Raw genomic sequence first — 60,948 nt, 5'->3', positions numbered from 1 at the left:
AAAAAAATTTTTAAGGAAAATATGTTACTTTGTCATTGTCTTCAGTATCTTTGGTCAACAAATTTGGTATTAGACGGTTGATTACAGGTGAGACGGCATCAGAGCATCGCACTGAAAGGGACCACTCGCTTTCTCCGTATACTGTACAGTCCATCTGAAATAGTTCACAGGAGCTCTCCCCGTGATACAATCCATAAGAGCTGGCTTTAAAATCCTGCTGCAAGTGGCTTCCTTGAAAACAAAAGCAAGATGGATTTATTGTATTTAAGTGTCATGGTTAAAACTCATGTTGGGTTCTTGCTAGAGATCTCCGTCATGCCACCGTGGATTCCTGTCCTCCGCTATCCCTCTCGTCTCCAAATGTGCCAACAGAACTGTTCCTTCTTCACTCTCTGTCCAAGCCTAGTTCAGCCACATCCGTGTCCTGGCTGGCCTAGGAGCAGCGTGCCTGCTGTATCGAGTCTGGCCCAGCGAGGAGCTGAAGGACCCTGCTGGAGGGGGCTATCTGCGGCCCAGATGAACCGACTGTCTGTGGGTTGCTTGTGAACATGAAGCACAGCACGCTGTCTTGTAGTAATCGTACACGCAGAGGCGAGCCTGGACCACCACGTTGCAGTTAAAGTATCTGTCTCTGCACTTCTCATCTGAAACAAAAAAAAAAAGTTGACGTTATATTTCCAAGTTCCAGGAAATGGTAATAATATAATTTATTATTCAACCAAATGAGGAAAGAAAACGTGAAATTACTGTAAACCTGGGTAGCAGGCACAGTAAAATTTTAGCTGCCTGTTTCAAGATTCGGATTCACATATACTTCAAAGATTACTCATCTGTGTTTCATGCAAGGAGTTCTGCAGCTAGGTATCGGCTTGCAGTCCAGCCCGTTGACTGACCTATGAGAGGCGTGCAGGGTTCTGGGTTGCAGTCCTCCTTATCTGCAGGTCTCAGCTGAACGCTGCAGTCCTCACTGGAACGAGTGTCGTCGGACAGGCAACGCACCTCCCGGACACGGAAACCTCCTTCACATGTTTTTGAACACTGAAAGGAGGAGAATCGGCGACGGCAGGTCAAAAAAACCAAATTCTACTCTGTTCATTCACGTAAACGATTTCTGCATTTCTGTCTGTGTTCTTCACGCTGGTTTGAAGAGGGCGCAGTTGACGCAAGTAATAGTCATGCACTTCCAATCAGCAGCGTCAGAAACAGTCATCCATCCATTTTCTTAGCCGCTGGTACTGCTGGAGCCCATCCCTCGGTCTATGGGCGAGAGGCGGGGCTACGCGCCCTGGACAAGCCGGGTCATTTTGCATTATTTATTAACTGATCTTTGCCAGTGAGTATTGAGTATTTAATGTTCATATTATATATATTTATATATTTTATGTATTAAGTATATATCTTGAGTATTTAATGTTATGGAACATATAAATTCACGCATAGTAAAATATATTGAGCCCTCCAATTGACTGGCCCCATGGAGACCATGGAAATACCGATGTGATTCTTCTGTACATATCACGGCGCACCGTGCTGATCATTACGCAGCGATACGGGTACCGGATCTGAACGCCTGTGTTGAGAAGGTTTTGTCTCTCACTCACAGCGCTCCAGTCGGTGTGATACCACTTTGCTCCACAGGCCTTGAGGTTGCAGCTCTGCTGGCTGAGGGGCCGCTCTATGGAGGAGCACTCGTACGGCGGGATGACGACGAGGCCTTCCTCTGAGCTCATCAGACACACCACCGGCCTCTGCTGGCTGCCTGCACCACACTCTGCAGAGCACTGGGTCACAAACAGCACAGACCATATGACAGAACACATTCTCACATGGCAATGCAGAATAACTGTGCATATTTAGCTAATCCAGACAACGTCCCCTTAAATCAGGCGTGACCTCCTGTCATGCTCGTACCTGGCTCCAGGGGCCCGTAAACCACTCGATGCGGTTCTCACAGGGGCCACTGTTGCAGACCTTTGAGTTCGCAGGTCGTTCGCTGCCACAGCCCTCCAGAGGAAGACTGCTGACGTGGTTGGTCAGACAGACGACTCCCCGGGTCCGCGCACCCATCCCACATTCAGCTGAGCACTAAGGAGTAAATGCTTTATAGTAAACTCTCAGATTGCTTACATGCATGCCCAATGGCATGGCTGTGGTTTACAGTACATAGACAATGAGAAAGCATTGCTAAGGCTCAGGTGTGATGGTTTTGGAATTTGCGTCTCCCTCTAATATCTCTGATCGTAATCCTAAATTGATTTGATGAGACTTTCCTCTTGGCATCGTACTGAATCGTCATAATGCTATAATACAATCAAGATACTGTTCAGACATTAAAACACAAGATCCAAGAAGAGATCTCCACTCTGAAGCAAAATGCTGGTCATTCCTTCACCACTACTCTCTCCTCTGTCACACCAGTCTTATCTAAAAAAAACAACAACTTTATTTTATTTTATTTTTTCTGTTATTTTTGACAACCTTTATCTTCTCAGCTATTATTGTAATAATTTACATTTCTTTTTTCAACTCAAAATAAAGTTTTATTTAAGCTGCATTGAAATATCTTTTTTATAATTTTGTTGCCAAAACAGCAGCTGGATGCATGAAGACAAAAACATTTACCCTATTGCCCCAGTCGGTGTAGAACCAGCTCTTGGCACAGGCTCCCATGTCACAGTTTTCTACGTCGATGGGCCGTAGATTCATGTTACATTCGTCATCAGGAACAAAGTCGCCCACGTTACTGACACAGCGCACCTCTCTCGACCTCTGACCCAGCCCACATGGCACCGAGCACTATGGAGACAGGAATCATGGTTAACGTACTAGTGTGGCGGTGAATACTTAACTGTATTAACCCTTCAAATGGAGATAATCTCTCTTTTTCTTTACAATTTTACACACACACACACACACACACACACACACACACACACACATAGGGTCCGTAGATGCAATGTGGAGAGAGTTGGTGGAGTGATGGGCAGTCATGTGGCACCGTGAGAGCAGTTAAGGGTTCAGTGCCTTTCTAAGGAGCACCTCAGGAAGGGGCACTGGGACCTGTCGAGCTGCCACACATTCTGGTGTGGTCCCAAGACAGGTCCGATGGACTGAGCTGCTGCCGCCATATTTCTAGACAGGAATTTCCCATTTATTTGCTTAGGGAAGGGTTAGACATACACCAGTATTACCATAGTCCGGAGCATCATAAAGCCGTGTCATCAAGGACGAAGCAGCTCAGCTTCCACTTACGGCGGTCCATTCTGAACGGATCTGCCACTCACTGCAGATCTTCAGCTGGCAAGTACTGGCGATTTCAGGCTGCTCCAAGTCTCGGCAGTGACTTGTGTGTACGTTGAGGGTGTGGTTGGCGTAAACCTGGCGGCACAGGACCTGCCGATGCTGCATGCCCAGGCCACAGGTCTTACTGCATTCTGACCACTCGCCAATATCCCAGCTGCTCAGGGTAAAAACCACAAGAGATGGAAGATCCTTAAAGATTGTTTTATATCTATTACATTTACTTTATTGCTATTATGTTCTTTTTGTTGTTCATATTGTGTTTTGTTCATGTGATGATCTCACGTATGAGATTGAGGCTGTAATAGTTTATACCTGTAAATTATTTTATTCTATTTTAAGGAAAATATTTGGCACAATGACAGGATGATAAAGTTTCATGTTCCAACAGTAAGTCAAAACTTCAAAGGATAAGAGCACAATAAAGATATAACTATTCAAACCACCACAGAAACCCATCTAAAAGATACACGTGTTGAATGAATGTTTGGGTGGTATTGACTTGAAGTCAGTTTAACAGCATTTAGTGTGCTCATGTGAGGGTTATGGTCGCTCACAAGGCTGGGCAGGGCTGCAGGTTGCAGGCCTCTTCTTGAGGAGTCGGTCTGCTGCTGCTGTCACACAGAGCATCTGATACCTGGACGTGGTTCAGCCGGGAGACGCAGTGAAAGACGGGGTATCTGAATCCTGCAAAGGAAATAATAATTAGTTTACACTTTAGACAAAAAAAATTGATTTAAAAATGCAATTGTGCAAACTGGAATCATATTGAGCATTTAAGTATAGGAGATGTCAGTAAAGTCACATTTTACTCTTTAAGGAAAGTGTTTGTGCTGTTGATTGAAACTGAACTTACTTTCATTCAGGTCAGTTTATGTAACTAAAGCAGTAAGATCCAGACAGCGGGACTGACCTTTACCGCAAGAGGCGCTGCACTCTGTAGCGCCAGCCAGTTTCCAGTTGTAATCTCTTGTGCGTCTGGGTGGCTGGACAACGGGAGGCTGGTTGTCAGGGAGACGAGGAGGCTGATTGGAGTTTTCCTGGTGAGTGTTGCCGTGATGGTCATATCCACCCTGTCCATTTACAGTGTTCCCTAAGACAACGACACTTCAGTTTGGACATGCTGAGAAAAAGCAGGTGATGCTCATTGTTACCTCTAAAGGGTGAGACGGTCACATTTTGAGGCTGATCTGAGTCAAAGTGAAGATTCTGGATTACTTTCTCACTTACTTCAACATTTTGCATTTTGAGAACAAAGGACTTTTTTTTTTACATTTCGCTAACACAATAGTGAGGCTTTTCCAGATCTATCTATATATTTACATATGTGGAGCGGGGGAGGGGGGGGGGGGGTGGAAAGAAGACACTGTGGATTTAAAGGCACTTGGATAATGGGTTTCGATCTGCCATTATGGAAATCGTATTTATATTGATAACTCCTAAATGACTTATTTCAAATAGAAACAGGCTTCATTGGTGAAGGAATTGGGTGATATTCCTTAATATGGTACGAGGCAGATGTGACCACAGTAACATCCTCAATGCAGCATCACTGCATGGTCGTCATTGTAATGACACAATTCATTTATGACGGAACCGGGATGCCAGACTTCAGTTGTTGGCTGGAATGGATGCAACAAATGACAACAAAAAGCTTTCATTTCCTCATCGTTCTGCTGATTACTGTTACTCTGAGTCACCTCGCTGATAATACGGTGATAAATAGCGTGCTTTAAGTGAGTCTCACTCGCCTTCTTGCTGAGGACCGGCAGTTTTCTCAATGGGGAGGAGGTACTCATAGTGAACGCCGGGATTAGTCTGCTGGAAGATCATCTGGGACAAAATGGGCAGTAAAAAAAAGTCACAAATATTGTCATTATAAAATCTACCGGTACCCATCCATTCTCTTGTAGACGAGACGACCTCAATTGTTTTATGCCCCTTGCAGGCCACGGGTGTTGCTGGAGCCTATCCCAGCCGACTACAGACAAGAGGCGGGGTACACCCCGGACACATCGCCAGTGCCTCACGTTATTGCCATTATAAAGTGACAGACATTAATGTTACTGTGGGGCTGAAAGACAGTCGCCGCGTTTGGACATCTGGAGGTCAGAGTTGATCTGTTACTCACATAAACATCCAGAATCTCGTTGGTGGGTCCTTCAGCAAGAAAAGACTCCCCAGATGTGCTGCTGATTTCGTTCGGTCGGCGGTAGGTGAACATGGTCCCCACTCCCTCATACTTCCCTGGTCGGTCGATGGCCCAGTTTCCATTAATGATGGATCGTCCTGATCGGCTTCTAAGAGCTGGGAAGGAGAGGAGAATCCCAAAATCACTACTGAAGACCCTGAGCTGAAATGGAGAGGAAAATGCAGCCACAACCTCTTCCACATAATTACTATTGATGTGAAACCGTTTAGCATCACTGTACGACGCTGTTAATGTACCCCCCCCCCCCCAACCAAAAACCTCATTGCAGCGAACAAAATGAACGCTTTCTCAGTATGTTTTAGGAACATGATCTGTTTGTGATGTAAAATATGTTATTCAAATCCTGTAACAACATTTCTTCAGATATTTTCCACTGATTCAGAGTTTAAGTACGCTATTCCATTGGCAATGCATTAGAGGTGCAGCATTAAGCCGGTTTATAAATGCGTTTGGACATCTAAAAGCACATTAGAGTCACGGCTGTATATGAACTGCCTGTTTTGACTTAAAGTTGTAAGTTCAAAAACAGCATTTCATGGTGACCTATTTTAGCCACAAGGATGTTCATTGTTTTCGACATTATTTTTTGCCTTTACTTACAGAACAAATGTCCAATGATACGTCACTCAGTACAGCATGAGCTTGTGATTTTACCATCTGCTGGTGCACAGAAAGCGTGCAGGGCTGCACATAACTGTTCCTTTTTCACAAAGTTTTCAAATTCCACCCCTTAATTAAAAAGGATGGTGAGGCTTTAGGGGTAAGATCCCCTAATGAAAACGTGTTTATGCACTTTCCTCAAGGGAAGCAGCTGCAGGAGGGGGATCCAGGCTGTTCCCTTCTTTCTGTAACCTACCGCTGAGTTGGGACACGTCTTTCATCACACAATGCCAGACATTCCAATAGTCACTTTTCAAAATACCCCCCCCCCGCAACTGTGTCCCCATATTGCACTTATATAAAGATGGCAATTAAGTGTGTAGTGGGTTTCGGTTAGAAACTCCAATTAAATGAAAGTCTGCACCACAGAGGTGGGTGGTAATACAGGAGACGCAGAACAAGTCCTTAAAAAGGACAGCCCGTCCTAGTTGGTCTGCCTTTTCAGACAGATCTAATTCATTTTACAAGCAGCTGCGGCCTGAACTGCCTGAACTGGAATCTTCTCATCGAATGACAAATGTTTGCTGTCTTTATTATTGAGATACTGTATGTGTACCATACCTCTGCATTAACTTTTTTCCATGTCTGACTGTGTTTGGAGCTGGAGTGAAGTCACAGCTCTGTAAACCGGGAGGAGAACCGGATCTCTGCTGCTGTGAGCCAGCTAAATTAACTATGATGGAACACAGCAAGGCCTTTATAACGTAATTAAATGTAAAATATGTCAGAAACCGCTGGAGGAATAACATATCTCATGTGACATGGGAACACCTCGGGATACCCGGGATAAACTGGGACCTCTTAAACTAGCCGTGCAGCAACTTGCTGTGGGAATGTTGTCGTGTTTTTCCCACCTAGGTAGTTTCTGCTTTTCACCATCTCTGTGACGTTGATCTTGGTGGCTCCCTCTGGGATCTCCACTACCTTGTGGTAGCCAAGCTTGGATAATCTGTGTTTAAACACTCCAGAGACCAGCCTGCAGGTTGCGTTGTCGCCTCCGCACACTCCGCATTCGTCCACCTCCTTTCCCGATCCAAGGTAATCATCACAGCCAAGGCTCTGTGATTCAGAGGGGGGATTAAATGCATTACAGACTGTCAGGATAATCGCTGAGAGAGTTCTTTAATAGAGCTGGTTAGGATTAACTGGATGCGTGCGACTCCAAAAATGGTGAAGCGTTAATTAGGCATGAAAGATTGCACACCTAAACCCACATCATTAAAAACAGAATATCCAATCAGCTAAAGTCGTGGTACTTTCCAGATGCACCATTTCAGCAATTGCCTTTGAACTGATGCCAGAATTTCTTTCCTAAATGTGTTTTCTGTATCACATTGACAGTAAAGTTCTGGAAACCTGGACACAGTGAAAATAGAACAGTTAACAGTCAGCAGTCCGCTAAACGCAAACCGCCAGTCAAAGTAACTTGTTGTTCAAACAGGCGGTGGATGGGACAAAACTGGTCCCAGTCAGCAACCATGGGGGGAGGAGAAGGGGGGGGGTCTGGGATTTGTCTTGGCCCTCCATTCGGGTCACACCTCTTGCTTGGCTTCCATGTGGTTCTCTGCGTGAAGCTAAGTATTCCTCTCGCTGTCTTCTCGCTATGTCTGAGCAAATGCATTAAACCATGTGTCAGCGTTCGAACTGTAACGGCACAGCAGGCCGCTCCGTTTCCCCCGTTGCTCTGAAAAGCAACAGTCCCATGATCGTTTGAGCCTCGTAATATTTCTCCTCGAGCCTGAGAAGCTGGAATCACACTCCTTATTCATTTGTTATTCAAGGAAAACATTTCATATTGTTTTTGAGCATTTTTTTCTTTTTGGTGCGTTGCATGTTTACAAGTAATATCAAACCATGAGCTAATGATATATGCTCATTTGTATTTTCTTCTGAGTCTCATCGAACCTAATTTTCTGTCATTCTTATAAATTTAAACATTCTGCATCCGGATTACATTCCAGATTACATTTTGATGCATAGAAAATGTGAAAGGGTCTAATGCATTACAGACAAATGTGAAGATAGCAGCTCAATTCCTATAATTGGGACAAGACGCTGGAGAAAGTTAAAGAACAGGAAGAGAAACTGTGATAAATGGAAGCTGGAGAAATGAAGCGACTCGAGCAAAGGTGTCTGAGGAGGTCGGGTTGAACTCCTGAAGAGTGTCTGGCTCGCTCTCCCACTCATTGCGGCTCAGTTGGTTCTTGGCCAAAATGACCATGAAATCGCTCTCTCTTCTCAGGAAGTCAGTGATGAGAGAAAATAAAAACAAAGTCGGAGAGCTGAATAATAGAGCAGCTGCCAAATGCTCATGTGGTCAGAGTAGATCCGTGCTGCAGTGCAGCAAGGCTGGATAAAGCTGGGGCTGAACGTTCACGGTAAATATGCTGCATTTCACGTCTCACTTTTTGCACCATTGAATAGAAAGCAACTCCGAATCCCACAGGTCTGCAGAAAAAGGGTGCACAGTGAATCTTAAAGCACATTTTGACAGGCTCCACTCAGAGAACAAATAAAAATGTATTCAAGGAGGATTATAAAGGCGCGACTATCAACAAATATCTCCCTCCACTGCTCTGTTTTGGCCATTAATCCTTTCTGCCTAAAACAACATGACCACAGCAGCAAATCTTTGCTTCGGTGAGGTGAAAATGTTCCTCCAACAACAGAGATGCAGACACAGTCCATGCAAACAGGAGAATGATTGAATCAAAACACCCCACAGTGGAAGGAGGGGAGGAAAATCAGTGACATTTATTGACCCAAACGCCGAATTGTAAATATAATATCATATGACTGTGGATTTAGAAAACAAGCTGGGTTCACTTTCCTCCGATGTGGGAAGAGTTGAAAGGTTTAGTGCTGAATCAGTTATCTTGGCAGCTCACCAAATCAAATCAATCAATAGATTATTCACTTCTCAGCCCCATCATAGCATGCTGCACTAAAAACTAACATTCCAATACTGAATAATCCACAAATAGTATCATCTGTCCTCCTGATGACGTGGCCTTGCATCCTCTGAAACACGGCAGAGACTCAACGACTGCTCAGCAAAATTCAAGCACGACTCCAACACAAATCTGATTGAGGTTGTTTCTCGAACACCTTATTCAAAAAAATCTGGATCCAAATAATGATCCGGGTCACCACCAAAATCGGACTCAACTCACCTAAAAAAAGAGTTTCAAACTGTAGCCCAGGAATAAGTGATAATTCGCACTGACCTCTATAATCTGCCTGTCAGAGTGAAATTATAGAAATGATCTCTGGTTACTTGCATAATCTGTACAAAGGCTTCCCTTCAATGAGATAAAGTTTAGGAGAGAAGGAAAAACCGTCTCAGCCGATATCAAGGCTAAAAAGCATCAGACATTAATCGTTCTTTAACACTTAACATGCACATTGTCAAGATGCACGCAAGTCTCTTCCTGACAGCTCTGGCATAAAGTTACCGTGGCCTTGCAATAGTAGTGCTTTCATCCTTGTAGGAGGCCTGCTTTGTGGTTCCACACCGCAAATGCAATTATGAATAAAAGCCAAAGCTACGAATTATATCATTCTTAAACCAACAACGGTGGTAGATGCAACATTGAGATTTTTAACTTCTCTCTTTTTGGCTAAACTAAGTGTGAAAGGTGGTGGAAAATAGTGTATGTACTGTATGTGTACCATGGATGAACTCATTTCAGTCAGTTAGTACTACGGCGGTTCAAATCCTTTTGATTTCAGGTTTTAACAGATCAATGCCGTCAGCATCGTGGCTCTCTTGTCTAATTTGGGTAAATCATCACTGGCACAGTTTATTCTATGAATTGATACCTGAGATTATTCAAACGGCTTATTAAAATTGTTCTGTGAACTGATATTACATTGGATAAGAGTATCAGAGAGTTTGCAAAGTTAAGGAGACAGGTTTGTGTGTAAAATGTTCATGTAGTGTTTAGAATAATCTGCTCAAGAATGACAGACACCAGCAGATCCTGATCGCTGGACCACAGAACAACACTGCATCCACCCCTTTATCATCATCATCCTATGACCTTTCATCTCCTATCGTTTTTTTGTCTCCCATCATCTCCTCTCATCTCATCACCTCTCATATCCTATCATCACCTTCCTATCATCTCCTTTTACCTTCTCTCATCTATCACCTTCTCCATCACCTCTCATCTCCCATCAACACCCATCATCTCCTTACACCAACTCATCATCAAGTTGAGCCAGGACATCGGTTCCCCGGTTCCGGTGCAATGCTTTAGCTCCTCTTTACGGCCCTGAATACAGATGTATGCATGTTGGATGAGGCTCAGATCCCACCAGAACCTGGGAACCGACATCCTGGCAGTTTTGCTCTCAGCTTTCCAACTGACTGCAAAAGAAAAGACAGGACTGCTGTGAAACTGCTTTATCCTGAAACGTAGGACAGGAACAACACTTCTGTTAAGAAAATTATCCAATAGGTTTCATAAAATACTGAAGACCTTTAACTCATGTCAACAGAACAAATGCATCCAACGCTCACTGTGAACCACTGGGAATAGAAGCATGCTGTGTTCTACTGTGAAGTCAAATTTAAGAAGTGGTGCGTTTGAAACACTTTTATGAGTGTAAGTTGAAAGGGAGACTCTTGACACGCTAATGTGTGGGGACTTTAACGAGAGCCCCTCGCCCACAAACGGTTGCCATGTTCTCCAGCAAAACTAGTGACGTCGTTATTACTTGGTCAGCTGTGAAACACCAGCTGGAAATGCAACATAACTATTCCCAGTGACAAGAATTTACAGTGGAAGTGACCTGCAGACAGAAAAAACTAATAGGATTAGGAGTTAAAAACAAAAATAGGATTAGGAGTAAAAAACAAAAATAGGATTAGGAGTAAAAAACAAATAGGATTAAAAGTAAAAAAAAAAAAAAAATAGGATTAGGAGTAAAAAAAAACAAATAGGATTAGGAGTAAAAAAAAAAAGATTTCAATGAGAATTAGATTGGGATGAATTGTGATTATGGTATGATAATACACCCCATTGTTTCATATGCATTTTATATTGTCGTTGTCAAGGCTACCAGCATCTGCCTCCCACATGCTGGGACACTCTGGATCTTTACAGTTTTAATGAGTGGTTGAAGGCAAAGTTATCATAAACACATCTGTATCTGTGGATACAACGCCGCCTTTACGCCTTTAAGTTCACACAGGCCACTTTCACAAATCAACTGACTGGACCACTGAATGCATCTTCTATGGGAATCATAAGGATGTTGACTTACAGGTTTTCTCAGTTTCCTACACACGTTTTCTGAAAGCATACCTCATGTCATGTTCCCAGAACCCCAAACACAAGTCCAACAAACACACACACTAAATGTTAAATGCTCCAAATCCCCTGCAAAATGAATCTTTGCCCCCAAAACAATGTTCACTCTAGTCAAAAGGGTATTTTGTGTTCAAATGAAGACAACAGTACACAGACTAGTATATGATTACACACTTTCAGGAGCCGATTGAATACTGAGGTGCTGAATGGAAAACACGACCATCAATGGAACACACTAGTATGACTGACTATCAGGAGATTAGTGATGCCTGTGCAGCTCCGTGTTACACCGACTCCTGTAAGATGTCACAGTATATTGTTTTTATACTCAGATATACAACACACGAATATTCAGTGACAGAAATACGCCGATATTCTCTTGCCTACACATCATAGCAAACACTGATGTGTAGAAAGAACATAGAACAGGCATGTACAGTAAACAACACTATACAACATGTGCTTGTTGTCTTTGGTCCCTGTGGACATGGTCAACCAAAGTGGTCCAGATCTCATCAGAGATGATGGCTCTCCGTCCTCCTCCTCTTCCTTTGTTCCTAGAATACCGGTAGTGTCTATTGTTTCATTTTGTAGACCTGCCTTAAAGAAAGCACAATCCTACTATTTATTCAGTGTGCGCCTTTTCCTCACATTTCACTTCTGGCTCTCTACCAATGGGAAGCCATGATTTCTAACCCTAAATAGAAACACAAGGTTTGGTTTTTCCAATAATAATCACTCAGCTTTCCACTTTCCACAACATAGCGTTTCAAGACATCATAGCAACATGTGCCACGGCATGGGTCTAGGGCCCAGGTTTCCCCCTGCTGTGTCCCAAATGGCAGACGTCCATGGTCAGCTTGGCCAGTCGGAGTACGCCCATACTTGTAAATATACCAAAAAGTAGTACACTTTGAATACTTGGATGGCATGGATTAAGGCCCATTTCCAGCTAGTACATCGTGACAGTATCTGATCTATCAACGCCACACTGCATAAATTCAGCGCCCATTCCCCCCTGCCTTGCCCATATTGAGGAGCACTTTGAGAACAATAACCCACGTGACATGTGGAAAGGCATCAGGGCTGTGACGGACTACAAACGCAGGGACCAGCACGCCGGCCATGACTCCACCCTGCCTGACACCCTGAACAGATTCCTCTCACGCTTCGACTCTCCGAGCAGCAGAAGATCTGTGGATCTGCCCCAGCCTGAGGTGCAGCATCAGCCGCTCGTCCTGCAGCTGCACCAGGTTTACCTCTCTCTGATTGGTTGCCTGCGGTTGTGGCAATCATCCTGCTCTTCACCGGCTTATATCCACTCCTGATCACGTCAACCTGTCACCCAATACTGATCTACTCATCCTCTATGTAAATCAAATCCCCGACTGTTGCAGGGCGCAGTGGCTCAGAACCAACGCTCCACACTAACCTTGTGATCTCGTTGTATGATTGTATAATGACAAATAAAGCTGCTTCTTCTGGTTTCAGTTACTCATGTCCAGATCGTTCACCCCGAGCAACACAATTCTTTGTGTTCATGTGCTTCTTTTGCTGTTTTGCCAGCAACAAACCTAATTTCTCCTGCCTGTGATTGGCTGTTCCAGCCCAGCTTCTCCTCTCTCATTCACCACTCAGCCACCACTCCAAGTTTAACAAAGTTTCCCCTGCTGGTTACAATAAAATCTAAATGACTCCTACTGAATTTGTGTCCTGGGAATACAAAAAAAGCTGACATTATTTACTGTAGCTCTGAATGAGATGAGCTGGTAAAAGTCTGTTTGTTCCATTCATTTGTTTCTCTGATACATTTTGTTGCTGATTTAGCTGGAACATTTAAAAAAAAAAGAAATCTGGCTCACATTATATCAGATTCGCAGTATGCCAGTGTTGCCAAATGTGAAGCGAAATGTAGGTGCGAGTGACAGGAATTCTGATGCCAGCAGTAAAAACAGGTCAAAGCATGCTTGTTAAACAAATAGCATTGAACAGAGTGACTCTTCAGCCATTAAACAACCGTAGAGTTTCTCTTGGCATCACTGCCCTGAACTGGATGCACTGGAGCAGAATGAGCGAATGGTCTCTGCTGGATATTCATTTTACAAGGTGATGGGATTCAATGCAGATTGATGTCTCTCACTTCTCTTAGAATGAGCAGCTTTAGCTGTGTGTGTGTGTGTGTGTGTGTGAACTTTTATTATGTTATTGGGGAGCAAGGATTGTTGCTTTGGCACCAATGTCCTCTGAGGGGAATATTAAGGTTCACCAGTCTCAGTGACAGCGAGTATGAGCTGGTTATATAAACCTGTTTTAATAAATTTGAACTGAGTTCAGCCAACTGTAAAAAAAAATGGCAATTACTGTTGAAAAATAAGGTGAACTACTATGGGTTTTATTTATCTGTGAAGATTCTCAGTCATTATCGAGTGTGAGGTCGTCTAGACCCCAATAACAAATTCTGGCACCAAATAAAGAGTTTCGCAGATCATTCCTCAGTTGTGGCTATTTGTTCTATCAAAAGTCGAAATGAATGTTCTTAACTTTGCCATAATTTTTCTCAGTACCTACGTAATGACTACATACTATTATATTAATAATGTAATCATACAATATATTGATAATAATAGTTTTACACTCACCAGGTCCCAATCACTCCAAATTAAAAAAGCATGCCATGCAAGAGTTCAGGACTCAGGAGGTTAAGGTCGGATAAGAAGCAAACCATCTTCTAACTGCTCCTGCAAATCCATTTGGATTTATTCCACACAGAGAGCAGTTTTTCGCACTGCTTCTCCTTCCAAATCCATATAGAAGCCAATATACAAACGGTCATTACAATTTACACCAAACTGAGGTAAAAAAAAAAATACGACATGCTGTTAATTTGTGTGTATGAACAGCAAATAAAATAAATTGAATGTATGACTACAGTATTTTGTCGTGCACTGCATCTGTAATATAGCTCAGAAAGTATTCCCCCATACATTAGGAACCATTTCATTACTTTGTCATCCTGTTAATATCATTAGAATGGGCTAGAGACGCTGCATTACGCAGTTTATGACTTGATTGAGACGCAGCTTCTCTTTTCCTTACAGGTTCACACAAATACTTCGTAACTCAACCTGCATTCTACATTTACATAATATTCACAGTTCCGTAGCATAGAGTCATATAAACCTGCCAATGGCATCTCCTCAGGATCTTCACATTTCACAACCGCGTGCGCCTTACACCGGCATCGTTAATCACGGGCAAACACAGGTGATCTGAAGCTGCCTGAGCGGAGCCGCAGGCAGTGACGGGCTAATTCAGGCTTGAAGTGCATCTTTATAGGCCCAGGGCAGGTCTGCCATTAGGGGGGGAAATCTAATCCTACAAGTAGGCAGTGAGTGTGCAAAGACACAGTGAAAACCATCCATGCTGTCAGAGTGACACTGCCCAGTGCTGCCTAAGCTCGCATCATCCTATAACCCAGGTCTGCAGTCATCACCTAGTCTGCTAAATGCACAGAATGTCCAAAGGTGACATGCATGCATCGACCCCTGCAAAGCATCCACAACAAAAACTAAGCAATGCATCATGCAGTGCAGCTCCAGGAGACATAATGTTAGCCTCAATGGGAATCCCTGCTCTCTGCCACATTCAAGGTCCAAGCAGAGGCGGAACCGGTCCTACCTGTGACCACGGCTTCCCCTGCACATGCATGTGGACGCAGATGAGCATCAGGATTGCCGGTCCAGAAAGCATTCTCTCATACGGTCACCAAAATGCTCAACCAGCCACTGAGTCTTCCACACGAGTCCAGCGGGTGCTCCCGTCAAGACTCTTCCTCACCACTGTAGCTTGGAAACAACCCCTCTCACTACAGATCTGCACAAGTTCCCCTTGTAAACTGAGCTGGGGGGGAGGCGCAGCTAAGGGAGGTAAAGGGGAACAGGGCTTATTCAGAGGCAAGAGAGTGAGGGGTAGAACATGAATAGGAGGGGAGAGAGGAGGGAGGGGAAGGAGGCAGAGAGGAGAGTGCAGCAGCCATCGCTGACGGTGAGTTGGAACCCAGAGAGGAAGTTGGAGGGAATATTTTCTATGTGACAGAGAAAGTATGTGAGGAAGGAAGTTCCTGCTGGGCTGAAATTAATGTGTCAGCAAAACCACCATGGTTGGAATTGAGCAGAAATAATTGACAGGTCTGCGCGCCATTTTTGAGGGATGTCAGCTAATAGGATTAACAGAATTACACACTTCTTAATGCAACACAAAACAGAAAAATCAGACAAATAATCCCGAGGTCTGGTCAACATCTTGAGTCAAACAACCAAAATTGGGAACATGTTTCAGTTTCTGCTCACACTCCCAAAGATACAGAACAATTTCAAAAAAACATTAGAGGACCCTAAATCATTTGGTGCAAGCCACATCGCAGCCAAACTACCCAACTCGTATATGTTTCCAATTGTGGTACGGTTGATTCCTGGGCCATAAGATTCACCAGGGTATCGATACAATGAGTATACTCTTCATCCTTGATTTGTGTGTTTTTATTCTTCTTCATGAGCGGGAACAGACGCTGAGATTCACTGCTATCTGAAACACCCTCCGCTGCCGCTCGCCTCGCGCAACAACTATCCCCAAATCGCCATCATTCATCCATCTGTTTATCTACCAGGAAATGGAAATGCACTGACCACTGACCGTCTTCTTAGTAACGCATAATCCTGTTGTGTTCCATCGTATAACTATAAAATGCAATCACGAAAAACAAAAGTAGTGCAGTTTTTACATAAAAAATAAAATTGAATATGAAGAGTTTATGCCACCATCTGTTCCGGCCCTCAGGTTTGCATCCTGTTTCCTAGCAACCTTAAGAGCTGAAGTCACCATGTTGGTTTAGCATGTTAGCTCACTAACCACAACAGTCATGAAATGTGGTACGTACAAATCATAAACTAATGCAGAGTAGGTTGCATCCCTCACAAGTGAGCTTCCTTCGCCCGGCTTTGTGGAGTCGGCTGTATATCAGAGCACTCGCCCCCTTTAAAACATCTGCCTGTCCAGTGCACTGGTGAATGCATAAACCAGATGCAGCTGCTAGAGGAGGGGGGGGCTGGTGAGGATGCTGTGTGGCGAGTTTTAATCTGGGTGATAGGAAACATGTCGATCAGAGAGACCTTCAACGCGTGCATCGTGGCAAACGCAATTCAGTTACAGGTAAAAATCCATGCTGGTCTATCAGCGTCGTGGCACGCTGCTTATCAGGGTCTGGATACAAAAAGAATCCAGATTTTACCATTTACTTATGATGGAGGCTTTATAAAAACATCATATCTTGTAAAATATGCATTTATTTAACTCACTAAAAATCACAGTCATAAAGAGGTCCGATATGAACTATCATGAGAAATGTCTTCTGGATCTGATCCAGAATGAGGTCAGGAAAAAATATTAAATTTCAACATTTTAATTCCAATTATGGATTCAAAAATCTGTTAAATACACATCAACTCTGATTCACTTTTACTTTTCATGGTTGTTGTACAAAGATACCAAGAACAATTTAGAACCTTTTGATGATGATCCAGATCACCATGTGGACGGTGTTAATCCAGTTAGGAGGGGAATGAGCTGCTTGGCGGAGGTCTGCGCTCTCCGAGTGCTTTTCTAGTTGAACATTCAGCTGCTGTTCAGCCTGACTTCACTCACATTGTTTAAGTAGATTGTCTGTGAGCAGGAACAGCCATTAAATCTGAAGGAAAAACAGGTCAAAAATCTGTGAGGGTCCCCAAGAGAAGGAGAGAGAAACCAAGCGAGTCATTCTGAAATCTGGCCTATTCTTTTACTACTTCCCAGATGTTTGGCTGGTCAGAAGTACTGAAGCCTCTGTTGTGGACTGATCAAACCACTGGCAGCGGCATCAACATCTTTACTCCATCTGACCTCAGACAGCTCAGGTCACAACGCTTTGTGTTTCGGCAGGAATACGATCCTTCACAGATTCGATTTGACTCAATCAACTTTGGTTGTAAAAGCAAACAGACATGAAGTTGTGCAATTGAATGATTTGAGGGTTTCACTGCACATTCAGAAATATGAGATGGAGACCTGCACGTGGGGTCAAAGGTCACATGGACAGAGCTGGGCAGTTGTTCATGCAGCCACTGAGAAGCATCAGGGAAGACCCAAATGCTCGGTGTGTGGTACGTGACAGCGTGTCAGCAGGAGTACAGACAAGAACACAACCCTAGCAGCTCTGCTGATAGAGTAAGACTCAAAGAATAATCAAGCTATAAAAATACAGTTCAAATGTGGATGGCACCAGAGCTCAACAGAACAGTCACACTTATTCCATCCTGCCTTCAGCAGAGGCAAGATTCTGTACTCATACGACTACTACTACTACTATTGGTAGTACTTGTGCTGCAGGCAGTGATTTGACTGTCTGAGAGCTTCAGTTACAAGTTTCCACATTACAGTATCCATCTCGTCTAGTGAATCTATTTATCGCCATAGGATATGATGATACCTTTAACATTTTTAATATGAATAAAACCTATAATATGTTTTAAAACCATGAAATGCAGTCTCAGAGATTTTTCTTTTTTTAAATGGCCACCAGAGACATTTCTCAAAGGACAGGGACACCACGACAAAAATCTGTCTTGTGGAAAATGATGCAATTACGTAGCATAAAGCAGAACTACAGTTAGAATTGAAACATTTATACCTTATTGGAATGTGATATAACATTAATGCAGCAGAAATAGCTATCCCAAAATGTCATATAATAAAATGCTGACAGGAAATATTTTACTACACAATGGATTTTAAAGGAGTAAATATGTGGTTGTAGAAAATGAATTTGCTAAACACTACTACAGTACTTCTATGTTATTACTATTAAATCATGTATTATGACAGCATGGCAGTCTGCAGTCTTCTGCTTGGCAGGTATAATCATCATCTTGTGCTTTGCTGTTCCTAAATCCCACTGAACACAAAGTAGCCTGCAGCTCAGGCTGATGGGAATGTCTATGAGCAAACTGAGATTTGATCCAAAGGAACGCCAAAGCCATTATAATTCATGATTTACTTTTAGTGCTGGCAAAAAAAAAAGACCACCTCAGAATCTGTACTGTAAATTATTTTGAAATCATCACATTGAAAGATTTGCTCAATATAATAATCTACCTTTTCCTGTAATCTCTTGGCTTGGGTGCATCTCCTTTTAAAATGGCCGGAGAGTGACGGGAACTAAGCGTCTCTTCCTTGAAAGATGCTAATGAGCTTGAACCCACAAACAGTTGACAGACCAACATTATAAAGGAGCATAGCACTCTGTAGAACACATGCTTCTGCCAAGGCTGAACAGTCCTGCATGACTGTTCTGTCCCATTCCCCATCCCTCCAGAACCCTTAGTGGAAATTGGGTCAGGGTGTAATTATTAGGAAGATTTTTTTAAGGGCCCTATCTAGCAGTCTTAAAGAAAATGGAATAAAAACAAAAGTCTGGATCAGCACCAGACATCATAGGGTTCTTTCCTGGCCCAGGCCTGACCCTTCCACCAAGTTTCCACTAATTCAGTTAGATGCAGAATAGACAGAATTTGTGAAAATGTTCTGACTGTGCAATGTATTTTTTTTTTAGAGAAGAAGAAGAAGAAGAAGAAAAGAAAGTCCTAGCTCAGCCCAGTTATCTGAAGCCACAATTCAAAGAGCTCTTCTCTGAAACACGTCCAACTCTCCCACCAATTTTCATGAAGGCCCATAAAACAGTATTGTGTAATCTGGCTAACAGACTGACAAACAAAAAGACACTGATGGAGACATAGTAACTTTGGCAGAGGCAATAATAACTCGATGCCATTCGAGAGGGATCCATGTTGCGTGTGTTAGGAGTGAAAGGGCCTAAATAAGAGATCCGAGGGCTTTCTCTCTTAATTAAATCTTAATGACACAAAGCTCGTCGATGGATTACAGTGCATGGGAAACACACAGGGTTGACTGAGCAAAGGCTGCATGAGAAAATGGAAATGAGTTCTTCCTCCTTCTAAGTTTCAAAAGAAAAAGATTGTTACCATGAGTGCAGCACTCTGAATACAAAGCAAACTGTGAGCAGGCCAGCACAGCTTTGTTGTGTTTTCATGGAATGTATAATATATAGGGTCAGAAGTTTAAATATGTCCTACATTGGGATCTCAGATCTCAAGCTTTGGCACGAGACAGCAAAAACTTCCTCCGACCTCCACAAACCTAGCTTTCACTCTGAGCTGTGCTGCCCCCTCTTGGCCAACAGCCATCACTGCAGCAGAACGGCTGCATGGGAATGAATGCTGTAAATGAACAAAGCTTCATCTGATGAGGTCTTGATAGCCTCATTGATGGTATGCAAAAGTCAAAATAAATAAACACAGAGTTACGTGGTACAGAAAACAACCCCCCCCCCCCCCCCGGAACTGTTTAAAAAATAACTTTTATCCAGTGGCCTACCGAACATTTTCCCGCCACGCAGAGAGAAGAGTCATTCTGCCCACACGGTGTCCCGTCGGTCACTCTGTCTGACTGTCTCACGTAGAACCTGAAGCCTACGGCCCGGCAATTGAGTTCACACCTTTGATCCCCAGGAACTGGAATGAGATTTAGGAGGTGGTGACAACTTTGCAGAAATTAAATAACATATTGATATCACAGTGGTCTAATTCAATTCTAGTGCTGGGATGTAAATCTGAGGTTTAAGGACCATCCACCCACAGCCTGTAATAATATACAATAACACTGAGGTCACATAACCATTACATCAATGAATCCTATACTATTAATTCACTAATACACAGGCCATGATGTATGACAAGATATTATGAGTATAGCCTTGAGACAAAAAAAAATGTTAGGACACTGGGTGAAGTAGAAATAAACAGAAATCAGTGCTGTGCACGTTGCTTTTTAATTATAGTCATTTAAATACAGTTTCGTGATGTTGACTTCGTCTTCAAAAGGTTCAAAGAATCCGAAAATTATCTTTGGAAATATTTCTCTTCTGTTGGTTTGAATGGATTCAACTTCGATTTGTCATTTGTCTTTTTTGGGCAGCTCCCTGTCTCAAATCTTCTGTTGTGACTAAACTAATTTATGTATGAAGCTTTTGCTTTTTTCAGCTTCCCCTCATGTCCTGCTTCCGTCTTAGTACAGATACCCTGTGTCATGTTGCTGCTTTACATTTTCTGCCTTTGTAAATTCCCCCACCTTTGCCAATGTTGGTTGGTAGTAGAGGTAAGAAAAAATACCCTTCTTCCATGTAATTATGAATTATGGAATATTGCCCTAACACAACCCACATGTATGCTCTACATACACAACTCACCCTCATTGAACGGCTCCCACTCGTACACTCTGCCCATGAAAGGCTGGTTGTTGTATGAAGAGCACTGAACGGCCCTGGTGTCTCTGCTGGATGGAGGGCAGGCCTGAGGACGAACCACACAGACACATTGATGCTCCAAAGAACCCAACAGGTAAATGTTTTAGCAGCTGCAGGAAGCTCACATTTGTCATTGCTGCTCGAGCCGTTCTAGCCATTGTTTGACTGCAGCGGTCGGGCTCTGCTTGAGCCGCTTTAACTCTTCTCTCGTCAGAATCCTTTTGATTCCAGTAGTCTTGCCAGTGAAACTCAAACTCTCCGACGTCCCCCTGACTCCCTCGCCTAAACAAGACCCTGCTCTGCTTTGCCTCGCTTGAAAATCAGTGTCATCACACACTACGCAGAGCCAGACACAGTTTGGATTTATTTTCATAAACAAGATGGACTCCATAGGATCTGTTCACAGTTGAGTTTAAACGGATTTCTCATAAAAGCCCCAGAAATGTCTCTGATGAATGAAATAAATAACGATCTTCTTCTCCACAGACTTTATAATGGTGGTCGATTCGTGTTCACGCTAATTTAAAAAGGTGAGCGGTATCACCGTCACACCCGCGCTGACCGGCTATTCTAAATATACAATAGGCATTGTGTTTTATCAGATTAAAATCCTGCAGCAGAAGCTGAAGCTTGCCGGCAGGTTGAGTCGACGGCAGAGAGGAGCATCCGAGATCAGATGACTACGGTTGGATTTACATACTTCACTCCTGCAGATGCTGTAGTGAGCGCGATCTCCTGTGCAGAAGGATGCAGACAGGGGGCTGTAGGGTCTCTCCTGGTACGTCTGGCTGCTTGGTCTGCCTTCCCGCTGGGCCTGGTCCTGGTCGGCTGAACCCGGCTGGTAAAGGGGAGCCCAGACTCTGTCATTTTGACCGTTCTGTTCCCTGGGCTGCATGTGAGGCCCGCTGTAGCGATAGAGGTTGGTGGAGGGGTCAAGGTTGTTTGACCTGTGGCCACTGTGGCCCCTAGCAGCAGCATGGTGGGCGTCAGCTGCAGCAGAGCGTCTTTGTCTGTGGGAGCGAGCTGTCCCAGAATTCTTAGCTGCATCTGTCAGCAATGGAGTCACATAGGGAGCTCTCCCATAGCCATACCTCCCCGGGGCGATGTGAGCGACCCTCCTGAAGTAAACCCAATAAAAAAACAGTGTTACCAGTGTCACCTCCATCTCGATGTGTGTCTCAACACTTCCTAACCCTCCTAAAAACCAATGAGAAGCCAACATTATCTTTAATTACAAATAGTATATGCTTTCATATCACATGTTTGACATTTCAGAAGCATCAAGATACCAGTAGCTGGATTCTGGGAGTTTTCGTTGTTGTTTTTCCTCCTTAAATTCCAACTGAAACAAGCTTGTATTTATCAGTGCTATTTGTTTTAAGGCAAGCACAACAGGAACAAGGTCACAAAGCTGCCGAGCACAAGCCAAGTCTTTGACTCTGAACATAAAAGATGGGCTCTGGAAGGGCCCATAGTGATGGCTCCAAAAAGACCCTGTCAGAGCAGGCTGCTCAGCCACACAGGCGTCTCGAGACTAACAAAGAGCTGTAATAGAGAAAATAAAGCTCCTCATGATAGTCAGATTACTTCCAGTAGAGGTAGACACATTTCTTCCCACAGTATTTCCACGTATAGTATTTAAATATGTAGTATTTGAGAAGCTAATTAATTACAGAATACAGCTACAGATTGATAATGAGCTAAAAGAAGACCCAACATCATCGTGCACTATAATACAGGAAGTCGTCGACTCACGACCTCTGCGACCTCTGCGACTGTTTGGCTTTATGAACGTACTCGCCTGATGTTTTTCTGTCTGTTTACGAGCTGTTTTTACGACATGCCGGAAAGCGAGCAAGCGAATCAAGTGTGCGACGGTTTCTGCGGTCTCACCCACGACGTCTACCGAGAGGAAATTGTGTCCGATACTCCGATATTTTGGGTATCATGACGCAGCATACCATACTTACGGTAATTTAACATGGGGCGACATGCTTACGGCTTACGGAACCAATTGTCGACGGCCCCCTGTACAGATATTCTGTACTGAACAGCAGGCATAAATGAGTGCAATGAATTAGACGGGATAAATAAATGTCATTTTCATCTTTTCCATACTGATTAAATATTTTACTGAGCCCTATATAGAAGCATAAATTTAATTTCCTGATTTGAAAACTTCATATCAAACAGTAATTTGAACAGCTTTGTTTGCTAGCGTCTTAAAACCTGATCCAGCAACCTTTCACCAGAGGGTCCAGTACCTGCGTCCACCGGGCCGGCTCTGCTTCTCCTCCTTCAGCTCGTCACGGATGCTGCCGCTGGACGTCGAGCCTGCGTTGCGGTGCAGAGGAACCGATGGCCGCAGGGCAGAAATGACCCAGCCCGGTTGCTCGGGGTAAGGATGAGCCCTTCTGGGGTATTGGGCTTGAGTGTAAACAGGCAGACAGGGCCTGCTCTGCTGCTGCACCCCTCTTCCACAGGTCTGGGAGCACGTTGACCAGGAACCCCAGGTGCCCCAGGAGCCATGAATCTCTCCATGCTCTGCCCTGAACTCCTGTTGGTGCTCTGCCGTCTGAGTAACCTGTGTGAAGACGACACAACACACGATCAGCGACACCACAGAGTGCAAAGCATCAGGATAAAGCACCACAAAGTAAATGCAACGATCGATGGACGGCCTCCATCAAGGAGACTTTAATCTCCTCAGATTTATCGCTGACCTCACCTCATCAGCCTCCCACCAGTATCCATGAAACCGATCTCTGTTCACAGCTATAAGCCCCTGATTTGCCTGATTAGCGGGCCTCTGTTAGTGGCCTATTCCCTATTGGCAACCTGCATTTCTAGCTGTCGACTCTATCCCTCCGTGCAACTTTGCCAGAGACGTATTAGCAGTGATCGCTGCGCCCTCTGCCAGCAGAGGCCCTGTGCCAAGCCTACTTTATCCACGGAGCTGCATAGAAATCCTCCTCTTTGAGGCTCACTTTGTCTCCATTTGTTTGCCGCCTCTCTGGGCGAACACATGGCCGTAGTAAAAGCTCAGCTGTCTTTGACTTTCAGTGGATGGAAAGTGAATGCAGAAGCAGTGAGGGGGGGGGTTGGCAGTGGGCTCTCCCTCCTGTCAATCAGCATGTGCAGCTATTCAGAGGCCAGTCAGAACCCCCCCCCCCCCCCCGCCGCCACTTCCACCCTGCCTCAGCCTTTGAAACTCAACCCCACTGTCATCTAGCGATCTCCCGGGTCAGCCGAAGGTCACACAGCCCGACACCTGGAGGGGACACATGGAGCCGACTCCCACCGGAACCCTGGAGGCCAACTGGAAAGTCCATCTCCCAGTCATCTTCACCCATAAGGTCCATCCATCAGTTTCCTCCATGCGGTGTCTGTGGTCCAGAGGGAGGTTGCTGACTAGTGACTTAAGCCCGTCTCTGTTTCACTGCAATCAAAGCTCATTTTCTCTCACGCTCTCCTTACAAGTTAAGGGATTAGAACCCTGCTCAGGTTCCCCTTAGGAGAACCCTCACTGTTTACACACACCAGGACAGCAGCACAGAAGAAGCCACAGCAGGACTGACAAGAGACTAATGCATGTCTCTGGACAAGTGTCCCATCGTCCCATTCTAACAGGAGCTAACGCAACATAAAGAAATCCAACCCATGCGCACGATGGTGTCAAATGTTACCGGCCTCACCACCTGCTGAGCGGCTGCTGCTCACCTTCCTCTGGCCTGCTTCTTGTTGGAAGTCCAGGAGGTCAGCCTGAAGCGACAGGAGGAGGAGAGAAACGCTACAGACGACAGACAGAGTTAGCTGCTGTTGATACTGGTGGTGTGACTTTAATGGCATTATTGGTTTACAAGCGAGAATATGTGCAGTTGTGTGATGTTGACAAAATATCTCTGAATGAAGAGCTTGATGAACAATTAGAGAATTAGACGGTCGTGGAAGTTTATCTGTGTCTAAGAGCAAATGAATGCAGAGACCTGTAGAAATATAGAAAACAATCCCTCTGACATTACCTGGAAATCCGGACCCAGACGCCGTGCATAGCTGCTGGATTCTTCAAATGGAGTTTAAAAAGAAGAAGACAAAATTACATTAAATGCATCAGAATGATGCTTTTTCAACATAAACACAGCCTGTCGGGTCACGGCATGTTAACACGGGAGTGCTGGGACTGACCTGTGCCTCGGTTATCAGTTTGATGACACCTTGCATCTCTTTGCCCGACTGTCCTTCAAGACACTGACTAGGGGGGGAACAACTTCTACCCACTTGACCGTGTGAGTTGACCTTTCTGACCTGTGGCTCATAACGAGGGAGCCCCCTGCTGTGGAGCTGCAGCCCCATTAGATCCTGCTGGCCTGACCCCCCCCCCCCCCCCCCAGACGGTGCACGTCTTCACTCACTTTGATTCACTTTAGTTCATTGAATTAGACGAGATGATCGGAGAGCCCTGAACTCCACAGACTCCTTCTCACAGGAGACAAACACGCAGAGCACACCTGAGCATTATTATGAATGAGATCACGCTGACTTACCTGCAGCCTGCTGGTGGTGAAGTGGAGTAATAGTGCAAGTCCTTCACGCTGCGGTCGAGCCCGTGCGTCCTGCTGCGCCGTTGCGCTCACAGATTCATTTCCAGGTAGATCTTGGTCGGAGCCTGAATGAATCCAGGTGGAAGTGCCGGGTTTCCCTTCGGAGACTTTACACTACGACATTCGAATCAGCCAATCCTTCCTCCGAGTTGTGAATCAGACCGCTGGCAGCGGCGCGTCTGGGAGTCGGTCATCATGGTGATTCCCGGAGGCTCTGCTTTTACGCACGAAGACACGGGATGACAGAAAGCTGCAAACTAAACAGCGGACAGAAAGCAGCCTCTGCTGCAGCACACGCCCCCCTCCCCCCCGCGTGTGCGTGTGCGTGTGCGTGTGCGTGTCTTTCTTTTCCCACTCGTGTCAGAGCTCGGTCGCGAGTGAAGAAGACCAGAGACAGAGAGCGTCAGCGCTCTTTACGCGCGGACCCCGCGTCTCTTCTCTCCGTCTGTCTGGAACGTCCTTTCTGGGCAGGTAAATGATCTCATCCTCCAGCGGAGGTGGAGCCAAAGCGCGAAGCCTCACCTGCCAGTGACATTAGTATTCAGCGTCATCTGGCTGCGCTATGATTTAGGCCACGGATTCAGTCCATTTGTTTTTAACTATTAATTATTACCTTTTATAATCCGCACAGTGATACTGCCGATATGTGAAATCAACACATTCACAAATGAAGTTAGTGGCCCTTAAATGAAGGGTCGCTTTAAATCAATCACAGATCATTCCTCAGCAGTGGCCCAAGCCCCCCCCATTCACATTGAAGTCAATCACAAAGTCCATCAGCCCCGTCCCTGCAGGACAGAGGGGGGGGGGGGGGGGGGGGGGGGGTTGATCAGTGGAAGCTGGAGCCACACCAGACAGACAGCATATCCCAAAAATAACCTCCAAAGGTTTTCATCAGTGCCTTAATTCCTGACAAATGAGTGACTTTCTTAAACGGATCTGGATTAAGAGGTAAAATGCAGATTTTATTTCCCACCACTTTTGTACATTAAACATAAAACTACCGGAAGCTTTTAATGAAGGGGCCAATGCAGGAATCCCTTCCGCTTTTTTGACGCACGAAAACTTTGTAATAAAGTTGTCGATCTTTTTTTTAGATAATGATAATGAGGTGGGTCTACATGGGTGGACACCTTGAGGGACTGTAGGCCTGTAGGGTGGAGGTATGCACTCTGCTCACTGACATGATGGTCTGCGTTCTTCAATCTTATTATTTGGCTTTGGATTGACAGAATGGGTTCTAATCGCTCTGTCAAAGGACAACCACAGGAGCCTCGGCACACTAAAGAAAACAAATTAAAATGGTTCAGGTGTAGTTTATTGTTTACCAACATTAAGATTCATTCAAGGGAATCAGCTCACTTAAAATAACACACACACACACACACGCAGCCTGCAGTGGGAGAGTGGAATCTACAGAGCCAAAACTTCCACTTCCATAAACCGGAACGACTCGGTGATCTGCTCTGTTGCCTTTTTGTTTAATGGGACAGAACAAAAACGGAGTTCAGCACGATTTACTCTCCGTTATGTGGCAGAGTGCAGCTCACCACACCCTGAGTCCGCAACACATAGCTTGACAAAACCTTCAGTAGCAAACTGTGTGAAAATAATCTGACAGATGTGACAGATGTGTACATCCAAGTGTGCCCATCGTCCATGTGCTGATGTTCCATGTGTCTGTATGGATCTGCCCACTGACCCTCATGTGGATAGTGATGCCGCTCAGGAATTCTCCTTTAAGCCCGATGTTTCCAGACCCATCACAGGAAAACAAGGCTCAATTAAAGCACTCTTAATGAACTACTGTTTTGGCTGAAGCACTGAAGGCCTCGTTGGAAGAGCTCTGGGTTGTGGGAGGGGATTTACAGATGGATTTATCTTATAAAATGCTTAGAGACAATTAAAATAATAAATATTGTACATATTCTTTCAGAGTTAGAGCAATAATTTAACATAAATTAACATTATTCACTTAGAGTGTGTTTTGTATGTTATTTACTTTATCTGTGTTCAGATGGGGGGTTCTTTTATCCATGTATAACTAACACTAAAAAATACTTGTGGTTCATGCCAGGAGAATCTAATAACTGTTCCTTTGAGGTGGAAAAAATTGGCAGCCTTGTCTTTAAAATATTCTTTTTGCCAGGCAGCAAAGCACATCCACACTGCGGCTTCAGAACCAGCATTTGGCTTCAGAACCAACATTTGGCTTCAGCGCTTTTCATTTAACTATATGAGAAATCATATCCTGTATGACTCTGGTCCTTTGTTACGGCCACATCAATATAACAATGCTGCTCTAAATGCTATCACTGTAGCCCTCCATTTGTACAAAATGATTAAGACAGCAATCAGGAAGAACTACAGTATAAAACAAAGTTGGATGCAGCAAGTTCAGGCGTGTTGGGGTTGTGTAAAAGCATTTTGAGAAATGTGGATAATAACTAATGGAATTAAGTGGAGACTTGTAATAAGATGTTAGCAGTTAATGAAATCAAGAAAAAAACGGAGTTCATATGAAGAAGCTCAGCTCAGAAAACAAACCAAACTGATTCACACCCGTTTCTCCACATTTGTCATCTTCAAGTGGAACAGCAGTAAGAAATGCATTGATCTCTGCTGCAGAGGAGGAATGACTTTGGACAGGTGTGTGTGTGCGTGCGCACACACCGAAGGGTTTCACACGCCATCTGTCTCCAGTTACTCCTGCAGGTTGATCCCTCTACACGCCTGATTATACAGGGGTTAACAGACTTTGGGGGGGGGGGGGGTTGAGAAAGGCTGAGAAACCAGTGAAGCTTCAGGGATGTTCCTGTCTGACTTCACACAACCCAGAAGATCCTTCATCTCGCACAGACACACGCCAATAGATAAAGAAGAGATGAACTTTGACACGTAGTTCAGCGATGGACTTATGTCATAGCAACTCGCACCCATTTAACAGAAAAGATCCGATGCCTGATTAAATCCTGACATTCTTGTAGACAGATTTTGTTGCAAAAAATATAGTCCTACGAACCAAGAGTGAGTGTTAATCCAGAATATTTTAATACTAAGTACAATACAGAAACTCAGTGATAAACAAAGAAAAGTCATCTTATATCAGGCAGGAGAAAGTGAAGCAATGCATAAAATAAGATTTAAGACACGGGGATGTCTTTCTAGTCTCCACAAAGGAGACGGAGGACATTTTCAGCTGATGACAGTAATGGTGAGGAGGGGGTCATTCAGAAGGCTTTAAAGTGCAGCGCAGGGCCTGCAGGGACCACAATGCACTGTGAGTTGATAAGTCCCAATGACTTTCTTCAAGTAAGTATCCAGTCGCTGAAGAATCAGTGTTTCTAATTTTTTTAATCAACATTCAATCAAGCTGCTTTTGTCATAATCATTACTTAGAATGTTCTGGGAAAAACTATCCTTCAGTTCACAAAGATTTTAATAACTAATAGTGAAAATCCACTGAGTGAGGATGCGTTAGGGTTCCTGTGATGGACTCTCGGAGGTGCTGAGGCAAGCTATGTCCACGATTGTGTGTCTCTAAGGGTGAACCTCCGCTCCTCTTCACTTGGTCTCAGAGAGCTTTGCAAGGCTGACTTGGCGGAAGGCTGCTCGGTCTCTCATCTCCAGCACACAGTCCCTCACCATCTCTGCAAACATGGAGGGCCACAACCTGTGGAGAGCCTCACCCTTCAGATTGGTGTCTGATGCCCTTTGGACCAGCTCCTGGAGGTACTGCTCCATCATGGCGGCTTGCTCTGAGGACTCCACAGTGCCCTCCTGTGAGGAAAGGACAAGCATTTAATTCATGTTGTCATAAATGCATGATGGTGGGGCACAGTGGGAAGGAAATCACCGGAGATGAACGCTTTGATTGTCAATCAGTCTCATGAGTTTGAAGTGTTTATGATCACAGCAGCAGAACATACAGTCGTTTGGAGTCTGGCATGTGTTTAGATAGAAACATGGGAGTGATGAACAATCTTCTTGCACTCTTTCACTAAAGCCCACAGCTGGAGAATGAGGCATATTGTGTGTCTGCAGCGCAGTTTGCTCCATTTATCACGGTAAAAATGTTCAACATGGTTGATTGCTGAGTCAGTAATGTTTTTGTGCAACAGTAGCAGCCCAGAAAATATACAGTACCTGAAATATGAGACAATATCTGTTTCAAAATGACACTAGTAAATTTGACAATATTATAAGTTGTCTTAAAAAGACGAGTACAGTAACAACATTCTGGATCCGATCCAGATGAAATTCGGTAGTGAGATAGAGGTCCCCACCCTACATGACTGTCAAATTCCATAAAGATCAGTCATTAATCAACCGAACAAGGAACAAATTTGAAGCTCCATTGACTACAATGTTACCAAAACTTTCAAACGGATCCATAATCCAGGATCGTTTCACCAAAATGTAATCACCTGATCCTGGTAACATTCCCAACATCTCCTGAAAATGTAATGAAGATCCGTCCAGAACCTTTTGAGTCATCTTGCTAACAGACGGAGGGACAGAAAAACTAACGCCGGTGATTACATAACCTCGGCGGAGGTAATAAATGACCTCAGGGCTCTCGGCGCTGCCTCTGCTGGGGTAGTTGAACAGAGCTCTGCTCAAGCCTTCTCCCAAGAGTTTCCCGTTGTCTCTGAGCTCTTCTGGACTCAACCCAGCCCGCCGGCCACGCCCATCCAACAAGAATTGCAGCTGGCGTTTTCTTCAGGGCGAAGAGAGACAAGAGTGAATTAGACAGTGAGTGAAGAGACACACACACCTGGAGAAACACGGTAAGGAAACAAAAGCGTGTTCTTTTGTCCATCAGAAACAAGCTCTCACTTCAGGACGGCTAAATTGATCTGCGAAGAAATAATCCAGCTTGTCCAATAAACCAGGAATGTCCAAAAATTACCTGCTCAAACTAAAGTTAATGGAAAGTCACGTGAACTTTCTTAACCTAAACAGCATATGTGGAGCTTCACGGTCAAATTTGTACGTGTTTGACCGTACAAGTTCCTCTCTTGATGTTTCATCGTTGGTTGAATACCAAAGCAATACAGAGTTCTAATTTAGCTGTGCTCATGTGGCCGTTTGAGCTTGTGTGCTCACTTCAGACATCTTTTCAAATCAAACTGGGATCTCAGAGATTTTGGGGACTTGGATTAAGCCGTATAATTTCAGCAGAGTAATTTTATATTTGGTTTCTCTCTTCTTTTGTTATGAATTGTCGTACCTGCTGTCTTCATTTTTTATAGAGACTGCTGCAACTACCTTTTCTTGTAAACTAAGAAATTAAACTTGACTTTGAGCGAATAGAAAATCAGCAAACTTTTAATTACGGGGTCACTGGTCTCTGAAGAAAACCATCAGTGCTGCCAGCAGTCAGTGTCAGTGCAAACGGAAATGTAAGTGTTGTCATTTTACTCTAATCATTCAGCAGCAGGATGCGCACACTCACAAAAACAAGACTTTAAAAGTGATGCAAACTACTTCGAACATTCCTCTCTGCCGAATCTAATATGAAGCACTAAGCACTGACAAGTTCTACAAGTCCAAGCCTCGGGATACTGAAAAGGTGTTACCAGAGGCTGGAGGCAAACATTCCATATAGGGTAAAATAGTTTGTAACAAGCATGTGACCATGTGAACGTGTGATTGATTGCGTGTGTGCGTGCAGGCGCGTGTGTGTGTCAACCATATGCCATGCATATATAACCGAGCGTAGAATAGCAAACATGCAGGGGGCAACATATCAGCAGTGAAACCGCCACTCCTATACGCTGCCCTGCGTGCTCCAGCCATCTTTGGCTGCAAGTATATCTGTCAATAGCTGACTGGACCTTGACCCAAATGAACATGAACCAAACTGGGCATCTGGAACACGTAGAGGCATTCATTAAGTCGAACCATGTGGAGGCGATTTAAAGGGGCTCTAAGCAGGACTTTCAGGAAGGAGGAGACGGAGTGGATGGAGGAGACATGCAAAGACACGAAGGAGCGAGAGGCTGAGCATCAGCAGTGGGAGAGAACGTCACGAAAACATGTCGAATCGTAATGGTTTTTACATCGTGTGCTGTTTTTTATATACCGGTATATATATTTATGTATACAGACAGAGAGAGAGAGAGAGAGGTAGTTTTATTTCACCCATGCTTCATTTGAAGTGTCTTTTCTAAAAGGAAATGATGGAAATAAATACTTGTCTTGCAAAAAACCTTTGAATTCATCAGGTGGAATATTTCTGTTTCATGAGAAAAAGAGGTGCAATAAATAAGGTGCGTAGTACATGAATGTTACCATCAGTATCATGATGCCATGAGAAAAAGGATGATTTGTGTATCTATAACAGATTTAATCGTTTAATAGCGCATAAACATCCCATGGGAAATGAACACTTATCAGGAGGTTGTAACACCACTTGGAACACTGGAGTTCATTTTGCAATGTGTGTTTGCACTGAAAGATAACATGATATTTTTATAAACACATGGCCAGTTACATTTATTTATGGGTCCAATGCAATATTTGTGCTTCATAAGAGACAAGGTGTTATTGAAAAAAGAGCTTTTAAGAGTTCAAAAGAGTTCTACAATAAAAGGGTTCGACCTTCAAGAGCTCAGGGTCAAAGAATTCTGTGAGGCTGAATGAAATCATGCTTTTCATGGATTAGACCTCAGCTCTGACATCATTTATTATAATAGAGGGGCAACGATTCTGCCTGCAGATAACAGTGATTCGGATTTAAATACTAATCCAAAATTATTCGACCTCAGACTGTAAATGTACAAACAGGGGCCGTCTGCAACCAAGAGCGTTTATTCCTGAAACTTCCAAACAGAATGCCTCTGTAATTTCCCTAATTATACTCATTAAATGAAAGTTGCTTTAAGCTACATGTTTAGCATTTTCCTGAGCCAGTCAGATGATTCGATTTGGCAATGTTCCAGTAGTTGGGAGAGTTAATACACAGAGCCATAGAAACTATTTCTGTGCGTGACAAAGTCAAAATATTTTTGCCTTGGGAGGATTTTTTTTTTTTTTGTTAACCAAGAGTGACATACTTCAAGGGCTTTTGGCTCAGGAGAGAGAAGAATGTTTGCGTGTTTGTGCCAAGTACCCACCCTTAACCTGAGACAGCGTCTAATTCCCCTGGCTCCTCGGTGCCAGGCTCCGTCTCGTTGCTTTGCACACATTTCAGGACGCATAAGCATAAATGTTTACACTGGTGCACGTGCACATGCACAAACACGTGCAGTAGCTCGCAAGCTGTAAGTCTTGTGCATTTGAGACGCCACACATCCTTGGCATATCAAAAGGAACAACTCGCGTTATCCAGGACAGAGCCCGTGCTTATTAAACTGGAGTTACTGTTGTATCGTGGGTTAGTGTCTGAGATCCAGTTCTTACCTGGACTCCTCTAACAGCAGGAGGAGCCGACAACGTGGCGTTTCAGTGGCTGCTATATGACCTAGTGTCCCAAACACACGCTCGGCAGCAATCACATCATTCATGGTCACCTGAGGTTGGCACACAAAGGAGAAACACAGCTAAAGTGTGATTGTCTGCCACCGTGCTGCCCGAAATCACAGCTCCTAAATAGTCAAGCTTTGCAAAAACCATCAACTTGGAAATCTGTCAAGTAGGTTTCCCATAAATCTACAAACTAACTAATGAAACAAAATGAATGAAAACCTAACCAGCTCAGCAGAAGAAGTCATTCACAGAATTCCCTATACTCACACATGAAATGGATCTTGCACCTTCGGCAGGAGATGTGACATTTACACAGAAGGAGGGCTACATTAGAAACTCAGCTGGTCCTCACCTCCTGACCATTTATCCTCTGCAGATTGAAGTGGTGGAGGCGATAGATGACAAATGAGCGCCAAAGAGCCAGACTGACCACCGGATTGCCCTCTGGATGAATGGTCAGCTGGTCAAGGCGTCTCACCTGAGCCAGCGCCGCCAGCTGGGGCAGACGGCTGATGTTGGATTCTAAGAAGATCAGGTGCTGAGGAAAGAGTACCAAAGTGGTGGAACTTTATGATTGCCAAATTATTCACTAATTAATTAATTTCCCTAGGAGGAATGTATTAAAAGCATAGATTTATTTCTGGATTAGGACTACACAGTGATTATGGCTCATTGTATGAAGGTAGAAGCGGATGCAAAGGAAGAGTATTGAGAGGCCACATATCCACTAACTAGGGTCTCAAAAGAACTCTCATCATCATCGCATCACGTCACAAATTTGTCAGCATTGAAAAAATAGAAAAAGGTAAATTCAAATGTATTTTTGTTTCCAATGATACATATTGTGTTAACATCCCTCCCATGACTCATCATGGTATCTGGTTCGTTCTCTCACCGATAGATTGGGGAACTTGACCCTTATTCGCGGCAGTGTTGGTACAATGGCGTCATAATTGATGTAGCGGAAGGCTATCACACAAACAGCAGCAGCAGTCTGAACTCCCCAGCCCCTCTCCAGGGCCTCCAGGGCACCGAGTCCAAACAGACGCAGGGTGTCTCCGTCCAGCTCTGCCAGGTGACTGTCAGAGAGGGACAAGCTCTGAACACTGCTGCTCCCTGTCTCCACAAGTCTGAAATATACAAACACAAGAACACAAAACAGTTGCTAATCACTTCTGATTTTGCTGAGGTAACCTCAGTACAGAACACACAATGTCTGGTCTTCTGGCTCCCAAACATTTTCACTTGAAGGACCCTTCAACTTACATAAATTAGACTGAAGACCCCATTTTGGTTCCAGGTCCCCCATCTGATTTGAATATTGATTTTACTACAGAAAGTGAATGAAACCCATTACCCCAATATTGAGTCATTGTGTTGGAATTAGTGAAGATAAATGACCCTTGGTTTTGTTGGGAACATTTTTTGTTTGTTCACAAGAACATAATGAGAATATTAATAAAGGAGGCACCAGGCAATTTCTATTTCATCATCATTTAATTTGTAGATTATGTTCTCAATTTATCCTGCTCATTTAAGATTTTCATTGTCCCAACCGCTTAATCTGTTATCGGGTCGCGGGCCAAGCTGGAGCCAATCCCAGCAGTCAATGGGCGAGAGGCAGGGGACACCCTGGACAAGCCGCCAGTTCATCGCAGGGCAACACAGAGACAGACAATCAGCCACACTCACACTCACACCTACGGACGAACCTGCAACCATTTTGCTGTGAGGCAACAGTGCTTACCACTGCGCCACCGAGCCGCCTCGTCATTTAAGATTTTGAAATGTCAAATTATTTCCCCCCTCAACAACAATCCAAAAATCAAAGATATTTAATTTACTATCACAAAAACACAAATAGCAGCAGATCATCCTGACCTCTGAGATGAAAGCGACTTGAGTACTTTGGTTTCAAGGAATAGTTTTGAGAAGGGCATTGACAGACGGGAAAATGACTAACACCGCGGCCGGATTCCAGTAATGGGTGCAAATCCCAAAGCAGCTATTATTTATTACATAACCATTAAAATATGGGTGTGCACTTCCAAATAATGAAATGTGGATTCAAAGAGAATGAGCATTGAACGACAGCTGGTAACAAGCGACATGCACGGCAACGGACGCCGCGGTGCCAGACGCTGGAGGGCTGTGTAATTCTGAGGATGCGCCACACCTAAGAGATATCTGATAGGCAGAGGTGGTGAAATCAGGACGAGTTACAGAGCGATGGAAGAATGGGAGCAAAACATGTTTTTGTGTAAAGAGAGTGACTTCTGTGCATCTGGAAGTGTGCCTCTGCACTGTGTCACATAATGTTCCCTCTGAACCGCTGATGAAAAGCTGACAGGTGGCCTGAATCCTCATCTGGCGTGAACCCAGCAGCTACGAACAGAGGTGAACACGACACAGAACAAGGAATGCATTACAAATACCTGGATCCTGCTCTGGTCTACGAGGACCTGAATGTAATACCATCAGAGCGATGCTTCTCAAATCATACAAAACGAATCTGACGTCTCTCAACAACCGACAAAGACGTGGCTAGGAGGTCACGCAGTGTGACGTCATCATTCTATGAGCATTTCAACATTTCACTGTGTCAAAAATGGAAAACAATGGTTTTAGTGGCTGTTGCTGGTGTGGTGGAGACGATAGGCCCACTGTGGCGTGGGTTTCTGTAGTGTGGGGTAGTTTTAGATTTCAGGTTAAAGTCAAGGAACAACATCTGAAGAAAAATCAAACACCACCTGTTCTGGTTCCAGCACAGCTCTCGTGTTGAGATGAATGGATGCATGGAAGTGCAAAGGCCTTCCCCATCTCCCCACATGATGACAAACTCTATATTGAGTGTCTGAGTAATAACTGCCCCACCGCTGTGCACCCCTACTTCGACTATTTGTCAAAACAAATGAATTAAAATCAGTGTAATTCACACTAGAATGAACCTGATACTGCCTCACAGCCGCGCGTTGGTCGGGAAACAGACTTTTTCCCATGACTTTCTGTGCAAACACATTTACACATCCAGCATTCACTTGGACCTCATTCTAATGTGTAACAATATGTGCATGTGTTGTTGTTTTTATTAACTGAGTAATAATCTTTGGGGCACACAAACTTTCACAAATATTATTTAGAAATATTAGTAGAAAAACACTGTTTCACATTATTTTGCATTCCTTTCTTATTTTTTCTAGCCAAACTCTGACATCTTTGAAGGTGTGATCTAAAGATTCAAGCAATAAGCAGTGATAATAAAAAATGGAACGGAAAGTTTATGTGTTCGTAAGTTTTCATCCAGCTTTTCGGAGAATTTTTATAAATTGAAATGAACACAATTTCTCTATTAGCAACTGAAGTTGTGGTTTTCTCACGTTGTGTAGTCCACAGCAGACTTGGAATTAAAATTTGTTCCTAAAAAACAAAACCAAAAAAACACACAAGCACACATGGATCAAATGGTTGCCCTGCTCCAGGTTGCCACTGAGCACATCCAGATGTGATGATGTGCCAGGTTCAGGTCCTGACCTCAATGGAAGACAAATAATCTGTTGATCTTCTGGAGTAACAGGATTATGGATGTCTCTTCAGGGTGCAAAAGAATAAAGCTCCTCCTGCTGTGTTACCATTTTCTAGGAATCCACACCCCCAACGACCTAATAAGTGATGTCATACACAAGTGAGGAAAGTCTGTTGATTCAGAGGCCTTAAAAACAGAGCCAGAATGATCCATCAACTTCATGTAACGTTCAGCCCATAGATTAAAGAAAACTTTGAGCCATCAGCCTAAAACGTACTTTCAAGCATCGGAGGCTCAACACAACAAAGATACACACGTGATGCAGAGACAGACACTTTTAAACCATGCTACTTGTGTAGGTTATGTATGTTGGATTGATGAACTGATAATAAGTCTTGTCAAGGGAAGTTATCATCATTGCAAGACTGTGCTTTGGGCCTATTTTCAGATTCTAATGCAGGAAGGAAAAGCTGTCTTTCAAATATGTAATAACCGTCTGACACAGCCCCAACTTTCCCTTGAACCTCCCTCTCATAACTCATTCAGAAATGGATGTGTGAAATGGACAGCATATCAGTCTTCTGCTCACATTAGACTGAGCAGACTGCTAATTTAGAGCATTTTAAACATCACATCGTCACATGTGCAGTGACTGTTTTCAGACATCTCCGACATGCATAGACTGATTTTAGCAGAGAGCTCAGAGGAAGCCAAGCCCGAGACAGCCTGAGAGTAAGTAGCAGGGTCCCTTTTGTTTCAGTAAGTCTGGTTAGATGCAGCAGGTGTTCAGATCAGATCTGCAACTGGGGTGCTCTCTCCATATATTACCAGCTTTATTTGGAGCAACCTGTGCACAGTTCAAGTTGTATTTACAGTGTCTTTGTCATCTACAAGAAAATGGATAGATGGATGGAGTCGGTGTCTATTTGAAACGTTACGACGCCACACAGTAAATGGGAGAGTGTGTGTGCATGCACATGCATTTGTATCTTACTTGGGCTCCCGTGGGCTGTTTGGGCGGCTGTTGGTGCGGAGTCTGCTCTCCGTTCCTCCTGATGGTCGCTCTGGCCCTGAACCTGGGCTTATCCGTCTGATTAAAATGCAAATGTAAAAAACTCACCAGAAGCTCAGAAACAATCTCAGGTTGCCCTGCTAGTATGTTAATATTTGCTCATTATCACTGAATACAAGGTTGATAGACATACGAGTATATTATTTTTGTATATTGTTATTTTGTAAGGACTGTATAAAACAATTCATCCTGACAGAGAGAGCCAACACCCGTTGAGATCATTCACTGAAAACCACAAACTTCTGCCCAGTGGCACCGTGGAAAATTAAAAATAAAGCGTCAGCTTATGTGTTTATCATTAATTCACCAATCAGGAGCATTAGTCGTGTCATGGTTCTTTAAATGACATTTATAATCATTTCCCTTTTAATCATTCTCAATATATCCATGTATAATCTTAAAGTGTGTGACAATCTTATATCTGATATATGTTGACTAGACTGAAATAGTAATCGCGCTTGTATTGTGTGAAAGAGCTATCTGCTCAAGGTTGGAGTCTTCATGTCTGTGTGATTTACGCATGTTCACATTCTTATCTGCTAATAAAACCAGCTGGGAGAGAACTGTTTCTCTGAGAATCGAGGGCGCAGCGAGAGAGAAGCTTCCATTCTCCCTTGCATGAAATAAATAACACTAGTCTCGTTTCTTGCCGCAAGTCAAGTAAATGTTATTGGTGCTGAATCTTTGGTGGCTCTGAATTGCTCTCTTTTACAGTGTCACGAACCTGACACAAAGTCTGCAGAATTCACCATCTCAGGCACCTGTTATAGACCGTGTTTCTATAATTGGTCTAGTGTATTTAAACTATCCAGGACTAAACCATACCAAGAAAAACCACTCAGCAAAAAACATAACTCACTCTGGATAAAACAGGTCACAGATATCTGTGGCATTTTATCACAAAGTGATTCTTTTTTTTGCAGAAATGTACCGGTAATGTAATTGTACCTGGGTTCATCTGGGGAAGGCTCCTGTGCCAGACCATTGGTCTGCGGGGGGCTGTGGGCGGGACTGTTCTCTGGACTAACATCCTCTTTAGCACCATTTGTTGGTGGCGGCTCCAGACAGGCCCGGACACCTTCCCACTGCTGAGCTGCATTACGGATGGCGAGGCGCCTCTTCTCCTGGATGAACGCAATGCGCGTGCACACACACACACACACACACACACACTGCTTATTAGCTTTGCTGGCAGATGTTACACTTTAAAGTTAGATCTCAAACTGTATATGTGTTGGTCCAAATGATTTGCTTCTGTTACTGGTTCATTTTGATTTACTCTTCACTCATAGCAAAAGTAATATAATCCCTACCCTGCAAGGGAAAGGATTTTACTCTTTTATCTATTTATGTTTTTCTGGCCTAGCTGTTTCAATTTCTCTACCCTGCAGCGAACAGGATTATTGATCTTTCAAGGTGTAGTTTCGTCATCCCTACCCTCCAAATGAAAATATTTCTATTTTTCCAATGGGCTTTTATTTGCTGGTCTGGTTGTAGTTCTGATATACCTAGTTTTGAATGTGCCACTCCCTGACCGAGGAGTGAGTCAGTCCTAATTCATAGTGAAACAAACACTTGGCTGGATCATTCAATGTACAGTAATATTTCTACACACTAAGGATTAACAGGAGCAAGGTTACTGAGAGGCAATGTCTGAGCAAGAGCAACTACACACACACACAAACACACACACATACATACTGATAGAGATATATTTAAAGTGTTGAAAGTCCAAAAACTGTATTTAATAGTGCAGTTGATGCATAAAACACTGTTACATTAGAGATGACCTATCGTCACTTTTACATTTCAGCAATATGCAGTTCCATCCCGTACTCTGAAACTTTGAGTCGTTTTATCTTCATTCTGTCATGAGTAACTAACAATACGACTCCAAGTATCTGGAAATGGCTCCAGTACATTGAAGAGACACTTAAAAAGTTCATTTATTCTTTGAGATATGGACCATTTGCTATATAATTTAAGTCTGAATCCAGCAGACCAAATAAAGCAGGATGGAATCAGATTCGTGGTACCTTATGAATAGTCTGCTTGTGACTGTCCCTCTTCTTTTCTTCCTCTTTTCGAGCCTGTACACCAGCCATGCGCCGATCCTCGTCCTGAAAAGGATAGCGCGTGCAATCAGAGTGTCGCTCCATTCATGAGTTCTGAATTATTCAAGAGAGAGGGGAACCACAAAAGACGACATCAGGAAGCAAAATGTTTATGCAAGAATGGACCAATGTGGAGGATGGGAGGGATCGTCACACCAGCCAGCTGCGTCACAGGACTATCTGCCTGATTTTCAGTTTCAGATCAGCTGAGCCCAGTTGTTGGGAAAGCCAAAATCCCAGAATGCATTGCTGCCATACACAATCTGAGTGTGCCAGTTGAGAGCTGGGGGGGATATTCAGCCGTCTGTGAAAAAGCTAGCAGACGCAGCGCCTGTCTGATCAATAGATGCGAAGTGCCAGCCTCATAGCAATCAAGGCACTTATCTCAGCTCCAGGCGAGGCACGTTAAGATAGCAAACTTGTGTGTCACTATTTTAAAGGCATTTAACAAAAATAAATTCTCCTGTTGCATTAAAAGTAAATTGAGTGCAGTGGAAGTGAAAATACATTACATATTGCTTCTCTCAGAGAAAATATTTACTTATGATTCTTTGTACCATGAGATTTTGTTTTGTAAATAGTGGAATTACATATTTGAATTATCATTTTAATAATCATTAAAAACAATAATGACTATAGGGTAGCAATTAATATATGTATAAAAAAACATTTCCAATCTACTACATATGTCTTGTTTGATCTTCCCATTTTTTAGGTTTATAAATAATCCACTACTGGATCATACAGTATCAGAATCAGAAAGCTTTATTGTCATTAGGGATCAGTATAATCCTGATAAAACACAACAGCAATTTAGCCTCAAGAAAACAGTACGAGTATGTATCTATAGTTTCTGTATTATACTTATTAAACTTGTACTATCAAGTTTGCTACCAGCAATATCATGACACCATTTGAGAAGACGAAAATTGCAGTTCCAGGCTGACGTTTGCTGTCAAATCAAAAGTTTGCGTCGCTAACTAGTCAACAAGGATGAGGAAATAAACCCCCTCCCAGATTTCAAGACTGACAATTGCAAAATTTGGAGGCTTTTAATTTGCCCTGAGTATTGTGAAACTTGGGAAACATTTAAAAACCGCATGAGGATTAAAATTCAAGCAATATAATTACTATTGTTGTCTTCTGATGGTATGCTGCATTGTTTTGTTTTGTTTTCTAGTTGTTGTTTTTTTCAAACTCCCCACAGAATGTTCTGAGGGAAAGGTGTGTGGTACTTACAGATTCCTTAAAAGTACAAGCTCAGACCTGGGTGCTTTCTACTCGACAGCCACTCAAATGTATGTTGATATTTCATTGTGATTCTTTGCTTTCTTGCTGTGAAAATACAATGACTTCATGTCTATAGTTGAGAATAAACATTGCTTCATTAAGTCAGATGAGTGATATGTACTGTAAATACTTAGCGCTCTGGTTTATTCACTTTGCCTCATTGTGTACAAACGCAAGGACAGCGAATCCTGCACTGATGCCAGAACAAAGACAAAGCCTTGTCATAATGAATACAGTCCTGGAGACGCTGGCAGTGACTGATACCCGCTTTTTTCCAGATATGGAGCCATAAGATTTATCATCAGTCAAATTCATGTTGAGACAGCATCGCTCTCAAGAATCTACATGCACAGTGCAAAACAAAGGTCAAGACAGTGACAGTGAAAAGTCTGGCAGTGGTTTTGGCAATCAACTGAAGATGATTATCTAAAAATTTGACCAACAATACAGGCTTTTAAAAATTCCAAGGACACATAATAATTATTATTAAGGGCTACACTGCTTTAAATGTATGCATGGTGACATTCTACTCTGCTCATGTGATTTTCAGTACATTTGCACAGATAAGAATGAATATATGAATGGGCAATAAACTACATGTTAACTGTTGCAGCTACATTCAACAGAATGAGGTCAGGGGCCGGTGTTTCCTCTTGTTAACAACCCAGACACCTAGAAATGGACAAACAGTTCAGACTCACCGTGATGCGCTTCATGTCCAGCTGTCTCAGATGAAGCACACAGCGCAGGACGGCCTGCTTGTACCATGTCTCCAGGGCTACAGGATTCCCATCCAGGGTGAGCTCAGAAAGGGAGCGTGACCGTCCAAGGCAGGCTATCTGATCAAAACTAGACACAATGACAAGTATTTGGAACGAGATCCGACGTTAACGCTACAAAAACGCAGACATGTTTCTGAAAATAAAACAATGAACCCTGACACAGAAATGCAAGCCAAACAGGACAAAGTCCTGTATGTTTGAGGCCATGATTAAAAACTGGATTGATGGAATGCACCTGTGCTAAAAGAAGAATAACTGGTTATTTAGTGAGCATATTGGCAGCCTGACATTACTCAAGCTGCAATGAAGAGGGGGAAATCCCCAGCATTGCCGCCCTTATCACCCCGTGGGAAAGGAAGGCACAGTCACACCATGTAAGGTGGTACAGAGTGTTAAGAAGCTAATCTGAAATAATAACCACGATCAATTATTTGTTGTGAACGGTTTATGGTCCTGATCGCTGATAGATCTGTATGTAGGTCTGTTCCTTGAATAATCTTTTGGCAAACTGTTAAAGCAAAGTGCAAATGTTCAAAAGTCAAATTCAATTTGAGGTAGTCTCTGAAGAGAGCTATTAAATACGGAGTAATAAATCAGAGGTTAACTTTCTTACATGTCAAAAATTACAAAGGGCACAGCCGGACCTCTCGCCTACACAACATACATTAACCTGGGATTAGTAATAATCTGCTTGGTTTGCTATTAATTCTAATAAATCCATATACTTTGTGCCATTTCACACAATTGCTGATTTGATTTCACTGCGTCGGGCATAGTTATTGGATTCATATTCACTGTAGTCACAGGTTTATGCTGTTACTACAACTATGATGAAGTAAAAATGCACCAGTGCTTGGGTGTTGTTAAAGCTCCAACACGTGGTAAGTGGCACCATTGAAAAAAAATAGTCTGCTGTGTGTGCAGTGTTTTTCAAAATCATCTACCAGTAAAATTCCCACTTCTCAGTCTTTACTGGCTTAATATTAATTCTGTTTTGCATTGCTTTATAAAGTGTCTCACTTTAATTGGGCACGCTAAATAATAAAAAAAAACAGTATTTCGATGAATTAAATAAAAACAGCTAAGTTTAATGGGGAACCTTTTCACTCCACCTTTTCCTGTGCAAACGCCACTGCCTCACATAGATGAGTCTGTTTTGTTCTTCTACCTAGCAACAGAGCACAACTGTTCTCCTATCAGTTTAGAACAGTTTGGAATAATATGCACACCTGGGTTCCACTCTGGCAGGAGACCTTTTAATTTAATGTCATTCACAAAAACTCCCAAGGGAAACAATATGAATATGATGTAGAAAAAAAACACATATTATGGAAAGCTGAATGACCATATTGTACATAGAATAAAATGCCATTCTGCAAAGAGCCATGCGAGGAAAAACAATACAAACAGAATTTTCCTTAATGAGATTTAGGGCCATGTCTTTAACGTGATTCTCTCGGGGATCACATGACACGTCAGGTCAGATCAATCACAGCACAAGGTGACTGCAGGAAAGGAGACTAATGTACACCGATCCACCTCGATTCCTGCACACATTCCCCTTTTCCAGGAAATTACAAAATAATTTTAAAGTAGCCTTATTCACTGGGAAGGCTGCTAACAAGTTAGCTGTTTGACCTGGGCATAAAAAGAGCAAAAAAAAAAAAGACAGAAGATATTGGAAAAAGTGTTAACAGCAGGTTGTCATTTACTCGAAACACACCTGTCATTCATCATAAACACCTTTACCTAGCAATTCAGCTCTTAGATATACTCAACCTTTAAATCTGCCATTGATTTTCTCTCTACCTACTGTTGGCCTGCTTTTCTGTTGTCTGAACGACTTTAAAGTACTAATACTAAGAGCAGACCAGCTGCAAACAATAACACATCTAGGTTGTTGCGTAGGTTACAGAAACTGCCTACCACAGCAAACCTGTGTGTGGCTGTTAGTGTGTATACACTCCCTGCAGCTTGGTCAAGCAGTCCTGCCAAAAGACAAGGGAGGAGACTCATAACTGTCCGGCCAGAATCCCTGTGGGAAGGAGGGAGTTAAACGATACAGGCTCTTACCTGCTGATGTTGTTGCAGCTGAGAAAGAGGCGCTGCAAGCAGGGCAGGCGATCCACCTCGGTCTAGAAAGCAAAAGAGGGAGAGGGAGGAGAGAGTGATGGAGGGACGTGAAGAGGAGAAGGTGCTCGGGAAGAGGGCACTGCATCGTCACTGCCGTCAGAGCTCAGTATCCCTCTCCATTCCCTCAGTCACCTTGCAGCTCTCAGCTTCCCCATCCACCCTGCGCATGATGCACACACATAGATGCACGCGCACATGCACGCACACACAAACATAGCATGCTGTCTTGTCTGCACATGGAGAGGAGGGGCAGGCGAGAGAGAGAGAGAGAGAGAGAAAGAGCATGAGGAGGAAAGGGGGAGGGGAGCGAGAGAGCAGAGTGGACTGCGCTAATGCAGGCATCCCCTGCTGTAAGAGGCAAACTCAGTACACTGGAATACACAGAGTCACTATCACAGAAACACACACACACACACACACAGCGAGACAGTCTAGCTCATGACACAACGCTAACCAGGATAATATGCATGCTACATGCGTCATCATACCAGCTAACCATCAGAATCAGGGAGGGGTGTGGTGAGGAGTAGCATCTGGTCACCACGCAAGCCGGAGAAGATTCCCACAGGCAAAGGGCATGCCATAACCAGGACAACGTAAGCTAAACAGATGGGATAAATCCATGCTCTGCGGTGCCAAGATCGGTGCCGTGGTGATTTGTACGTGTGTGCATGGCTGGCTGGTGCTGAACCAGTTGTGAGAACAGAGGGCATTCCCAGCTGCAGTGTGAATGAGCTGCATCAGCGTCTGCCTATATCAGCCACCTCTAGAACTGTCAGCATCCTCCAATCAAATGTGAGATCAGCCTGGCATTGTGGCAGCTTTAAAGCCTCTACAGAGAAATTATCTCACCTTTTAGAACATTTCTACAACCTTTTTAATCATTCCATTGACTAAATGTTCATCAGCAGCGATGCTAGAATGCACTTTCATTGGTTTGTACCATTTCCTGTGTGGTTGTTGTGTTAAAGTATTGGAATTAATATAATGACACCTTTAGCTCACGATACAGAATGGTCTTACTTTCCATATCTTTCCATGTATGAGGTTGTATTTATTATCCTTATCTTGTCAGACTAGACATTTAACGCAACCATGCTCACCTCTGATGCATATGCAAATATCTAACAGGTCAATAATAACTACAATTATTTTTCAAAAATGGAAAAAACATAGCTGGGATATCTCTGAAGTATGTTTGGTGACCCATTTTATAATTTTTTTTAGACACTATTATTTTTCATTAAAGTGAAGGGACATCCCAGAGAGAGAGAGAGATGTGGCTACTCGTGTGAGTAAATATAACATTGAGAATCAAGTCAAATTCAGATGTTTAGATATGAAATATGCCACTAAAAATAGAGTAATTAATGTATTAAAATACCACCTACATCAAGACTCAGAGTCTTAGCTGTAATGTTTTACATGTCAGCAGGAGGTGTATGCTCTCTTTAGATAGGAAAAACAGCAAGTCATGCTACTGCTAGCTGAAGCTGACCCTCCACCACACTCCCTGCCCCCGCATTGATGCTGGTGATGCAGCAGCCGAGACTAAATATAGCAGCCACGTCTCAGACACAATGATGTCATCGCTGAGCTGATGTGCTGCATAACAATGGCCCACTAATATGGTCTCTTTCAGAAAAAGCTGTTTGATCCGAACCAATGAGCTGGCAGGATCTGATGTGGGGGTGGGTCCAGTTGTAATACTGTGAATGCTGGTATTTATGTGTCTGTGTAACTTCACCTCTTCATCACGACTCCACCCTCTTCTCACTGACAGCTTTCGTGTCTTAACTGTTCACACCCATTTTGAGCTCTGACAGGCATTTCTTTCCAAACACAGAGCTTCCACTCATCGCCACTGTTTCTAATGGGTGCATATTACACCCCATAAGAGCGTGATAGCTGCTCAAACACACAGGTACACGTGGAAGCTGAGAGCTTCTTTTAAATGTAAGCTGGTGTGGTTTGTGGCTGCTCTTTGTGAGTTGTGAGCTTAGCTGACACACTCGGGTATTGTGTACTACAATAGCAGACGCCGTGCATCATGTCGAGACTACGATCTGGTGTTAGGTAGGCTGCTCTGTGTTGATATTGCACAGTACGGAGATCACTCATCAATCAACAGTTTGGATTCTCAATTGCAAAAATAATTTTGCTTCATAAAAAGTTTTCCATGGTCTTTGCTCTACAGAAAAATTCACCCCAGAGCTGTTTAAATGGATTCAGGACACACACACACACACACACACACACACACGCACGCACACACACAATGAAAATGAGTAGACAATCCAGTTGGAAATTATCCTGCTAATCTATTAAGACAGTTTGCCTCTGAGTGCTGTTCTTTGCTTTGCCTGCTCATGCTGACTAGCCAGCTCCTAAACACGCCTCTACTAATCACTTTTTCTTCTGCTAAAATTGTTTTTATTGCAGCAGTTAGAACTGCCACAGGACTTCTTAAGGTGAAGACCCAACTGAGTACAATTGTTACTCACTGAATCACACCCATGTTTTAGAATACTGCGTTGTAAGCATCAGATCATTAAAATGTAATACAGTCAGGTAGGATAGGCTGTGGCAAAGCATCCACTTTAAAGAACATTGATGGTTCGATCCCACGAGATCAATATGTCAAAGTGTTCTTGAACAAATACTGAACCCCAAATTGCTCCCAGTGGCTATTCCGTTGATGCAGCAGAGGAGCACGATGAGCAGGTGATGAGCGTGGTTGTTCCTGCCAATATCGCATGAATATGTGTGTGCCTGAGTGAATGATGGTTTGTCTTGTAAAGCACTTTGAGTGATTGATTAGAGGAGAAGGGGCTATAAAATACATACCACAGAATTGAAAGAGTGGCAAAACAACAGCACTGAACAAGAAAATAATCAAATAGTTTAACAAAAAAAAAAAAAAAAAAACATGCTTAAATACGATTTGTGTTTGTGTCTTCCAAATGTGAGCCAACATTTTTCCAAAATAACAGTTGAAAGATAAAACATGCATATGAATGGATGACTCGGGATACCGTGTACTTTTTTTGTAACTTTTCATCTGCCTCGAATGAAAGGAAATACCTGGACACCTGGAGGATGGTTATGTACTCTGAGCACGATATAAGCACTTGGCAGGAAACGCCATTAATGACAGAGCGACCAAAGAATCTGCTGAGGGTAAGTATTTTTCCTAAACTGTGTATCAAAAAGCATCCCATAATTAGGACTGGATGTGGTTTCTTGAATTTGAGTGATTGGAAGAGTTATCGTCACACAATGTTGGATCTTTGCTTGCATTTTCTACCCTAAAAGGCAGGAAATCGCTCAGGGGATTTGCATCAAATGAAGGGACCTGTTTTGGCATGCACTGTTCCATTTATCAGACTAAAACTATAGAACCCAAAGGGAGTGGATACACGTGTTCAGAATATCCAGTTTCTCTCTTATTGTACCAGAAGGTTGGTGGAAGGTTGTTGGTAATGAACTTCATTTCTGCATGTAACAGCATCTAGATACATTTCACCACAGACTGACAGATCCTATTAATTTTATTTCATTTTAATGAAGTGAAGATGAAGCATGGTATTACTGGACATCTTATTTGTCATGCTCTATATGTCCAATTTGCATTCATGAAAGGAAGTAAGAAACAGAGTTGGTGCATTTCACTTTACATGAGGTCCAATGAAGTCCAACGAATGGTTACCATGCATTGCATTGAGTATTACAATGTACTTTGTTTGTTTATGTTGTTGTTGACTTTTATTTGCTTGTATATATATATGCCTATTTTTCCTCATACTTATATATATACTGTATATTAGTAGTCCTTAACCTTTTTTTGCTCTTACCCCTGAGGTGTATTCCTGTGACATGTACCCTGAGAGTACAAACACATATACACGTACAGTAGAAAAAGGCAACTTCCTAGTATCTGGGAAGATCTGGGATGAGGCTGCTCACCACCAGAGAGATGCAGTTGTGTCGTAGATGGAGTTCAGTCAGAACGTCGAGGCCCTGAAGATTTTCCACACTGGAGATCCTGTTTCCTGCCAGGTTCAACACTTGCAGCTCACTCAGGTGGGACACATTTTCTATCCTGCAGATCTGTATGAATGCACGACGAGGCAAAGATGACAGAAAACACAGAAATCTGAATTAAGTGAAACTGTTATATAGGTACCGGTAATAACATTTTAAATAGGATTAGAAGAACGTAACACCCTTGAAACTTCACGTTCAGTTTATGAGTTTATAGATTTAAGAATGCTTCAGCTTCACACGGCTAAATGTTTCTGGTGTACGAGACAGCCAATGTGCCCTGTTTTCTTTTCAAACCCTGAAGCTACACCTTTAGTTATATCAAAACATTACCATCTGTCAAATGTACGTCAGAGTAAAACAAAAAAAAACCTCAGTCATAAGCATCTTGAAAAGGATTGTCAATAGTTGTATTTTGCGTCATGGCTGATGTGCATAAACACACTCATCAGAACAAAGCAGGACAACGGTAACTAAAAAGATTAGAGAAGCAAGCGTTTGTTTGGTTTCCACCTCAGATATCAAGAAAATGCCAGAATACAAAGCAGTGAATGGATGGAAAACATCCACATTTTCAGTGAACCTCCCTGAATAAATCAAAGTGAGGAAACATCACTTTGTTCAAACAGGAAACACTCTTATTGGTTTTCACAATCACAGGCCCAGACTTGGATGTCCCAGAGCAAAGCAGGCATCGATATAATCAAACCTCTGTCAGCACACAGGCAGTTTCGCTCTTACCCTAAAGCAGGTTTTAGATGTTGCCATTAAAAATAATTGTGGATCTTGTGCTAAACACCATGACTTCCAGCGTATTAGGACGTTTTTCTTCTTCTTCTATAATGCGCTACACTATTCAGATGAACATTTTCTAAGCACATGTGTTGTAAAGGTATAAGAGTGAAAAATATGTCCACTATATCTGTTTGTAGAAGTGTGAATAAAAAGTAAAAGATATCTCTGAAGAGTTGAGACTGACGGTTAAGATGGACGGGTTGCATTGACTCAGCACAGAGGGATCACATCTTAGACATTTCAGTTGTGGTCTTTTATTGTCAAAGAAGATGACCCAAACACAGACAACCTCAAGTTATAGATGTTATTGATCTTATATAGTTCATTCTGAAGGGGAGTCTCTCTTCAACATTCAGCCCATCCCAGCGTGCTATACTTACCAATCACGATAGATTTAGTCATGTAAAATCAAATCATTATTTGATGGCTTGTGTGACGGGATTTCTACCACATACATAAAAAAAACCTGCCACTGTAACTGTAATACTTCTGCTTTGTTTTAAAGACCCTGTGGAATATTCTATGTGACCTCAGAGGATTCAAAGCAAGTTGCTCATGTGGAAAAGATCAGCATCTAACTACGACTGGTGATCCAATAATATCAGGTCACACTGTAGCCCCAACACTTAGTCAGTGGAGAAAAGTGAATTGGACGCACACTCCCAGAGAGAATATCTCGTTTTGAACAGTTCCTGTGAGCTGGAAATGAAACAACATCCTGTTACAGAAGTATGCGGATAAAGGGATATGTTGGGAGTGAAGTGAGCCTCCCTGCTAGAGGATGGGAGGAAGGCATGGTGACAATGATGTACTGCTTTTGATTAAAGCATGGACACACAGGATGGGGGGGACATGCAACTGTGACAAAACAACAACCTGACCAGGTTGTTGTTTTGCAATTGTGTTTTTGACTTTGCTCACTTCATCAGCATTGTGAACTTCACATTTAGGTGGTCTGGCCTTTGGAAAACGTGGACTAAATGCTATCAAATGGTTTCATAACATTTTGAAGTCAGTGAGTAAAAAGCAACCTGTGCTGGTCAGAAGAATAGATTTGTCATCTGCTCCTGAACAGACGCCTGCAAGTGGAGGCCCTGCAATCTGCTCTCCCCAAAGATGCTATTTGTTCATTCATCATTCAACATAAACATTACCTGCATTGTTAAAGACTAGAAAAGTAGTTAGGAATAGGAAGCACACGAAACGGGCAGAGCTTCAGGCAAGACAAGTATCTGCTGTCATACGATGTAAAACTAGAAAGCTTCAAAAAGCAAACAGGAAGTCTGCTAGCGTAAATAGAAGGCAATGTCAGAAAGGGAGCGAGTCTTACTGGGGCTCTGGGGGGACCATCTGGAGGGGTCGGTGACAAAATGGCAAAACATTTATTTGACCAAGGGAAGTGTTTCTACTCTCTTCCATTTCCAAAGGCGGCTAATATCCTCAAATGACGTCAGTTCATTTATTTGACTTTTGGAGGCTGGAATAAATAAATACAAAATTTAAACAAGAAGAAATTGAGGAACAGCATAATCTGCTACAGCTCACAGCCATTTCCAATGCTGAAAACAGAAACAGTTGCTGTAGTCTGTTAAATACATTATTCTAGGGTTGCTGGAAAAATGGATGTGGGAGTAGAGTAGACCCTTGGCAAGAGCTTGTGGGTTCTGATGGTTTCAATCCTCTGTTATCTAAGAGTACTTGATGCAAAGTTTTAATTGTTAAAACTCAGGGATCAAAATGTATGGCTGTAAAAATGTATTAATGCTATTAATAAAAGGCAAGACCTTTTATTGGAGTTACCGTTAGAGCTGTATTATGTACCAGTAAACTATTTTAGAGAGTAACAAGTGAACAACTTGAAAATAACATCTTCCCTCCAGCACCATTTGATACGCCAGTGAAGAACGATGAAGGTGCAGGAGGTGGAAGAGGGTCTTCTTTTAAACTTTGAAAATGATTATCTCTAGTCAAAGTATAAGCAACCAAATGTACAACACGCAGGCTGTGAGCAGGAAAACGGTTGAGGAACGGTACCTGATTGTCATGCAAATCCAAGATATTCAGTCTACAGACGCTTTCCAGGCAGCATATTTTACGGATTCTGAGAATTATCAAAAACAAGATGAAACAAATTACTTAATAAACAATTTATCACACTGTACCGCATGTCAATAATGAAGAACACATTCTGCCTCATCTTAAATGTGCTCCATAAAGCCACAATAAGAGTTCGGGAGGTTCACAGGAAAATTGTGACTTACGTATGACTATTGAATCGCCAAATAAAAATAAAAATAAAAATAAAAAATCCAAAGGAAAGCAGCACTTAAGTGAAATTTACTTATTGTTCAGGGCTGGCCATAAAAAAATGACATAAAACATCATCAAAGTATGAAAGGATACAGCCTTTTTTTATTATTATGTTAATGCAAAGCTAAATGTTGTGTTGTAAGGAACGCTAAACAATTCCCTGCTAGGAAAACACTAATCATGAAGCAGCAGCTAGTATGTAAAATGTATAATATTATATTAATATTAAACAAATTATGTCTTGAGTAAAAAGAATAGAAGCAACTCCACATCCGAATGTAGCCGATGGAATTGTCACAGAGATCTGAAAGTTTGTTGGAAGCACAGGATGCCTTCTAATGTCTAGACACTATCGCCTATCCTACTTGGTATAGTATCAGAAATGTAACTAGTACAATATTATCTGCGCAACGGTGGGAATTCAGACAAATCTGACATATTCAACCTGTTCTTCCCCAGCATGAGGATCCGAAGAGAGCCCAAAGTCTCAATGCCAGTCATTTCAGAAATGTTATTGTCAAACAAGTTCAGGAAACCAAGCTGATGCAGATGTGACAGATGCTGGATCGATGGTATTAGATTGTGCTGGAGGTTGAGAAACTGTAGTTCATCCATAATGCCCAGCTGGGGGCATTCCTCAAGACAGCGCCTGAAAAATTAAATGTGGCATAATTTAGCACTTATATTGGTAATAACAATTAAGGGTTGAATTTATGACATAACTAACATATTTCAACGTCAAGCTATGCAAAATATCCGATGGAAATTACTCGATTAGTAATTAGAGACACTGATTCCTTATTTCTGCCATGTGACCGGTGGAATGGATATTTCTTAGTCGTTGAAGACAGGAAAGTTTTTCTAAAGGGACAATGCTGCCCTCTAACGGTAACCTGAAGTATTACTATTCAAAAGTTATTTTGTTTTTTGAGAGATCCTTTAAAAGCCATAATGCACACACACAAATAAAATAAATAAAACAACGAGGCTTAGAGATAACAGAAAAAGCTGACTGATCCTGCATGAAAAGATGTACATAACAACCATGAGTCATGACATGCCAATCATATGTCCAGAATGCATAATTTATCTATACTAATAGATAAATGTTATATAAAATATATAAAATAAAATGAAAAATAATGAAACCAAAGGTACCTGTCCATGTCGATTCTTTGAAAACTGGAAGCATGTCTGTCAGATGGCAACTGAATGAAAGGAAACCCACGAACTGCCTTCCTGTAGCCGTACCCTCCTGAACCACCAGACATGGGAATTAGACAGTGTTTAAGTGGCACAACATTTCATAGTGGAACTGCAGTTTTATATATTGAAACTCTACCTCTGGAATAAACAAACTTTCCCAATTCCACAAAAGTGACATGACCCTTACCATCTGGCTTGGGCCGGTATAAGGAATTATGGTATTGGGTGATCCGGGTGCTGTCGGCCAGTCTTCTACATTTGTCTTGAGACTTTCTTGCAGCATGTGAAACCGCATCCAACCAACTTGTCGCTGCACCTGCTACTGGTCCTCGATTATTAGGAAAATATGGAGCTTCGCTGGAAAATGATGGGAACAGAGGTATCAGGGCAGGGCCTCTCTGGCTGCATGCATGTACCGGTAGTCTGATTTCTGCAGAGAGCATGGTAGAGTGAAAGAAAGTGTACAAATACTGTATTAGATTACTTATATACCTCATTGATACACTACTGAATCAGACAATAACCCCTTTGGTGCTAGTGGGTCTATGTGGAGGAGGTTGGATTACCTGAGATAGGATGATTAGGATTAATTGTTTGGATGATATTCATGTATTTTTCTTTCCCATCTTGAGAGGCAGTCTGTGGAGTGAAAAATATGAAACATTTTGAAATAAATATAACATTTACATTTTGAAGCAGTAAATGAAGAAGTCTAACAAACTGTCTTTAGGCGTCTCCTTCGTCCTTACCGTTCCCTGGGCGCCCTCTGGTAGGGATTTTCTATGATGCAATTTGTAGCCATTAACCTGCAACATAATTTAGGAATACATCACATATGCTTCACATAATGCACTGATCGCCTAACTTGTCTATACTAACTTAGCTAAACAATAAACTTTAAATGATCCATTTTTTTTAAAAAGAACATTTTTACTGAGCTAAAGGAAAAAAGGTTGCTCTAACTTGATTGCGTATTATGCTGCCAACCAATGGTAAACATTAGCTAAAAATGGTATTTACCATCGGGGTGAGAAACAGCAGTCTGTCGTCAACGCTGGTGTGTTTCTGAGCTCGCATCGTGTCGCTCTCAGTTTCTTCGTTAAAGTATGAGTTGAGATAAACCCGTGAAACCAACCATTAAAAATAGTAAAACAACAAATATCTGTAATAGACGTCACGAATATGTAAAAGAAATATCTTAACTCATTTGCCAGAAACTAGCTTCTATCTATAGAGTTTAGTTCGACCGGAGTGCAATAAAAAACGTAACACAAATATGGTTGCCATGGCGAAGACGAGTTGATTGGTCATTACCCGTGTCCCTTAAAAACAGTCCGTGTGGAAACCAAGGTGCGGCTGTGGTCCTAAAATGTGCGTTGTCTTTACTATGACCGCCTGAACTTTTTGTATTTAGCGGACTGCTTTCTTCTAGTTACCTCCGCCAAGGAGGTTATGTTTCTGACGGCGTTAGCAGGACAAACTGCTGGATGGATCTCAATGTTTTTTTAAGTCATACGGCTTTAATGGTTTTGTCCCTCGGAGCGCAATTTGGTTTTCAGCAGTTACAGTCTGACTGTAGTCTGCTCCTGGTCGCTGCGTGCGCATGCGCCCGGGCAATGTGGGTGAAGTGTCTTGCCTAAGGACACAACGACAGTGAACCGGGAATCGAACCGCCAACCTCTCGATCATATGTATGTTTTGTAGCTATGTTTGAAAGTGGCACATGGTGCAGAAGTCTTGGCATACTTGGCTTGAAAATGAGAACCTTCGTAATCATATGCATCAGGACGAGAACTCAGAAAGCATTCCTTTGTGATGGATGCTCCAAGCCCAACTTGCATAAGAGAGCCTAAAGTAGTCTAAAATATTTCAACTTTTATTATTATGCAAGGTCAAATGAAAATGTTCTAAACACATCTGTGATTTCTTCATTTTTTGTGCATCTTGTGCTAAACTGCCCAATCTTCAAACTAAATTTGTCTGAATCCCATATGTACAGTAGTCTGCTGTAGTTAAATTATCAATAACAAGGGCCATTAGGGGCCCATATCCAAACAAGCCAGTTAAATAACAGCCAATTGTAAATGTAACAGAAGCAAAATTGTGTGATGTCCACAGTAGCCTGTTCTATCACTGATAATCTCTGCTATAGTCACATTGAACTCTGGAACATGGGTACATTCAGCTTTTGTCAAGAAACACAGATTCACCAAATAGTCTAATAACACCATATTTGGAAAGAAATTAGCCAGGCCTTTAGTATAATAGCAATATGATGCTGTTCATGCACCTATTGAGTCAAGCATTACCCTCAGATAATTATAGTCCTGGTGAAGTCAGCATGACAAGAAAGGTGTCCTCATAAGAAAGGGCCTCTATGACCATGTAAAAAGAGATGCAAATCACTGGACTAATAGCACCTAATTGTACCTTCTTTATTCTGAGTGTAATTATTAAAATAAAAGAAAAAAAATGGCACAAATAAACGAACACGTCCATTTGTACCTGTGAAGATTTTCTTCTGACGTGATTTTTGTTCCTATTTTTTTTCTGGATAAAACTATTGTAATGCTGAGTAAAGATATTATATTGACCAAAAGGGCACTGGAAACAACGTTCCGTTACAATTAGCATCTTGTAATTCAGGAAAAGGCGCAGACACAACAGCAAAGCATTGATTAGGACTATTCGAGTAAGGTGGACATGCTAGTGGGTGTTTCTATTAATTCTGATTCATCATCATTATTCTCCCGCTCACGCTATCTTACAATTGCTAAGATTAAAAGTTTTAGTCCATTGTACTTTGTGTTATGTTATGTTATCCTAATACCTGTGACATCTTTGTCACAGCTGTAACTAATAAATCAAACTGTATATTTGATTCCTTCTACTATTAGTGCATTTAGTAAGCATTTTCATTTTTGTTGATGCAGAGGAGCTGGAAAGATTTTGGAGATCCAGACCAAAGGAAATGCTGCTTTACTTGTCAGGATTGGGTAAATAACTTTAAGCGTATTATTTATGTAACGCCGTGGGTAAAAGTGACTGACCAGGAGAAAGAAAGGTTATTCTCAGAATGTTGTTACAGGAACTCACATACCAAGAAACCTACAGTTTACATGATTTAAATCCTAACCAAGCCCCCACCGCAAAACATTTTTAAAGCTTAAAATCAACAGACTCGGGTGCTTCACACATTTTATATTTGATTATTTCACTTCAAGACATATCTTTAATTGAAAGCGGTTTGACCTTTCATGCACTCACATATAGATTAACTATGAGTATTTGTCTTATTTCAAATGAACAAGATTTTGAATAATGTTCTCCTGACTTTTCTAAGCGTTCCAGATTTGTTACAAATCACCTTTTGAAATGAGCACCAGACGAACACTGACTGGGGTTAATAATAATGAGACAAATAATTTATATATCATAATTTTAATAATTTGACTAATCTCCAGTTCTGATCATGCAATTGTTTGTGATTTGTGATTCCACGAATATCAACTCATATTCTCTGCAGCCTCACGCACGCACAGCTTCGCGCGTGGAAACAGCCGCAGAGCTCATATTATCCAATGAGAAGGGGTCGTCGTTGGCACGGCAATGTTCCAATTAGAGATAAGTGGCTGCCCGCCCTACTTAGAGCCATGTTAACCGGACACGCGCGCCTTTCCCAAAAAATATATAATAATAATAATATGACATTCCCTGCGTGGGGGAAACAAATCCCACTCTGACGTGAACAAAGGAATAGCGAGAAGCATGTACGCGCTGGTGAACGCCTTCCGGCGCTGCGTCTCCTTCCTCCTGCCTCCCTCTTGGCTTTGCGTCAGCTTCTGCGTGTGGGTTGGGAGTGAGAGCGCGGAGACGCCGGCGGAGCCGCGGCCCAATCCCAGAGCTCGTCTCAAAAGCAGAAAGCCTCTTACAGACGAGGAAGCAGCAGCAGAAGCTGAAGCCCGAGGAGGCTCCGGTCCGAACCGCGCTGCTCCTCAGGGCCCTCAGCCGGGTCGGATCTGGATCGGGGGTCTCTGGCGAGCCGTGGAGCGCGTCTTCAGGGCCCCCTGGCTCCACGTCCGTTATCGCTGGTGCCCGAAGAAACCAGATTTACGCGCCCGGTATCCTGCCTGCGCCTCCGGGTGGAGCTTCCAGGGAGGCGCTGCTGCTGCTGCTGCTGCTGCCGCTGATCCGACCGAAGCAGCGGAGGGAGTGGGTGGACGCACCGTGACTGACACGAGGAACACGAGTGGGTCCCCGGCGACCCCCGGTTCGAGCCCAATGGAGTGCGCCTCGGATGCGTCGGCGGAGCAGGGCGCCGATGAGGTAATCGCCGTGGATCAGCGCACGCAGGAGATGGGCACGGTGACCATAACGGTGGCCATCCAGGCGGCGGAGGACGAGGAGCCCGGGGACGCGTCGTCCAATAACATGGACTGTCTTGGAGGCAGCTGCAGTGAGGACGAGCTCGGGAGACACGACAAGTCGAGGTTCGGTTCGGTTCGGGGCGTTCACTTTGTGTTAATGCCCGATTTCTGTTGCAACTATTGCAGCTTGAACCCGAGTTTAAATACGATCATTCGGGCAACAGAGTTTAAAATGTACGTTTTCCCTTCAGTGAATGAATGAATGAATGAATGAATGCATGCATGCATGAATGAATGCACGCACTCGATTGGGAGTGTGAAGTCCACAGATTTGATTGGTGCGGCTATTTTTAACCACCTGTAGGGAACCTTACACCTGGACAGCACCTTCACGTTAATCTGACTCCTCTGCGTCACGGCCGGCTATTTTGATCCTCTAAGATCTTTAAGACTCGGGCGTGCGCGCAGAGCGAGTCAGTTGCTGAACGGCGTAAAGGGGGAAGTGCCAGCTGTTTTATCTGGCCGGCTGGAACGCCTGGGCGGCTCTGAGTTGCGACACGTTTTCGAGCGTGACGTATTTCCAGATCTCTACCGGTGATTGGTTTAGCCTGCTTGCAGCAGAGGGAGGAAGTCGGCTGTTCCCGCATGAGAAAGTTCATCTTTACATTCCAGTAGAGACTTAATTTGCTGGACTTAGTTGTGACATCACATCATAATTATAAATAAATAAATAATGGTAATCAATTCTCCAGTAGCCACATCTGGGTTTTTTTTTTATGTTATTTTTATATTAAATTCACTTTTTAAACTAGTTTGTGCCAGTATTTCCTTCCAAAAGGCTCCGTTTGTCTTCATCCAAGGTCCTGGGGAAGCTGTGGGCTCCTGCCGGCAGACTGGAAAGCTGTTGGTTGAGGGAGGAGAGGGAAAAGGTGATGGAGTGATGAAAATGAAATTCAAGCCCTCACTCCTATCTGCAATTCTACCTGGCTGTGCCTCCGTATGGTCTCGGTCAGGTGTCTGAATGAGAACAAACGGCACCTAAATCTCTCTGCTCTGCAGTGTCTGTTCAGTTTTTCCCCTTGTTTTTTTTTTAATTGATCTGGTGAGCGACCATATTCTGTGTGGGAGGGAGAGTCTGTGACTTCAAGCCCTTCAGATGGAGAGGTCTTGGCAGGTTCAGGATTGGTGGGACACTGGTGTCATGGTCTGGCACTGAGGCATGTTGGCTACGGCTGGAGACGCAGCTTGGTATAATCTTCAGTGTAAATTGTTGTTTGCGGAATGAAAGTATAACGATTTGTAAGCCTCTGTTTTACTGTGTCAATGAATTTGTCATTTGCAGTGGCTGTAATTTTAAATACAGGACTGCTATCTCAGCTCTTTCCAGAGGAGAGTCTCTGCTGACCATGCTCATGTTGTGTCCCCCCCCCACACACACACACACACACAGTGGCGCTGGGACCAGTGGAGGCGAGTTGGAGGAAGAGAGCTGGATGCCCCCGGATCCAGAGCTCATCCTCAAGTTGCTCACTCAGATCGAATACTACCTGTCGGATGAAAACCTGGAGCACGACGCCTTCCTGCTCAAACACGTCAGACGCAACAAACTGGGGTTCGTCAGTGTGAAGCTGCTTACTTCGTTCAAAAAGGTAACTATCGCCGCACAGCAACTGGATCCAGTCTGCGTGCTTAATCGTGGTTTTTAATTCTTGACGACGTTGGGGAGGAGAAACTGAGGACTGAGTCACAATGGCTGTTTGTAGTGCCAGCAAAAGTGTTACAGATACACTAATAGACTCAGACTTATTCGAAGCTGGTACTACTTGGTGCTCATACACGCATCCTTTAAATACAAACAAGCATTTAAATTAGAGTTTGATACTGCTTACATGGTGATTTTTAAATATGAGACCCTTTCAGTAGCTGAGTAACTTGGTGAAGCCGTGATGTTAAAGGCTGTGACTTGGTGGTTCACCCATGTAACGCAAGCATTGTCTGTTTGCAGGTGAAACATTTAACTCGTGACTGGAGAACGACGGCTCATGCTCTGAGACACTCAAAGACACTTGAGCTGAACGATGAGGGGCGGAAGGTGCGGCGTAAATCTACAGTGCCGGTTTTCGCCAGCGAGTCTTTGCCTAGTCGCATGCTGCTGCTCAGCGAGCTGCAGAGGTGGCCGGAGTTGGCCGCTCTCACGAGCGATAATGGAGGAAGTGAAGGGGGAGCCACTCAACAGGAGCAGCTCATGAAGCTGTTGCTGAAAGACTTCGGAACCTACGGCGCCATCGCTTCTGTAAGAGTCCTGAAGCCTGGGAAGGACCTGCCGGCTGACCTGAAGAGGCTGAGCGGTCGCTACACTCAGCTAGGTGCTGAGGAATGTGCCATCGTGGAGTTCGAGGAGGTGGAGGCTGCTGTTAAAGCTAACGAAGCGGTGGGGAGTGAGGATGAAAGGACCAGTGCGCTCGGGTTGAAAGTAGTCCTGATTGGCACCAAGCCGCCCAAGAAGAAGGTGCCCAAAGAACGACCGCGTGAGGAGGGAGGGATGCGCAAAAGCCGTTCGCTCAACAGCCGAGTCCGAGAGCTTCAGTACCACGGGGACGACTCTGCCTGCAGCTCCTCGGACACCGAGAGCACCCCGACGTCGCCGAGGCTGGCCAGGAAGTCCCAGTCCTGCAATAAGCTCAGCCCCACCACGGCAGGCGTCGCTTTCCAGAACAATCACCTGAGTCCTGGTATATCCCCACGTAACAGTCCCTGGTCAAGCCCCCGCGGAAGCCCCTGTCCTCTGCGCAAATCGGCTCCTTCCCAAAGGTCTCCCTTGCTCAGCGAGGGCAGACTGAGCCCTGAACCCGGGCGTCGCTGGGCTGACTACTCTTCAGACAGTAGCCTCACCCCTTCAGGGAGCCCCTGGGTTCAGCGGCGCAAGCAAGTGGCTTCTAAGGAGAGCAGTCCGGTCGGAAGCCCGATGATGGGTAGGAAGATTCAAAACGCAGACGGCCTGCCGCCGGGCGTGATGAGGCTGCCTCGGGGTCCCGATGGAACGCGGGGCTTTCACTGTGTCACTGCTGGTGAAAGGGGAAAGACTGCTGCCACTCAGACTTGATATGTGGAGCATTGTTTTTCCATTCCGTCCCCCCCCCCCCCCCCCCCACCCCCAGCGATAAAAGGATGCATTGAAATGTGAGCTGTTCTTTGCCGTGGAACTCAAACCGCACTTCACATTTGAGTCTGTATATATGAATATGTTGAGTGCATCAATTTTCAGTCGTTTATATTTTTATACAATGTTTTGAGTTACCATGGTAACGTTAGTGATTTACTAATGGACTAATTTAAGTGACGTAAATTGATTTTTGCTTTAAAATTAACCGTCATCTCCATTGCTGCCTAATCTACGGGGGGCGGGGTTAGAGGGAATTCTAGATTTCTTTTTTTTTATGAAGTGTCCTCAGTCTCATGTCTAGAAGCTCGCGTTGTCTTTGGATGATGTATGAATGTGTAAGTGGGAATAGGCAAATGGATTTGATAGACATCACCGTATGCCTTTTCTGTATTTGGCTTTGCATGTTAATTAAAGGCCATAATCACTGCACTGCCATAAAAGTTGGACACTAATAATGAGGACTGTTTATTTATTTTTTTGCCTTTTTTATTTTTATATTCCCAGTATATGTTGGCACTTAATTTGAAGAGGCCCCCTCTACTAGCCCAGTACATGTTCATTTGTTTGGGCTTTTTGTTTGATTTTTTGATTTATTCTTTTCCTCTTGGCATTGCTTTCCTTTTGTCGAAACTCCGTGAGGTTTGAGGGATCTAGTCTGGCGGGATAAATGCTCCTTAGTCAGACCTGGGCGTGTTCGTACACTGCAATTCCCATTGTGCAAATAAATCACTAAAATTGCAATTTGCCTGAATTTCTCTTTTGTTTAAGACACACTTGAAGCAACCTTGATGGTCTAAACGGCAATGGTCCAACCGCATAGAAGAGGAAGATGATTCCTGTGCCAAGACTGTAGAAGGTTCCCTGATTGGAAAGCAGAATTGGCATGCTGGTGTGTTTTTTTTTTTTTTTTTTTAATGGATAGTGAAGATGAGAGGGGAGTTGATGGATTGCAAACTATAAATAGAGAAGACCAGTTGCACAAGTAATTTATTCAGATTTCATGTATCTTGCTGTATACGATGGCATGATAATAGCATTTGCCACCTGTTGCATTCTCATGTTTTTATCTAGTGTTGAATGTAAAAATGACAAATGTTCCAGATTGAATGAATGTGGGTATATATATATATATATATATATATATCACACATTACAGTTGAAATGAAGCACCAG

General features: G+C 43.2%; 3 protein-coding genes across 3 annotated transcripts; 1 reads left to right on the top strand and 2 right to left on the bottom strand.

Annotated features, from left to right (window-relative positions):
- Positions 1-501: 501 nt before the first annotated feature.
- Positions 502-24,953, bottom strand: LOC137912630 (thrombospondin type-1 domain-containing protein 4-like). The gene is made up of 17 exons (XM_068756767.1): positions 24,925-24,953; positions 24,623-24,692; positions 23,167-23,486; positions 21,603-22,020; positions 20,846-20,948; positions 19,975-20,111; positions 7,027-7,231; positions 5,432-5,607; positions 5,052-5,133; positions 4,214-4,393; positions 3,858-3,987; positions 3,253-3,457; positions 2,623-2,796; positions 1,912-2,085; positions 1,602-1,781; positions 894-1,038; positions 502-644 (listed from the first exon to the last, which is right to left on the bottom strand). The coding sequence occupies exons 1-17, from the start codon at positions 24,951-24,953 to the stop codon at positions 502-504; spliced, it is 2,871 nt and encodes a 956-aa protein (XP_068612868.1).
- Positions 24,954-29,067: 4,114 nt separating this feature from the next.
- On the bottom strand, positions 29,068-53,322 carry LOC137912606 (leucine-rich repeat-containing protein 49-like). The gene is made up of 16 exons (XM_068756743.1): positions 53,266-53,322; positions 52,967-53,051; positions 52,198-52,294; positions 51,485-51,688; positions 50,764-50,830; positions 47,857-48,000; positions 43,831-43,892; positions 41,677-41,824; positions 39,608-39,691; positions 38,520-38,695; positions 37,494-37,589; positions 33,872-34,106; positions 33,329-33,514; positions 32,911-33,020; positions 30,073-30,223; positions 29,068-29,283 (listed from the first exon to the last, which is right to left on the bottom strand). The coding sequence occupies exons 1-16, from the start codon at positions 53,320-53,322 to the stop codon at positions 29,068-29,070; spliced, it is 2,118 nt and encodes a 705-aa protein (XP_068612844.1).
- A 2,691-nt stretch (positions 53,323-56,013) lies between these two features.
- On the top strand, positions 56,014-59,733 carry LOC137912633 (la-related protein 6-like). The gene is made up of 3 exons (XM_068756769.1): positions 56,014-56,735; positions 58,063-58,261; positions 58,618-59,733. The coding sequence occupies exons 1-3, from the start codon at positions 56,014-56,016 to the stop codon at positions 59,713-59,715; spliced, it is 2,019 nt and encodes a 672-aa protein (XP_068612870.1). The 3' UTR covers positions 59,716-59,733.
- Positions 59,734-60,948: the final 1,215 nt, after the last annotated feature.

Source organism: Brachionichthys hirsutus, unplaced genomic scaffold (genome assembly GCF_040956055.1).
Source record: "Brachionichthys hirsutus isolate HB-005 unplaced genomic scaffold, CSIRO-AGI_Bhir_v1 contig_202, whole genome shotgun sequence".
Taxonomy (NCBI): Eukaryota; Metazoa; Chordata; class Actinopteri; order Lophiiformes; family Brachionichthyidae; genus Brachionichthys; species Brachionichthys hirsutus.
This window is presented reverse-complemented; position numbering and strand designations above follow the sequence as displayed.

What these genes read in the sequence shown, in the direction of transcription:
- LOC137912630 (XM_068756767.1), bottom strand. Translation starts at nt 24,953, where the DNA reads ATGCACGGCGTCTGGGTCCGGATTTCCAG. An exon ending in AGCCGGCCCGGTGGACGCAG is followed by an intron (nt 22,021 to 23,166) that starts GTACTGGACCCT and finishes GGTTTACTTCAG; the next exon opens with GAGGGTCGCTCACATCGCCC. An exon ending in TCCGTTCAGAATGGACCGCC is followed by an intron (nt 2,797 to 3,252) that starts GTAAGTGGAAGC and finishes CTGTCTCCATAG; the next exon opens with TGCTCGGTGCCATGTGGGCT.
- LOC137912606 (XM_068756743.1), bottom strand. Translation starts at nt 53,322, where the DNA reads ATGCGAGCTCAGAAACACACCAGCGTTGACGACAGACTGCTGTTTCTC. An exon ending in AGCTGCAACAACATCAGCAG is followed by an intron (nt 41,825 to 43,830) that starts GTAAGAGCCTGT and finishes CATTGTGTCTAG; the next exon opens with TTTTGATCAGATAGCCTGCC. An exon ending in CCTTCCCCAGATGAACCCAG is followed by an intron (nt 37,590 to 38,519) that starts GTACAATTACAT and finishes CATTTTAATCAG; the next exon opens with ACGGATAAGCCCAGGTTCAG.
- LOC137912633 (XM_068756769.1), top strand. Translation starts at nt 56,014, where the DNA reads ATGTACGCGCTGGTGAACGCCTTCCGGCGCTGCGTCTCCTTCCTCCTG. An exon ending in GGGAGACACGACAAGTCGAG is followed by an intron (nt 56,736 to 58,062) that starts GTTCGGTTCGGT and finishes ACACACACACAG; the next exon opens with TGGCGCTGGGACCAGTGGAG. An exon ending in TGCTTACTTCGTTCAAAAAG is followed by an intron (nt 58,262 to 58,617) that starts GTAACTATCGCC and finishes GTCTGTTTGCAG; the next exon opens with GTGAAACATTTAACTCGTGA.